We start from the raw sequence: 72,089 nt of genomic DNA, 5'->3' as shown, positions 1-72,089 counted from the left end.
AAAGGTGTCGCGATCACGATCTTTCCGATGAAATGTCCGGTAGAATCTCCGGCTCCGGCAATTGTCACTGCAAAAAGAGGTTAGTATTTTCCTTATATACACCCTGCGCATTTTAGCATCTGTGCATATCTAAAGAAAAATTCAGATCTGTCTTTGACCAAAAAATCAGTGGTGACGCTGACGTTTCGAAAGGTGTGCCTGGCACTAGCTTCCGTATTGTTGACGTAACTAGTTGAATATGTTAAACTAGCATTTATTAGTAGGACTCGCAATTTTTTTCATTAACTCATCAATTTTTTTTAATTATTATAAACAGGAAATATCGTGCAAAGAAAGTGATTAGAGTGCCGGCGGTCAGTTCAAAAATTGCCGATATTCCAGCAGACGAGTATTCCTGGAGAAAATACGGTCAAAAACCGATCAAGGGCTCGCCATACCCACGGTAATTACCATGCACCATCAATTATCACCGTCTGTTTTTAGAAATTTAATACTAGTTTGTTTTCAACATTTTAGGAATTTGATACTGAGATTAATTTTTTGGTTTTTGAACTTTCAGGGGATATTATAGATGTAGCAGCGTAAGAGGATGTCCGGCAAGAAAGCATGTGGAGAGGGCAACCGATGATCCAAAAATGGTTATTGTAACTTACGAAGGAGAGCATCGTCATGTAATTGAAGGGACGATCGCCGGCGCCGGAGCTGGAAGTTCCGGCGAGAGAATGATGGTGTTCGATTCAACGGAACAGAGAAAAGGATAAACAGCTTAGGGATTTAGGGGCTCTTTTGTAATTTCGAGGTAGTGGAAAGGGTGGAATTGACATTTGGAGAAGACTAAAGAGCAGAGAATAGAGATACGGTGGGTAGGGTTTTGTATGTAAATTTGGGGAAGATTGGGGCAGAAACGAAAAAAAAGTCTTTTGGGGTTGTTAAAATTTTGACTATTTTTTATTTTATTTAATACGACCATCGAGAAGGTTTACAATTTTTAAGTTTGACTATAATTGCATGATTATTTGACAAAAAGAAAAGGAGTATTATTTATCTGTATTGTAATTTAATTATTGAGATTCGCGATGACGTGTCTTCTACAGTAAAGAATCAGTTTATGTTAGAAATACTTTTCTATAAAATATTTTAAAAAACAGTCCTTTTGATGATAATCAGTTTGTGTTTGACTAATTAATTTAAAAAATATTTTTGAACAATAATTAGTGTTTGATCAAGTTTTTAAAAACTGCTTCTAAATATATTTTTATCTCAAAAGTGTTTTTCGGAAAATTGTTTTTGGGTGAGAATTTATTTTTTTCTATTCTTTTCAAAAGTAATTTTTTCCCTCTAAAAACTTAATCAAATAGCTCAATATTTGGAACAAGCTATTTTCACGAAAAAAGAACACTTTTGTCCCCCCAAAATAAAGAAAGACTTGGCCAAACAAGCTATAAGACTTACTCTTTTTTTATAGTGTTGAGAGCAAGTAGTACAGGGTAAAAACTTATCCGCACCGGGTGTTTACACAAAATCAATAGCTACAGGACATATGTCTTGTATATGGACTTCAATCATTTAACCATGGTAAACTATATGCATTCTCATCTAATTAAATTAATCATAGTGAATTAATATAGTTTGATGTAAATATCCGGTGTGTGTCACGTCTCTTTATAACAACATCATCCCAATATAACAATACTTCACTCTAAAAGTTAAGCTTTTTTGGAATTAAGTTTTATATTATGTTATAATATTCTATATAACAACACTATCCAAAATCATTCAAAATGTCGTAGAGAGATTTGACTCTATTATAAAATTGGAAAGTCAACAAGGTTCGGTAGTGAGTGGAGTTGGAATTCTGATACAACTTGCTTGTTGTTTGGTTCTTAAAAAGTTACTAGTATACATTATTGTAGTTGTTTAGTTCTTAATAAAAAATAAAATTCTTATATTTGTTAATATAAGTCCCTAAGGGTCGTTTGGTAGGGTGCATAAGAACAATACTGAATATGGTATATTAGTTATGCTTGCATTAGTTATGCTGGTATTAGTTATACTAACATATTTCTTATCAATTATTTGGTTTGATGTATTAAAGCATTGCACAATTTCTAAAAAATTGCTTGTTTACAAAAATACCCTCAAAACCAATCCATCACTCTAAAACTTTTTAAAAGAAACATATGTTGAGAAATATTTTTATATGAAAAAGTTTAAAAAATTATTTGATTTGTCTACCTATATTGTAATATAGAACTAAATATTTATTTATAAAAAAGAAAATATGCTAAGTATTTATTTATTTACTAGAGATATAATTTTATTTCTCACTATTTGAATTATTTTAAACTTGCATTAATATAATAACTAGCAAATTTTAATCAAGTATAAATTTTGAAGGACAATTTTGTCTTTAACTAAACTAATGCATGCATTAAAACTCATTGCATTGCTAATAACATGGTTTTCTATGCATTAGTTATGCATAGGATATAACCAAATAGGATGTATAATTAATGCTTACATAACTAATGCATAAGTTCAAAATATCTATCAAACAAGATATTATTAATACACAAAGTTAATACAAATATTATTTTATCTAATGCATTCTACCAAACGACTAATGTATAGGTTTAAATCTCACTTTATATAATTATGCTGCACCACTTGGGAACGGAAGCTTAAGAAGGTTTAAGTTAGGAAATGCCAAAACCATCTATGATCAATAATAATGCCATCCTTTATTTGTAAATTTGGGGAGATTGCAGGGACTAAAACGGAAAAAGGGATTTTGGGGTTGTTAAAATTTGACTACTTAATATTTTATTTAATACGACCATCGAGAAAGGTTACAATTTTCAAGTTTGACTATACTTTTATCGTTATTGACAAAAAGAAAAGTATTCTTTATCTTTACTGTAATTTAATGATTGAGATTCGCGATGACCTGTCTTCTACTAAGACTTGCTCTTTTTCAATATTGTTGAGAGCGAATAGTGTTATAAAATCGGAAAGTCAACAAGGTTCGGCAGTGAGTGGGGTTGGAATTCGGATCCAACTTGTTCTTTTTCGTTTGGTTCTAAAAAATTATTACTATAAATTGTTGCAGTTGTTTGGTTCTTAAAAAAAATATATAGATTATTGTATTTGTTTTAAAAGTAAATATAAGTTTCTTTTAGTGTACAACAATAAACTAGTGTAGTCTTACGAATAGGATTTCAGGAGAGTAGTGCGTACACATATCTTACCCTGTTTAACCCAAAATTAGTTTTGAAATAAAACAATTAAATTTATATTTACTGAGATCACTAGCAATTGGCTTGAATCAAAACTTAGTCGAATAAACAGCATAGTTAGATTATTCGAGCAATAAATACTTTTTTTTTACGAAAGCAGGGAAATATATTAATACTACGAAATTGAGTTTGTTACATCATCCTCGTAGGTGGACGACCTACTAACACAGATATTGCCTAAGTTGGCAAGATTAATACAACTACTAGTACTTAGAGACTTAGTAAGATAAACATGACCATCTTTATATGCATTAAGCTTATTTATGACAAAAGGAGGAGGCCTATCTAAGACAACATGAGACTTTGGATTCAAAAGATTATCCCTTGCTAGCTTGTGCGCCACTTGGTTTCCATCTCTAAAGTTATGCTGCATTGGTGGGTCCTTTAGCTGGTGCATTAACCATCTGCAAGAGGAAATAGTCATGTAGTGAGATTTATAATCCTCATTTAGAGCTTTTATAACCTCTGTTAAGTCTGTTTCTATCACTAGTTGAAAGAGTCTCTTGTTCAAAGCTAATGCGAGTCCCTCTTTGAATGCTTCCAATTCTGAGTGAAGGGCTGTTGATGCTTGTTTTTGGTGTTGGAACCCTAGGATCCAGTGGCCGCTACTATCTCGGATGGTACCCCCTAGACCTGCCAAGTGCTCCTTCTCACTAAAAACTCCATCAAAGTTTAGCTTGAGATAGCCATTGAGAGGTTTATGCCACCATATGTTGATTGCATGAGTTTGAGCACGTAACTTTTCATTGTGAGTTAGCAGATTGTATTCAGTGGCGTATTTGATAGCTCTTCCAATGGAGGCATAATGAGTGGTGTTATCCATATTGTTTTTATTCCTGTTAATCCATATGTGCCAAATAATAAAGGGGAACATGTCGCACCATTTGAGGAAGGGGGATAGTGATTAAGCTCCCGTATAGTAATGAGCCAGTTATCCTTATACCTAATGGGATCATTGTGGAGACCTGTTAAGGCCCAGATGTCGCATACCATTTTGCATCTGATGAAGATGTGATCATTGGTTTCATTTTCAAGTTTGCAGGTCGGGCAAAAGGGGTCTATATTAATGCCAATATGATTGAGATATGCACGAGTAGGCAACCTGTTATGGAGGCATTTCCACAGGAAATATTTTATTTTGTTGGGACAGTTGAGTTTTCATACCCAACTGAAGTCAAGGAGATTGTTGTTCTTATTAGAGATAGCTTTGTAATAGGATCTTGAGGTGAACTTGCCATTCCCAGATAGGGTCCAAGTGGGAATGTCATTAGGGCTCTTCGTAGGGGTGATAGAGAGAATGCTATTCATCAAGGGTTTAGGTAACTCAAAAGATAGATTTGTGAGGTTCCAATTATTATCCACCTAAATGTCCATTATGGAAAGGCTACTCTCATGGGGGGGGGGTGATGGGGCCTTGGATAGCTTGCCTAATATTTTTAAAATTTGGGATCCAATTCGAGTCCCAAATATTGATGGTGGAGTGATTACTGGGGATCCAGATTATGCCCTTATTACAAGTATCCCATCCAATCAATATACTTTTCCAAATGAAGGAGGAGTTTTTAGGGTTTCTATTGGAGCCATAAATGGAGGATAGGGTTTGCACCCAGGGGTTGTGAATATCATGAATTAATCTCCATGAGAGGCTTGCCAAGTTCACTAAATTTTTATCCTTAGCAGCATGAGTTCCTAGGCCTCCTCTATCTTTTTCCTTAGTGATAGTATTCCAGTTGACTAGGTGGAGCCTTTTTTTTTTTGTATTTGTAGTACCCCAGATGAAAATTCTTTGAATTTTGTCTATGTGCTTGAGGATTTTGGTGGGAAGGAAATTATATTGCATAATGTGATTGAGTATACTATTGAGGACAGAGTTTCCTAGGGTAACCCTACCTGCCATACTTAGGAAATTTGTTTTCCAAGAGGATAGTCTAGTAGACATATTGTCCAAGATGAATTAATAGTCCGAAGATTTAGGTTTTGTGTTGGTGATTGGAAAACCTAAGTATTTACCAAAAGTCCTACTGATTTTAATACCAAACAATTCTGCTAGGTATTTAGAGGTAGCAGGTGTACAATTCTTAGAAACTAAATTTTTTGATTTAGAAGTATTGATCTTTTGACCTGAAAGGGAGCAAAAGTAATTGAGGCACGAAAGAATAGTGTTAGGAGAGTTGTTATCTATGTTGCACATTAGGGTAAGATCATCTGCGTAGAATAGATGAGATAGGGGGTTGCTTACCTCCCCATTCTCACAGGAGACCATTGTTTAATGTCCACATTATAAGAAATGGGGGTAGAAAGCATATCTATACATAGGATGGATATATAAGGAGAGAGAGGGTCCCCTTGTCTGATTCCTCTACTGGGATTGAAAAAATTACTTCTGCTTCCGTTTACTAGAATAGATATTCTACTAGTGGTGATACAATGCATTATTAGTTTAGAGATTTTAGGAGGAAAATTAAAGTAACAGAGAGTTCTGTAAATAAAAGACCATTCGAGACGATTGAATGCCTTTTCCAGGTCTAACTTAAGGACCATATTACATTTTTTACCAATTTGTTTGTACATTTTTAGAATAAATTCCTGGATGATAATGATATTGTCCGAAGATCATCTTCCTTTCAAGAAACTGGCTTGCTGGTGTCACGACCCAAACCGAAGGGCCGCGACGGGCACCCGGTGCCTTACTCAACCGAGTACCAACGTAACATATCTTTCTTATCATGTTATCATGAGTAAATGAGCCAGAAAACCCATCATGAGATAACAAGAATAAAACATAAGGGAATACTCAACATATGAAGACCCAACATGATATACAAACTAATATATGTGACATACGGGCCTATAAGGCCGACATGACCATTAGTAAACTCGAAACATAGGCCGACAAGGCCATACAATTATCCATACACCTGACATATGTCTACAAGCCTCTAAGAGTACATAAAATCATAAAGGTCGGGACAGGGCCCCGCCATATCAATCAATACATATCCAAAGCATACTGACCAAATAGGCAACTCCGGAGCAAGTGGAGTGCACCAACACCTTCGCTGAGCTGATAGCCTACTAGGAGGACTGTCAACCTATCAATCGGGACCTGCGGGCATGAAATGCAGCGTCCCCAGGCAAAAGGGACGTCAGTACGAATAAAGTACCGAGTATGTTAGGCAGGAAAGCATAAACAAGAACAGTAATGTAAAGAGAGAGATAGAGGAGATACAACCTGTAACATCTGAGTGCCTCTGGGGGTTACTGATATGAAATGCATAATACATATATATACATAAACTTTTTAAAACATTCGCCTCTGTGGGCATTATCATCATCATATCATACCCGACCTCAAAGAGGACTCGGTAAAAGCGTACCCGACCATCATAATGTTAGGTAGAATCGTACCCGGCCACGTGGAGCTCGGTAAACCCAACTGATTAGTGGTTGCACAATAGGTGCCATACCCGGTCGACTATAGCGCGACTCGGTAGAGTAAAATAGATACATATACATAATGCATGCTCGACTCATGGAATCACATTCTAAACCTTTTGGAGTGACTTAAGAACATTATGGACATCCCTACCATCAATATGAACCTTAGTAGGATTTAAGGATCATACACACTTGTTTAGAATAATTTTATAAGGAAAGAACAACATGGACAACCTTAGTTGCTAGGAGTAGAGTCATTATGAAATAGCGTATCGTTTATGTTCATTTCATTTTAGACCATGCCAAAAGAAAGAAGAAAGTGCCTTAACATACCTTAAACCCGTTGAGTCCTTAATCCCTTCCAAGCAACTCTTCAAACAAGTCAACTCAATCTATCATAGTATAAGGAGATTCAAAATCAGTGCTGAGCAAAGGCTAAGTCTATAACTTAAGCTAGTAGCTCGTTTACGTAAATTTTGGCAGCATCTCCCTTGTAACAAGGGCCTCCTCCAATACCATATACAAACAACAATGACCAGAGCAATCCATCAATACATAATTATCAATATCAAGACACCATATAACAACAACAAGTCACAACTACATTACGACGAGCGGCAAGCTCCGATTGGAATCCGTATACCCCTTATCAATCCTTATAGACTTCTTACTTCAACATAAAAGTATCATTAACTTGATAATGAAGTCATTAATCAATGATTCCAGCCTTATACCATATATTTATAACAACGAAAATAATCCACAACTTCAACTATCCCCAACTAGCAACTTTATTCACTAGTTCATGTCTAGCCCATCCATTTAACTTAATCAATATCAAGATAACCTTAGGCACAAGCAAGAACACAATATACATACCTCCTACAGTAACTTCAAGTCAAAATCCAAGTTATATTCATTTTACAACAACCCTTAATAGCAATACAACACCATAGAAGTGACTTAAGCTAATCCAAGTATTATCTTGTAGTTTATCATCCTAACAACTTAACCAACATACAAGCAAGCTTAAGCACAATTAGTAGGCTGTTATACTCACCTTAGACAGCAGCAACAACTTGGAATTTCATCCAAATACAGCCCACAACAATCCTCAATGACAACACAACCTCAAAGAGGTGTTGTTCTTCACTAGAACTAAGTTTTGATGTTGAAATATGGTGTAATCACTTTGGAATCACTTCAAACCCTTGTGGTATATGTTTAGGAGGGTTAGGAGAAGTTTGGAGACGAATATTAGTTGAAAAATGAGCAAAAATAGGCGTCCAAATCGTTTATAAATTGAAGTAGGTCAACCACCGCCTAAGTGGGTCCCATTGGGAGCTGCTTGCGCGGCCTCGCGAAAACACGAATATCTCTCTACTCCGATGTCGTATTGACGAACGGTTTAATGTGTTAGAAACTAGACTCGTAGACCTTCAATTTGGTAGGTAGAACACCCCATGATTCCAAGTATATTTGGAGAAATTCTCAGATACATTTGACCTAAATTTCAGCAAATTTATGAATGTAACTTGTGATGACCTTTGCCAACTCTTGTTCCACAACTTGCTTGCCTTCAAAATGTAGAAAATGAATATCATACGACTAAAATAACTCATAGAATAACCTCCTTATCATGTTAAGAACCCTAGTCTCACCCCAAAGTACATGTTATAACATTCGAAACTTGTCGACTTTCGACGAAACTTATTTTCTTCAATTGGTTTAGCTTCTAAGATTTCCAACCCTCTTGGTACTCGTTATTCATGATCTTAAATATTTGTAACCTCCAAGGTAACATGATTAACTTACTTTATTTTCTTCCAACTATAATCTCATTTCCGAGCTTACATCAATGACTTACGACGTACTCTCACGTATGAAAACTTGGGGTGTAACAGCTGGGGACTGATAATATGGGGAAGGTGATGTTTAAGTCTATTTGCAATTAATTTAGTGGTCACCTTGTAAATGGTGTTGCAAAGTCCTATGGGTCGAATTTTTTTTAAATTATTAGCATTAGGGATTTTTGGGATGAGGCAAAGATAAGTATCATTAATATTATTAGGGAGGGTGCCTGTATCAAAAGCTTTAATGTAAAGGTTAATAACCGAATGTTTGACAATATCCCAGTAACATTGGAAGAAAAAGGGGTGTAAGCCATCAGGCCCCGGGGATTTAAAAGTCTTGAAAGAAAAGATAGCCTGTTTTATTTCTTGGGGGGGGGGGTTAAAGGACCTATCAATCATATGGAGATCAGTGCCTTTGTGGTTTGGGGGATCGGATTTAATGGAGATCCAATTAGACATAATGTGACTAGTTTCAAAGACTTGTTTGAAGTAGTTTAAGGTATGGTCCATAATTTTGGAGGGTTCATCTATCCAATTACCCTCATGGTCTTTAAAATAAGCTATATTATTGGTCCTTCTTGTATTAGTAGCCACTAGGTGGAAAAATTTAGTGTTACAATCCCCATCATTCAACCATTGGACTCTAGCCCTGAGTTTCCAAAAATCTTCTTCTAGCTTTAGACAATTATTATAATCGATTTTTAGGGAATCTTCTAGATTATGGAGAAAAGAACTATGGCCATAAGCAGTAGAACTTTGAATTCCAGTTAGCCTAGCAAGTATCTTTTTCTTCTTTTTGAAAATATCACCAAAGGTGACATTTTTTCAAGTAGTCACTGTATCTTTAAAATTGGTAGAGGCAGTCATGTAGTCACTATTGTTCCAACAAGAGTGAACTATGTTACTAAAACCGGGGTGGTTACACCAAAAAGATTCTAATCTAAAGGGCTTAGGGTTTTGATAATTAGTTTTAGGAAATAATTCTACTAGAATGAGGTTGTGGTCCGAATATGTTTTGGGGAGGTAAATGACAGATGCTCTAGGGAAAATGTTAATCTACAATCATTTAAGAATAATTTGTCAAGCCTCTCCATAAAGAGGTCAGATCTATATTTCCTATTATTAGACCAAGTGTAGTGACAACCTTTAAAGCCTAAATTGATTAAGTTACAATAGTTAATCTTAGACCAAAGTTTAAACACCGTCTTCTATTTATAGGATTACCCCCCATTTTATCACTACCAGACCAAATATCGTTAAAGTCACCCCCTAATAGCCATGCTCCTTTGTAACTATCAAAGATGTTAGTGATGTTATGCCACATTTGATTTCTAATAGCTATATTGGTGCTAGCATAAATAGAAGAATAAAGCCAACTGTGGTGAATATGAGATACCTCAATCATAGCGTGGATCTCATTGTTCCTCCTCACAAAGTTATTAACATGCACAAGGCTTGTATCCTAAAGGACAACCATGCCACCAGACTGCCCCTCCGCTGGAACCTCTATCATGTCAGTGAAACCAAATTCGTGCAAAAGGTAGCCATACCTAGACATTCTAGTCTCCAATAGAGTGACCATGCATGGGTGGTGGGTGATGATCATGTAATGGAAGTTCCTCCTAAAATCTTCGTTATTTCCTCCCCTTATATTCCAGATTATAAAGTTTTTAGCTTGATTCATTAAAGGATTCTGAGGTTTGTAGGAGGGGGCTGGAAAGACTAGGTTCATCCTTAGACTGGGAACCAGAATCATGGCCAGTTTCCCCACTGTTGGATCTTAGGGTGGACGAATATCCATGGTGCATTTGAAGAGTGAAAGGGGACAAGCTAGAATATGCCTCTTCTCCCGCATTTCCAGAAATAGAAAAATCTTGACTTTGTTTATGCTTGAGGATTCCACCATTGATTCCCCTATTAGGTCGATTGGCTCTGGCCCTTCTTCCTCCATAGGGTTTCCCATCTCTTGAGGGATTGGTGCTTGAGGCTCCTCTTGCCCCATGTTTCCTAGGTTTGCTGGTTCTTGAATCTGCATGGCATTCTGATCCCAGGGCATTAGGATGGGATTGAACGCAGTGAGCTCCTGAGGGGGAAAGAAGGGGAGATCCAGACCCATATTCTAGGGGAGGTATGAGTTCTGTTGGTATGGAGAAGGAAGGTTCCATTGAGCTCTCATAGCTTGTGCCAAGTTGTTGGTCATACCTGGGGCTAAGGGTTGTAGAATGTTGTTGACCCATATATGGTTCAAGTAGTTGTTCATGGCTAGGTGTAGACCCTCGGAGATTAACTGGGCTAGGAATTGAGGGTTTTGAACTAGTATTATTGTTTTCTGGCCATTGAGTGTTAGTTGGAGAGAAAAGACTCTCCCCATCAGACCCAGCTCGATCCAAGACGTTGGATGGTGATCTTGGGGTAATGGGGGTTGTGAATAGACTACTGGGATGTTTGTGAGTTGAGGAGGAAAGGGAGGTAGGTTGGTCATCGTTTGGGCTAGCTGGTTTCTTAGAATTTGGATCAGCCTGAATCGTCTCCGAGGAGTGAGAGGGATTCTTGGCATCTTGGAAGGGTTTGAGGTTTAGATTTAATGTAGATAGGGGTTGTGGAGAGGGAATGATGATGCCTATTTGCATGGGATATGTTAGCCACGTGGCAGCTCGTTGGGGGACATCTGTGTGGTGCTTGATTCATTTGGAGCCAAGTAAGTCTTGGCATGCAGTGTGGAGGTGTAAGCGGATTGGTTAGTATTTTTAATAGGGGTCTTAAGGTGATCATTATTAATTTGAGGGTGACTATTAATTTTATTAGAGGAGAAGTTTTTTTGGACGTTAGTGATTAAGCAATTGTCCTCTAGTGGGTCTAGGAGAGCATGAACCGGTTTAGCTTGTTGTAGGGGGTTCATGCATGCGTGGATAGTGGTATTATGGTTAGTATTGGGGGTTGTTTCATCTAAAACCATATGTTGGTTTTCAAGATGTAGTTGAGAGAAGCAGTTTTGAGTTTCTATGTGGATTCCAGCTTTGTTATTCCTAAGAATTTCAGTAGGGGTCGATGGGGAGGGGGTGATCCTGCCTTAATGCTGTATTCTGGCCCGGGCCTTAGTGGGCCTAACGGGCCGGGCCTCGCGGTCCCGGGCTTCGTGGTCCTGGGCTCTGACGGTCCCGGGCCTGGCGGTCCCGGTCTTCGTGGGCTCAATGGGTGGAACCGGCCCGTGACGGGCCTAAGCCCACATGGTCCTGTGCTTAACGGGCCGGGCTCGTGGGCTTCGCGGGCCTAGCGGGCTTTTTTTTTAAAGGCAATTTCTTGTAGTATCATGGCTATATTAAAAATATATATGTAGTATATATGTATATCTAATTATTAAAGTGCTTGACGAAAAAGAAAATAACAAAACAATAGTAAAACACTAAATTGTCATGCATAATATATTTTCTTGTAGTATATTATATTGTATCTTATGTATATATATTCTCTTATATATTTTCTTGTAGTATATATATTGTATCTTATGTATATATATTCGCATAATATATTGTATCTTATGTATATATATTGTATCTTATGTATATATGTTCGCATAATATATTTTCTTGTAGTATATATATTGTATATTATGTATATATTTTCGCATAATATATTTTCTTGTAGTATATTATATTGTATCTTATGTATATATATTCTCTTATATATTTTCTTGTAGTATATATATTGTATCTTATGTATATATATTCGCATAATATATTTTCTTGTAGTATATATATTGTATATTATGTATATATTGTAGCATAATATATTGTCTTGTAGTATATATATATTGTATCTTATGTATATATATTCTCTTATATATTTTCTTGTAGTATATATATTGTATATTATGTATATATTTTCGCATAATATATTTTCTTGTAGTATATTATATTGTATCTTATGTATATATATTCTCTTATATATTTTCTTGTAGTATATATATTGTATATTATGTATATATTGTAGCTTATAAATAATTCTAAGTATAGACAAAGAAATATTGCGAAAAGAAGCTCATGGGTAGAAGCAATAAATTTTATTACCAAAAATGGCATATCTTTCTTAGTCATCCTTCCCCCAATGGAATGAGCACAACAAGGTACTAATACCACCATTAGAAGGAAAAAAACTAAGGAAGATGTGCCAAAATACAAGTTACATATTATTCTATGTATTATCTCTAACAAATCTCATAAATCCTTCAAGGTTCGGAGGAGGTTGCGTTGGTGGTGGTGGAAAAGAAGCTTGTTCATCACCACTTCCGGGCGAAGCCGAATCCTCCGCAAGTTCCGCTATCATTTCTTCATAAGCTTCATCTATCGCCGGTTGTGCTTCTGCAATTCCAAAGTTTCTTCTTTCCGAGCGGATCCAATCTCTAAACAATACTGATTTTTCCAAGCTATCCCTCATAGACGCTCTATGATCACCTATTTGCAGTCTTGCTTGACTGAAAGCGCTCTCTGATGCAACAGTTGAAGCTTGAATTGATAAAATATCCCGAGCCATCCTTGCAAGAACAGGAAAATGTTTTTCCCTTGCCTTCCACCATTCCAAAAGATCAAAAGAGCCGTCTGGATTCTCCTTTTCAAGTCCCTGAGACAAATAAACTTGAAGCTCATTTAGATGTGAAGTTTCATCATAATTTTCACCTTGAGACCCCCTGAACTCCGTCCAAGATTTAAGAGCTTTTAAGCCCGCAACTCTTTTAGACGATTGTGAGCTAGACGAAGTAGGGGTTGGAATAGTTGGCCTAGCATGCTCTAAGGCAAGTTGATAAGCATTATAAACTGTTTGAGCATTAATCTTAATTGAAGCTTTTGCATCTGCAAGTGTCGCAATTTCCTCATTTGAAAGATCTAAAGCCTTATAAATATTTGAATACCAAAAATGAGGACCTCCCAATTTCATTGTAGGATTTAGCATTGCAGCAAGACCATAAATAGGAGGGATAGGAAAAAAATATTTTTTAAACTTTTGTTTCATTTCATTTATAGCAAGTTCATAAATATCCCCACCCTCACTAAATTCAACAAACAAATCAGATAGTGCTGCAATATAAACTAAACAGTTTGAAATAGTAGGATAATATTGCCCAGAAAATGCATTTGTAGCAATTTGAAAATGTTCTAAAAAATCTAAAAGAATTTTAACATTAGTCCAATCTTGAGTGGTAAGCATTTCATCATCATCCTCACCACCTACCCGAGAATTAAACGTTGCATTAATTGAGTTTCTATATTCATATGCTACTACTAAACTTTCGTACATACAATTCCATCTAGTCGGGCAAGGTTTAGGAACCTTTCTTTCTCTAAGGCCATATTCATCACATTTTTTAAAATACTCTCTAAGTCTACTTCTACGGTTTGAATAAAAAAGCCAATTAAGAGCCATTCTAACCTTTTCAATTTCTATGTTTAATATTCGCATACCATCACCGACAATTAAATGATAAATATGACAAATACATCTAACATGGAAAATATTAGTAAATGCAGGATTTAGTGTTGTTGTAAGCATGCCTATAGCACTGGTGTTACTAGAAGCATTATCCATTGAAATTGCCATTATTTTATCGCTAAAGCAAAAATATCTACAAATATCTGCAACAGTGTTAGCTATAAACTTACCTGTGTGACGCGAATTAATTATTCTATATGCAATTATGCGTTTTTGCATTATCCATTCCTCATCTATCCAATGACTTGTAACAGTTAGATAATCACAATCATTACCACTTCTACCAATATCAGTAGTAATAGAAATCCGATTAGGTATATGAGTAAATAAATACCGCAAATATTGTTCATATTCATGTTTGAATTTATAAATATCACTCTTAACTGTTGCGCGAGGCCAACCTTTATAAGTAGGATTAAAAACTCTTCTAATATAATGAACCCAATTAGGATTAGATGCAAAAGTATAAGGTAAGCACATAACAGTAATCATCTTTGCTAATTCTTCACGATCTCTATTTGGATCGTAATATAAAATACCTCCGGTGACAGTGTTAATTCCTGGTTGAACTAGATTTGAACCTGTACTAGGGTTAACCGCAGAATCTACACTTGTCCCCTCTAGTTGCGCTTTCATTTGAAAAAATCTAGCCTTATCTCTAGGGTGTGTTTTTATGTGCCTAGTCAAACTACCCGTGCCGCTACGGTCTCCAGTATATTTATGCACCATTAATTTCCCACAAGTTTTACACTTAGCCTTATTTTGTTCTCTTACTTGAGTAAAAAAATTCCAAACTAATGATGTTTCTAGGCGTTTAGCAGGTTCTCTATTAAAAGTAGGAGTTTCTACAGGTGGGTCGACCGGTGCATCAGTTGGGTTATTAAGAGGACTAGTAGGTGTATCATCTAAATCCGGTGCTTGGGTTTCATCATCATCCTCATTTTCCTCATTATTTTCTAAGATGGTTTCATTAGGATAAAGAGCATTCATAATTTCATCATCTAATCTTTCACCTGGTGCAACATTATGATAAAATTCACTATCGGTAAATTGAAAACAAGGGTGATCACTATCAAGAATTACGGAAGGAGGAGGACGTCTAGGTTGGCGACTACTTTCAACTTGCTTATCTTTTCTAGGTCGGGGAGCCGGGGGAAGGGTAGTTGGTTGGCCACTACTTTCACCGGTTTTATCTTTTCCTTTACCAAACATTTTTTTCAAAGTAAATGCCATATTAATTATAATTATGCAAACTAAACCACACAAAAATATATTCTAAAAACGTAAGAGTTGAAACGAGTTTACCGGATTGCCGAACAACTTCTTGAAAATTGAAAATCGTTGAACACTTGAAAACTTCAATTCAACAACTTCACAATTTTTCACGAAATTTCAACAATAAATTAAGTAATTGTAGTAGAGAGATTGAGAGAGATTGAGAGATATTGATGAATTGGTGAATAAAAATGAAAGAATGAGGGGGTATTTATAGTTGAGAAATGGGGAAAAGTGTAATTATATAAAGTTTGGGGGCCAAATGACCATTTTTTAAACTTAAAAACGGTCATATTTTCAGCCCAAACGGCTAGATTTTAAATATGGCCGTTGGAGAATTTTAAATTTTTTTTTTTTTAAAAAAAATAGCCGTTGGGCCCGTCAGGACCGGCCCAGGCCCGCCTGACGGTCCCGGGATAAACGGTCCCGGGCTCGTGGGCTCAAACATTAAGATTGTCCCGTGACGGGCTTAGGAGGACCACCAGGACCGGCCCACCCAGGATCGGCCCACCAAGCCCGTTAGGACCGCGGGCTCGGTCCGGTCCGGTTCAGGCCCGGCCCACCGAGCAGCCTTATCCTGCCTTTGCTAGAATTTTTTGAGATATATTTTAATTTTTGGGTATCGATGTACTTACCTGTAGCAGCATTAAACAATTTGACTTCCATACCTGTAATTGGTTACTTGCTACCTATTTGTTGTCCAGCTAGAGTTTGCCTCTTGGGTTGTTTTCTTTTTGTCGTGAAAGACATTGTGTGCCATTCCTCGTCTTGTGTTTGAGTGCTGCTGCTACTATTTCTAGCCAAGAGTGGCTCTAACTGAGTGAGGGTGTTCTGAGCAATATTGTCCAATTTGTGAGGACAGGCTATTGCTCCATGACCCAATATCCCGCAATTTTTACAAAGGTGTTGTTCTGCTTCATAATGGATATGCTGTTTATGTGAGCCTATGTAAATAAATTTGATAACTGGTTCTTCCATTGGGAGTTCAATTCATAACCTAGCATACCTACCTCTCATGGAGGATGAGGTGCAAGCATCTACCTTTAAAAGTCTTCCTATGGCTCCCCCAATTTTTTTGAAGGATTTGTCCATCGTAGAACTCAGTAGGAAGTTGTGGTAGCCGTATCCAGACAACAGTGAAGTTTTGCACTGCTTTCATGGAAACAAAATTTGGTTGCCATCTTTGGATGGAAAGAAAATGTCCAAAAATGAAATAAGGACCTTTTTCCAGTATTTGGTTCATGTTTTCTTCCTTTTGTAACTTAACTGTAAAGTAGTCATTACCAAGGTCTATTAGTGGAAAATTCTCGTTTATTTTCTATAATTCTTGGATTTTTCATTTTAGTAATTGGTGAAGAATCTTTTTCCCTTGGAGTTTTATGATTAAGGAGAATTTCCATGGAAGATAGATTCTTTATTTGTCTTCTAGGGATATTGGAATTGTAATTGGGAGTATGTTGTTGTCACTTTTGGATGAGGAAAGTATGAGACCATTCTCAATGTCCATATCGGTGCAGGTAACTGGAAGAGTGGAAGGGTCAGAAGTAATATTATTGGTGTTGTCTTGCATTAGGAGAGTGTCCTTGAAGGAAGGCACTACTGGGATTAGGGGGACCTTTGGGGTTTCCAATTCTTTTTCTTGCTTTTTGTTGTAATCGATGGCAATGTCAAGGGGTTTTGGGGGGATTTGGAAAGAGATTTGATCGGAATTTATAACTGCACCAGGTGAATTATGGAAGAGGAATTAATGTGAGTGTAGAACAGTGGTAAACGAACTTGCCAAACGAATGGATATATACGAGCAATAAACACTAAGATTGCTAAAGAACCTGATTGCCCTGCTTTGCTAGAATGAAATACAATAGCTTTCAATGAGTAAGTGTAGTAAAATCTGAACGAGTTACAAGTGATGGGAATAGGGGTATTTATAGCCTAAACCTAATGTTTAACATGACTAGTTCCACTTTCGCACGTCACTCTAGGTAAGTATACAGATAAAATCAAGCCCGTTGAACATCTCGATTTCTCAGTAAGACAAACGAAGCAGGAACATGATCATAAAGAATCAGAATCTGGGCGGGGAACCTCTCGTATTGGGGTTCGAGCAAGGCAACTACCCTTGGGGGCATTAGAACCACATTCTCTGGATCCGGTTCGAGCCTCGAGTCTTCAGAGAACATAATCAAATGGCTGCACACAACTAACAAAGGGCCGTAATATCCATGCCCAATCTGATATTACGGCATGAATTTCGGCTCGTATCGGCAGAAAATCAGTGATTAGCGAAAGGGGGATTTTTACCTTTCTTAAAATTGTACTTAGGGTAAAATTTCCCTACTATATAAAGGGGAAAACTTATTATTTATGGGGATATTGTAACACACATATCAAGGCAATATACTCTTATTTTATCTGTTATTCAAAGTCCTTACTTTTGTTCATCAGTTCTTCATTAGTGTGAGCCCGGATCAAAGGCAGGCACTTGATTAAACCATTATTGAGTCCGGGATGACTCTCATTATTGGTTTGGCAATTTATTAAGTCATTTATCTATTTAATCTAACGCCATTAATCATTTGTATTGAATTAATCCGCATATCCTTAAAACCACATATAAATTTAATTGTTATCCATTTTTTAGGGTAAAGAGTTTGGCGCCCACCGTGGGGCTAAGTATAATAGCGGCAATTTGAAATGAATTTCCATAATGCACTCTGCTTTACTCTTGTTCTTTGATATTTTAATTTCAGGCAAATTTAAGAATGTCGAACTCTCTATCTGCTCACTTGAACATTGATGCTGAGTCTGGTCACCATGGCGAGAACAAAAATATAGTGCCCAGCAACGAGGTTCCCCCTGTTGATCCCAATGGATTCCCGACCGCAGACCCAGTCTATGCCAACTCCCATGTGTCTATCAACGCTAACTTGCCCACCGACCCAGAAAAAAGCGTTCGTGGAGGAGCCAGGTCGGTAGCCAGGGGTACACGCGATGGTGAAGGTGATGTGATCAATTTGCGGGTGATCTTCGAAATGTTACAAGCTCAAGAGGTGGCGATAGCCAGTCATAGAACCAAAGCCATACTCCCATCAGAGATGAACCCGAACCACCCAGTAGAACACCCGAAGAACTGGACGAACCTCGGAAAGTCCAAGTGAAGCTGAAGTTGGGGCTAGTCCTGAAATAATAAAGATGCTTGATGAAGTGACAAAATGGGTGGAATCAGTGGGAAAAGAAGATCAAAGACAACTCTAAAAAAGTGTAGACCTATAACTCCAGGGTTGATTAAATCCCAGGAGCACCGCCGATACTAAAGGGCCTCGATTCCAAGAAATTTGTCCAAAAGCCTTTCCCTCCGAGCGCAACTCCGAAACTAATCCCAAAGAAGTTCCGTATGCCTGAAATTCCGAAGCACAATGGAATAACTGATCCAAATGAACATGTGACCTCTTACACGTGTGCCATCAAGGGGAGAGACTTAGAAGATGATGAAACCGAATCCGTCTTGCTGAAAAAGTTTGGAGAAACCTTGTCAAAAAGATCAATTATATGGTATCACAACTTACTCCCTAATTCTGTTGATTCGTTTGCTATGCTTGCAGATGCTTTTATAAAGGCGTACATCGGGGCCATCAAGGTCAAAACTAGGAAGTCAGATCTTTTCAAGGTAAATCAAAGAGACAACGAGAAACTCAGGGAATTCGTGTCGAGGTTTCAAATGGAACGGATGGATCTACCTCTAGTTGCGGCCGATTGGCCATTCAAGCATTCACCCAAGGACTTAACTCCCAAAGCTTATTTGTTTTACAACAGTTGAAACAAAATTTGATAGAATACCCGGCGGTAACTTGGGAAGACGTCCATAACAGGTACCAATCATAAATCAGGGTCAAAGATGATCAGCTCAGGGCTCCTTCCGGGTCCGTCTATCCCGTCAGAACTAGTGAAAGATCCAAAAGAGTCGTCGATCATGAAACAAGATTGAACAGAGATCGAGTATCAATCTTATAACGGAGATCGAAGGTATAATGGGTCCGGATGTAACCCTACGAGAAGTGAAAAAAGGCACGATCGAGGCCACAATAGTCAGGGACTTATGAGTCAGAACGGTTTCGATAGGCCACTCGAGACCAGAGAGGTACCGATATTATCAGAATACAACTTCAGTGTTGATATTGCCAGCATCATATCCGCCATCGGGTGCATCAAAGATACCAAATGGCCTCGACCATTGTAGTCCGATCCTACCCAAAGGGACCCCAATATAATGTTTATGTATCATGGCACTCACGGCCATAGAACCGAAGACTGCCGACAACTAAGAGAAGAGGTAGACTGGTTATTCAATAAAGGACACCTCTAAGAATTTTTGAGTAATCGAGCCAAAAATCACTTCAAGAATAGGGACTCCAACAAGCAGACCGAGCAAGAGGAACCACAGCATGTCATTAACATGATCATTGGTGGAGTTGACATCACTCAAAGGTTATTTCTGAAGCGCACTAAGGTGTCCATTACAAGAAAAAAATGGACCCGAGATTATATACCGGAGGGAACCATATCTTTCAACGATGATGATGCTGAAGGAATTATGCAACCATATAATAATGCACTGGTAATATCTGTACTCATAAATAAATCCAGATTTAAGCGTGTATTAATTAATCCAGGTAGCTTGGCCAATATCATCAGATCGAAAGTCGTGGAATAGCTGGGTCTACAAACCAAATAGTGCCTACAGTCCGAGTTTTAAACGAATTCAACATGGCGTGCGAAACTACTAAAGGGGAGATAACCCTGCCAGTAAACACCATCGTAACCATTCAGGAAACAAAGTTCTATGTGACTAAAGGAGATATGAGATATTATGCTTTATTCGGAAGGACATGGATTCACAACATGAGGGCAATACCCTCGACACTACACCAGGCATTAACAATTCCCATACCGGGAGAGACCAAGAAATTTTACGGAGAACAGCCAGCCGCAAAAGAAATGTTCGTGGTTGATGAGGTGACCCCGAGATCTGCGCTCTCAGTATAAAAAAATCTAGTTATTATTAGGAAGGAAGAAACAAAATAGCAATCATCGACACCGACCCTAATCGAATCGGAGAAGCAGGAGACAGGCGAGGATGATGATTACATAGTTCCTATGTCATTCATAGCCCCTGATGATTCTGATTCCACCAAGTCGACGATCGAGGAGCTGGAGCAAGTTGTGTTGATCGAACATTTGACGATCGAAAGGTATACATGGGCAGGGGGTTGACTCCCGAGCTCATGAAAAAACTCATTAAATTGCTTATAACTAACATGGATTGTTTTGCTTGGTCCTATTTAGATATGATAGAGATCCCGCCAAATGTAATCACTCATAAGCTAAGCTTGGACCCGATGTTCCACCTGGTTAAACAAAAAAAGTGGCCTCAATTCGAAGTCAAGCATGCGTTCATCAAAGACGGGGTATCCAAACTCCTTAAAACAGGTTCTATTCGGGAAGTTAAGTACCTGGATTAGTTGGCTAACATAGTGGTAGTGCCTAAAAAGGGAAACAAATTAAGAATATATGTAGATTAAAAAGATTTGAACAAGGCGTGCCCCAAGGATTCATTTCTTTTTCTCAATATTGATCGCATGATCGATGCGATGGCCGGGCATCAGATACTCAGTTTTCTCAATGCCTATTCCGCGTACAACCAAATCCGGATAAACCCGGACGATTAAGGAAAAACATCCTTTATCGCTAAACTTGGCACCTATTGTTATCACGTAATTCCGTTTGGACTGAAAAACACCGGTGCCACTTATCAATGCCTAATTAACCGGATATTCGAAGAACAAATAATAAAATCAATGGAGGTTTACATTGAAGACATGTTAGTAAAGCCCTTGCGGGCATATGACCATTTGAAACATTTTCAAGAAACCTTCAACATACTGAAAAAATACAATATGAAGCTGAACCCAGAGAAATGCGCATTTGGGGTCGGATCCGGAAAGTTCCTTAGATTCATGGTATCTAGCCGAGGGTTCGAGATCAATCCCGACAAAATCAAAGCTATAGAGAATATCACCATGGTGGATAATGCCAAGGTCGTTCAGAGGCTAATCGGGCGCATAACTGCCCTGTGCTGATTCATATCAAGATCCTCCGATAAGAGTCATCGGTTCTTCTCCTTATTGAAGAAAAAGAATTACTTTTCATGGACCTCGGAATGCCCGCAGGCTTTGGAAGGACTCAAACGATACCTTTCGAGTCCATCTTTGCTCCATACTCCAAAAATAGACGAGTAGTTGTACATGTACTTAGTAGTATCCGAGATAGCGATAAGTGGAGTCTTAGTCCGGGAAGAGGAAAATATGCAATTTCCCATTTATTACGTTAGTAGAACTCTAGGCGAGGCCAAAATGAGGTACCTTAGAACCTCCAGAAAGTTGAAGCCATACTTTCAATGCCACCCCATATGCGTTGTAATTTCTTACACATCAAAAAACATAATGCAAAAACCCGAGCTCTCGAGCCGATTGGCCAAATGGACCATAAAAATTAGAGGGTACAATATCAAATATCGCTCCCAGACCGCCATCAAATCTCAAATTTTGGCAGATTTCATAGGCGACTTTACGTGGGCCTTAATACCCAAAGTCGAAAAGGAATTTTTGATAAACTCAAGGACTTCCTCGGGAATTTGGACGCTCTTTACAGATGGTGCGCCGAACGCAAAAGGGCCTGGACTCGACATCGTACTAAAGCCGCCTACGGGTTATGTAGTTAGGCAGTTCATTAGAACTGTAAAATTGACTAACAATGAGGCCGAGTATGAGGCCATGATTACAGGTCTCGAACTAGCTAACAGCCTGAGGGCTGAAGTGTTCGAAGCTAAGTGTGACTCCCTCCTTATGGTAAATCGAGTCAAGGGGACATTCGAAGCAAAAGAAGAACGAACATAGAGATACTTGGACAAATTGTAGGTAATGCTACATCGATTCAAGGAATGGACCCTACAGCACATACCCATGGATCAAAATAGTGAAACCGATGCTCTGGCTAACTTGGGGTCATCGGTTGATGACGATGAATTCAGCTCAGGAACGGTTGTTCAACTCAAGAAATCGGTAGTGGAGGAAGGCCATGCTGAAATAAACTCAACAAGTTTGACTTGGGACTGAAGAAATAAGTATATAGATTACTTTAAGACCGGTAAGTTGCCATCGGATCCTAAAGAATCAAGGGCTTTGCGCACGAAGGCGCCCAGTTTTAGCATGTCAAAAGGCACTTTGTACAGGAGGACATTCGACGACCCACTCGCCGTGTGCTTGGGGCCAGGAGACACCGAATACATTTTGAGAGAAGTTCACGAAGGCACCTTCGGAAACCATTTAGGGGCAGAGTCTTTGATTCGGAAAATAATCAGGGATGACTATTACTGGATCGACATGGAGAAAGATGCAAGGAACTTTGTACGAAGATGTGATGGATGTTAGGGACATGAACCAATGATCCATTATCCCGTAGAGCTACTACACTCGGTCTTGTCGCCTTGGCCATTTATGAAATAGGGAATGGACATTGTCGGTCCCCTACCATGGACACCCGGTAAGGCTTAATTTATACTATTTATGACTGACTATTTTTTTAAATGGGTTGAAGCTCAGGCGTTCAAGAAAGTTCAGGAAAAAGAAGTTATCGATTTTATTTAGGACCACATAATATGTTGGTTCGGGATACCGGCCGAGATCACGTGTGATAACGGGAAGCAGTTCATCGGCAGCAAGGTAATAAAAAATTTTGAGGACCATAAGATCAAACGGATCTTGTCAACGCCCTATCATCCTAGTAGGAATGGACAGGTGGAGTCTACAAACATGACCATACTCCAAAACCTTAAGAAAATATTGATCGATGCCAAAGGGAAATGGAAAGAAATTTTGCCCGAAGTCTTGTGGATGTATTATACGACCTAAAAATCTAGTACCGGGGCCACTCCATTTTTGTTGGTCTATGGTTTCGAAGCACTAATACTGATCGATGTGGGAGAACTAAGACTAAAGTTCCGATATGTGACCTAATAATCAAACGGTGAGGCCATGATCACGAGCCTTGAATTATTGGATGGGAGGCACGAAGCCGCCCTAGTATGGTTGGCCGCCCAGAAATAGTAGATAGAAAGATATTACAACCAAAGAGCCGACCTTCAACACCTCAACATCGGGGACTTGGTGCTAATGAAAGTAATACTAAAATTCAAAACCCGAACGAATGGAAGCTGAGACCGAATTAAAAAGGTCCATATTGAGTCATCGGGATTATTGATAAAGGTTCGTACAAACTCGAAGCAGGGAAAGGTGCACAACTATTGAACAATTGGAACATGACCCACTTAAAAAGATACTACTGCTAAGGTACGCCTTCATTCATTTTATATATATATATTGCAAATTGGACTAATAGTTGCAGGCAACAACCAAAGGAGGATGTAGCTGTTAGGTCTGAAAGCACGTGTTGCACTCTTTTTTCCTTGAATCAGTTTTGTCCTAAATGGGTTTTCAAGCAAGGTTTTTAATGAGTCAGTATTGGATCGTGCTAACTTAGATTCGAAGAACGGTTTTAATCCGAGTCGATGGTCACATCAACAATAATCGATCCCTCTCGAAGATCAATCTCGAATACTGGGCCATCACCCTCAGGTTAAGATTTTTAGCAAGGGAGGAAACTCTGTGATTGAATAGCCTCGGCTAAGTGGTTAAGATTTATTGTAAGGTCCAAATGGTCAAATTAACCGTGCCCACATATACCACCTCAGCCATAATACGAGCTTATACATGCTTACAATCTTATATGTTATGCACAAAAATAAAAGAAAGTTTCTACCTTGCTGATACACATTTTTGCTCCTTAAAAGTATCGATACTAAGGTCTATTCCTACCCAGACACTATCGATCCCAAGGGCCGCCCCTATCCGAGCCCAAAGGGCTACTCCCACTCGGGGACTGTCGTCTGAGACAAACTAAAACATCTCGGGTTGTCAAAACCAAGTGACAAAAAGCCAATTAAGCAGTGCCTAAACTTAAAAGTCTACGGCCACCCTAAAAACAGCTCAGAGATGTCCGAAGCATGTTATCAAAACATAAGGCTTTCAAATAAAATTTGAAACCTGCTAAAAGGCATAGTCTAAGAATACTTAAGAATTTTTGCAAAATTCCCAGATATTCCAAGTCACTTCGAGTTTTCAAAACCTCGAAAAACAAATGACTTGTTGCTACATTATACCCTATGCTTGCACTAGAAACGTTTGCAAAGTTAGAAGTCATAAAAAATGCTAAAATAGTTAAACTTGCCGAAAAAGGAAAATTTTATATATTCTAGAATATATTTACAAAGGCCCAACAAAAATGGCCTCAACGAAATATATGTACAGGATAAAAAAAACAAAAACAAAATAAATCTAAGGCATCTACGCCTGATCTTCACTGGAACACAACCCATCACCAGCACCTTCGAGGCCTTCGGGTTCTTCAAAGCCCTCGGAGCCCTCTTCACCTTCGGGATCATCTAGCTTCTTGGCCATGACCTCAAGTCTTTTGCCTCCTCGATATCAGCAAATAGGTCGAATCCTCGGGCATGGATATCTTCGAGGGTCTCCCTTCGAGATAACCACCTCACATACTCGATAGTGGTTTTCACACGGGCCTCGACTACTTTGACATCGGCCCTATACCGGGCCACCATCTCTTCATCATCAATGGAGGTTTTTCTCATATGAGCCTTTATAGCTCCACGTTTACTACCGAGGGCATCCCACTCTACCAGAGTCGAGCTCAATTGCGCTTGGAGTTCATCGTTCAGCTGGGACCGCTTGTCGACTTTCTCGTTTGCCACCGAAAGTTGAACCTCTACCGATGCCAGTTGTGCCTGGTCAATTTCCTTATCTGAGTCCAACCGATCCATTTTTCTCTTCCAACGGTGGCCATGGCCTGGACCTCATTCATTTCAGCTCGGAGTTGGTCGATCCAGTCGATCTTCTATGGAGCCTGCGAGGTTTGGTAGTTAGTCCCCATGGATAATTCCTCATTACTAACTTCAAAAACCTTTTCCTTTTTGGCCAAATACGCATGTTCTCGCCTCAGGGTCGAAGCCTCTTTCTGAGCCCCGTCTAGGTCGGCTTGAAGATCCTTGATAGCCCCTTCGTGCTGCTCACTGAGAAGCTTGTACATATCTCTTTTCTGGTCAAGCTCCTTAACCTCGAGCTCGAGCTGGTTGAACTTGACCCAGTAGTGAAGGAACCTCTCATGATGAAGTACAGAGGCTTATAAAATATGCAAAAATATGAGAAGTATAAAAACCTTAGCAAACGTTTGAAGGGTCATAATGATGCCTTACCCGATTCAATGTCTACTGTGCCTCATTGAAATAGCACGACATGTCCACCTCATTCATCTTTGCCCGATCCTCCTTGGTCACCAAGAATCGGAGGTAGCTCGCCACTCTCACGGGAGCAGAAAGAACTCGGGCATCTTTTGGGATGGTGATGATTATTGACCTCTCGTGGCCAGGATCAATACTCGGGGCGAGGAACTGGTTGATTAACATTGGGCTCGAATTCAGACCGCTGAATTCTGAAGAAGGATCCTTTCTCGGCACCTCCAGGTCGCCCAACCCAGAAAAGTCTTCCAAAATAGCCGAATCCATACCGTCAAAAAAGGAATGAAGGGGATCGTCCGCACCGTGAGCCCCTTCGTTACATCTCTCGTTCATCGCTAGGGCCTCCTCGAGCATGGACTCAGTGTATGAGGGAGACCCTAAAATACTTATTATACCAGGCGGAGCGGAGCCGGCGTCCCGAGGGGTCTTAGCCCTCGTTTCCACATCGGTCCCCCGAACCTGAGGGAGATCAGGTTCCAGTGTCTCCCCCTCGGCTACTACCTACTCTCGGGGGAGGTTCGCTCATGGGCCACAAAATATCACCTTTTTTGGGCTCATCCCTGAGCCGAAGAAGTGAAACTGAGCCCGGTGCGTAGGAGACGAAGCATATCTTTGGCATGCGAGCCATTCTCTTTTTTGGCTTCATTGCAGAGCTCGGGGAGCCCGAAGCCTTCCTTTTCTTCTTATTCTTTTCCCCCTCTGCCCCAAAGCGGAGGGATCAATGGAAGGGGGCATGTCCTCGTTCCCTTCTAAAGGCCAAAGTTTAGTGGTCTTAGGCAAACCTACAAAAAGAAAAGAAGGGAAATAAGAATAGGATGCAAAAAAGGAGCCTAATGTTACTTATTCGGGAGGGAGATCTTACCATGAGAACGGGCTTCCCATCAGCCCTTCAAAAGTTTGCGCCATGTGCGCTTGGAATAAGGCATCTCCGAACAAATGTCCTCGATCCACTCCTTCGCGTTTGGGACTCGAGCAATGGCTGCACCACCACTAGTACTAGTGAGTAAAATGGAGATAAATATAAAATTAACGTTTAAAGGAAAGATGTACTTACAAGATGCATTCCACCTCTCAGGTAACGGCATGAACTCGCGCGGGGGGGGGGGATCAAGTCTTCGATCTTCACTCGAAAAAAGCCTCCTTGCCAGCCCCGGTCCTCATCGATACTCAAGAACGGGGATTTTCTAGCTCGGCGTGTAAGTTTTATCAGTCCCCCTCGAAAGATTCATGGATTGTATGGGCAGAGTAGGTGATCGATGGTGAACCGACGAGATTCGGTCTTGTTTATGAAATAATGAAGGAGGATCATGATCCTACAAAGCAACGTATGGATATGACCGAGGCATACTTTGTACGTCTTGCAGAAGTCCAGGATAACCGGGTCCACCTGGCCCAATGTGAAGGGATAAGTGTAAACACTTAGATACCCCTCCACATGGTTAGTGATGGCATCATCAGGCCCGGGGACTACTACGTCCTTACTGACCCAGTTGCAGTCCTCTCGGACCACGGAAAGAACGTCTTCGGTAATCGAGCATATATACCTTGATGCTCCTTCACCTCGGCCCTGCACCGACAAGGGCTTTTCGACCTTAAAGTCATTTGCAACCGAGCAAACCCCGGGGATGAACATTTTTAAGGGAGGCTCGGGAGACGGTTCATTGGTAGCCACGCTAGGAGCAGACGTCTCGAGGATGACTATATTGGGAGTGACCACCTCAATTTCAGCAGGCAGTTAGAAAGAAGAAGAAGCGATTTGCTGAGGAATAGATATGGATGTTTTAGCCATTGTAATCTGAAAAAACTTGAAAGGTCTAAGAAAAGGTTTTGAAAAACGAAGGGTCAAGTATGCTGATTTGGTAAAGACTAGGTAAAAACCTGAAAATTACTGAGGAATCTTGAAGAACAAAGGTACAAATATGAAAGTGTGAAGAAGGTTAGTAACAACTTTGAGAATTGAAGGTGGAAGCTTGGTCAAACAGTGAAAAATAAACAAAGAATGAGGGCTTTTATAGAGATTTCGCGACGCTTCGCGTTCAGAGATGACCTACCAATGGCTGACACGTGTTCGAAATCAGAACGACGCGACTGACGGGACATTTCGGCTTCTTTGTTATTTCTGTTACGGTGCATTAAAGAAGGAATTGAAAAGCATCTATCGTTTCTCATCGTTTCGGTAAACCTCCTCTCTAAGAAATGAGGGGGCTATCTGTATACAGATAACATCGAGCCCGTTGAACATCTCGGTTTCCCGGTAAGACAAACAGAGCAGGAACATGATCATAAGGAATCAGAATCTGGGCGGGGAGCTCTCGTATTGGGGTTCGAGCAAGGCACCTGCCCTCGGGGGCATCAGAATCACATCCTCTGGATCCGGTTCGAGCCTCGAGACTTCAGAGAACATTATCGAATGGCTGCACACGACTAACGGAGAGCCGTAATATTCGTGCCCAACCGAATATCACAACATGAATCTCGTCACGTATCGGCAGAAAATTAATGATTAATGAAACTGGGAATTTTTACCTTTCTTAGAATTGTACTTAGGGTAAAATTTCCCTAATATATAAAGGAAAAAACTTATTATTCATGGGGGCATTGTAACACGTATATCAAGGCAATATACCCTTATTTTCTCTGTTATTCAAAGTTCTTACTTTTGTTCATTAGTTCTTTATTAGTGTGAGCCCGGGATCGAAGACAGACACTTGGTTAAGCCATTACTGAGTTCGAGATCACTCTCATTATTGGTTTGGTAATTTATTAAGTTCTTTATCTGTTTAATCTAATGTCATTAATCATTTGTATTCAATTAATCCGCATATCCTTAAAATCACGTATAAATTTAATTGTTATCCATTTTTAGGGTAACCAAGGTAGCTAGTAAGATATTCGCTGGTTATGGAAGAAATATTAGGCATAGTGAGTATGAAGGAATCCCCAATACTTAAAAAATGGTTGAAAACCGAGTAAAAGCCCCGAGTTACTACTTGGCCAATGCTGAAATTTTGTAATTGCTGAGTTAATTGCATAACTGTTGGTCTGTTGTCCGGGGACTAAAGACTTTCCGGACACTCGATCACTTTCCCGGAGACTCATGATGGTTGCCTTTGGAATAATACCACCTGATTCCGATTCAAACAACTCGGGATATACTTTCTTAGTTGGCCTTCCAGTTTGACATGGAGCAAACTAGGTCATACTTTCCGCATGTTAACTATTAAGTAGGCCACGTATTAAGTCTATTCTTTTATCAATACAATCCTTACCTTATGAAAGTAGAAAGACTATTTCTGATAGTCCTTCGGTTCAAGAACAAAAGACGAAGAGGCAGCAACTTCCATTTAATGTACTGTAAGTTTTAACTTTCACTTTATATCATTATAGTGCTCCACTTGGGAACCGGCGCTTTAAGAAGGTTTAAGTTGGAAATGCTTAAAGTATGTATGATCTAACATGATTTTCCTATCTTTACTCTCAAGTTGCTTCCAGGCGGATTGAAAAGAGTAGCGTTTGATGTCAAAGATGAAACTATCAGAATTATCGCACTTCCTAATTTTTTACATCCAAGGGAATGTAACTATCATATGATAGAATTGAAGGGCAAATTAGCAGTCCTGAGCTGCTGCAAAAATTCCGGAGATGTTATCAATTTGTGGATTTTGGGAGACGTTATGAATTAATTTTATTTCCTTTATTTTGTTTGTTTAATTTTTTAGGAAAAAACAAACATAAATAGGCAGATTTACAACTGATAATTGAAAAATAGTCACAGTTTCAAAAGTAATCGAAATTTAGCTACTTTTTCATGTAAAGATAAAATCTGAACAAAAACACACTTAAAAAAGGGAAAAATTCCAGCATAATATTTTAGAGTTCGAATTTTTTACATATGAGATTCCAGCATAATGTGCTGGAATTTCATAATATGCCGGAGTTCCAACATAATATGCTAGAAGTTTATACGCATAAGCTCCATAATCCAGCATATTATGCTGGAAGTTTATACGCAGGAACTTCATAATCCAGCATATTATGCTGAAAATTTCCGTGTTTCAACAAAATAGTGACTATTTTTAATGACTTTGTAAATACTGGCTATTTTTTTAATTAAAAGTCTGAAAACTAGCTAGACCATACTATTTTTACAATTTTTTTGCTAGCTGATGTACTCTTTTAAAGTTTACTTTACCAGACAAAAGTTTCGGTTTGGGCCTCAATGGACTAAGCAAAATGGATCGAAAAGCAAACAGGATAAGAGCTGCAATGAGGTGGGCTTTTGGGCCTATATACAACTTAGCACCTCTTCTCCAAGTTGGAAGCGAAGGCGGAGCTACGCCTATGAATTTGAGATTCTAATTTATTTAAGTTACTGAGTTCTATGTTAGTGATTTTTACGTATTCAATGATTTTTTAAAACAAATACAGAGTTTGAACCGAAGTTATTGGGTTTTGGCCAAATTCGTACTGAAGGCTAGCTCGGCCAAACCCCTGGTTGGAAAGTAGTTGTCAACACCCAAGTTACCCAGATTGGAATGGTGAATAACTTTGGACCACATCATACAGTTATTACTTGTTAGTTTTTTGTTAACATTTTAGCTGTAATTTAGACAAGATCATTGTGTATCTCCAGTTTCATAGAATATTTTATTGGTGTAGCTAGCAAATTTCACAACTGATTTGTTGAAATTACACATTCAACATTAGTCTCCTACTTCTTTGAAATGTGATTATGTTCTTTGATTCATTTTCTTTTTTATCATCAACCATCTTCCCCAAGAAATATTTTTCAAACATATTTTGGTTAGTTGGAAGGTTACAAAGAAAAGGGGTTGAATTGTTTTGCACAACTTAGTAGGCGGTTGGACATAAAAATTATAATTTTTGAAAAAAGGTAGTATTTGGAGTTAAGTTAAAAAATGGTATTTGAATTTGAAATTATGTTTGAATATATATATATTTCACTTGAAAAAATGTTACAGTTTTATGACTGGGAAAAAGTTTTTCTGAAAATTAATTTTCGTCAAAATTTCTAAAAACTTGCAAAAATTTCATGGACAAACACATTTTAAAAAAAAAAGGAATTTTTTTTATGGACAAACAGGGGCTTAATAAATAGTCTTCCAAGTTAAGTATTTGCTATTTGCAATATGGCCCGACTAAATCTTATGGATTTAGACCTTCAAATGAGTTGTTTGAAATGGTCAATCAATAATTTTAGATAACTTATTGAGCTTTGTGTAAAGATTGCTCTTGGCAATTAATAAAAATTAGTTACCAAAAAATTAATTTCTTGGTAAATAGCTATCAAGTCCTATCCTCATTATTTTTGTTGTTCACCACTATCATAATATGGCTCACCATATTAAAACAAAGAACCGGGATTACAACATAAGAATTGTAATATTGAGATTAATTATCTCAGGATTCTTTAATAGTAATGTTTGTTTCGTTCGTTGGTAAAAATGAGATATACGATTAATCCAAATGTGTTTGGTTGGAAAGTGTATAAACTTGAATTAACTTGTTATTTTCAATTTTAACCTTTGTCCTTGGCCTTCTTAACTAGGGTGATTTGTCGGTGGTTAGATATTTCGGTTCAGAATGTTAAACTAATACCATAGCTAATTAAATTTGGTACAGTGCGGTCTTTTTCTTTTGGTTTTGATTTACTCGATCCAATAACTTTGGTTTATTCGGCTCAAAATATTAATTAGTACACAGAGCCATAGACTCTAATATTCTTGGCTAAAGTACTCGTAAATATAAAAATAAAAATGTTATAAGCTCAAGTGACTGCTAACAAAATCTTTATCCAAAACCAGCAAATAATAGAGAGAAACGAGGTATATAAAAGAATAACTTTGATCATTAAACATGTCTTGATAAATTTAAAGGATACAACAAGAACAAAACTAACGAGCAACAATGCACGAGTAAGAAAACACCTTGATATCGTAGAAGCATTACGTTAACCTGCTTGACAACCTGGAGAGTAAGACTCAGAATCTGCCTACCTTATTCCTCCATCCATGAATGCCAAAGAAAATAGTTGTCCAAAGACCAAGCTGCACTATATATATATTCTCTTGAGCATTTTCTCAAGCACTTCACAAACACAAATCTCATTTATGGTCTCATGTAACATCTTCTACATGTGCAATAAAGAGCATATATGATATACTATAAGTAAAACGTGCATTGTGTAACTTCGTATATTTTTCGTATGATATCGGTATTTCATTTTTTCTCAAATACCGAATACGAATATCAAATACCAAATTTTTTAAAAATTTATACTACTAAATACCAAAATATCAAATACGAATACTAAACTTTTCTGTTTCAAAATAGTAATTCAGTATTTATCAAATTATGAGCATCCCTATTCTTAACCCTTAATTTATCATGAACTAGCTAAAAAATTTGTCCTGGTGATTTTATTAAAAATTAAACATATATATATATATATATATATATATATATAATATTTACATTTTACACTATCAATGTAATTTAAATAATAATAACAAGTTATTAATCTATATTTTAGGTTACCATATTTGATAATATGAAGAGTTGTTTGTTGTCGTAAGTCAAATTAACTTGATGGTGTATAAAACATATATATTAGCGTACATAACTTAAACTCATTCTACACAACCAGGTCAATTATAAGTTAATTATAGATAAATTTTTATGATGAATGGTATTGATAATCAAGTAAAAATTATAACAACAACAGTGTAATCCCATAAATAGGGTCTGGGGAGGATAGTGTGTACGTAGACCGTACCCCCTACCTTATAGAGATAGAAATATTATTTTCAATAGAGCCTAGGCTCAAGAAACAATGGAGATAAAGCAACCAAGTAGCAAACAATAGTAACAACAATGTAATATGGTAACAGACGCAAATGACACAACATGTAATAATAAAGAACCATGAATAATAAAATACAAAAATAGTCCTAGTACTACAGTTACCCTAGGAGGAACACGCTAGTATCTGTTAACCTACAACCCTAATTCTTGACCTCCACATCTTCTTATCGTGGGCCATATCCTCGGTAAGCTGAAGCAATGATATCTCCTGTCTAATTACCTCTCCCCAATACTTCTTAGGCTTACCCCTTCCCTTCCGCAGACCTGCCATAGACAACCTCTCATAATTCCTGACCGGAGCATTTATGTCTCTCCTAGTAAAAATTATAACTTTTCTACTATCACAAGTTATATTATATCGAGCACATATAGCTTAAATCCTTAATTAATAGAAAGTTCATAACTTTCTTGCTTTTGTTCGTATTAATCTCTATGCAGAACTATTTCCCTTAAGCACCCTCGAGGTTAATAGAAAAAAGAGGCTCAAAAATAGCAACTCAATTAGCTATCACAGTTGTGTTTTTTAAAGCTAGCTCTTATATGAAATTGATTTGTTCTTTCCTTTTGATAGAAATTAAGGACAAACAGAAACAGTAAACACATTTATAGCCCGTTTAGCCAAGCTGCAACAATCAGCTTATTTTGAGAAGTGTTTTTTTTCAAAAGTACTTTTGGTGAGAAGCCGTTTGTATTTGGCTAATTAGTTTGAAAAGCACTTCTGAGCAGCAATTAATGTTTGGCCAAATTTTAAAAAAATGCTTCTAAGTGTATTTTTCTCAAAAGTGCTTCTCAAAAAAGTGCTTTTGGAGAGAAACTATTTTTTTCTACTTTTCCAAAACTGCTTCTGCTTTTTCTCAAAAGCACTTTTTTTCCTTCCAAAAACTTGGCCAAACACCTCAATATTTGGCCAAAAGTACTTTTGGCAAAAAAAAAAAAAAGAAGTACTTTCAGCCAAAAAGAAGCTTGGCCAAACAGGCTATTAATGGAACTATTCTACAAATTTAATAGCTTGGTACTTTGGCACTGCTAGATAGAAGCTTGGGCAAAGTAAAAGCAGGGAAAATACAAACCTCAACATAAAGGATGCTATATTTTTTTTGTTTTCCACCCACGTAGGATCCCGACTAACTCGATTCATGCTTCGCATCCCGAAAGACACATTAAAAGATTTTTTTTATTTTAAAGGCTCGAAATCGAAACTTCTGATTGAAAATAAAAGAATTCTATCAATGCCACCACAATTCGTGACGGTGATACTACATTATTAACTTTTGAAGTTGAGAGATGCTCCTCTTTTTATAAATTATTGGTTCATTAAATGCATATATAGCCTTCCTTTATCCTACCAAAATAATCATATAGTGGTTATCATTCACATCCACAACCACCGAAAAAGATTCTTAAAATAAGTTAAGGAATAGTTATTTGTTTAGAAATTAACCACCTGATAACTTCGACCACAAAAATGTGCACCTTCACAAGCTCCATCCTCGATGGGTGAACCAAATATGGTATTTAAGTAAAAAGAGGATAGACAGACTCATTATTTACCGCGTTTTGAAGTTAAAGAGAAGCAGCTTTCTCGGTTATCAAAAACATGTTGTAGAAAGTAAAGTGAGTACAAATCGACAAATAGGTGAAAAGGAAATTAATAATCACACTGCCTAGCTGGAGAATATCAAAATCAAATTAATGTGACATATGTCAAAGGGAGTCATCACTTGGTAGCTTGTCAAATCAGAAAAAAATCATTCCTAGTTGCAAAGACAAAATTTTAATGGCATGGACCATAAAAGGATGGTCAATGAAAGAAGAGACATGTCCCATTGTCCCAACAGAAAACAATACAACACAAAAACTCATGGTGTCTTTACTCAAAAAACACAATATCAGCAAATTGCCCAAAAAAAGATTTGTGGTCCCTTATGCAAACAATGCCATGTCAAGTATAAAGGGAATAAATACATGAAAATTTAAGTCCTTAGCTGACCCTAATTTCCACTCAACATTCTTGTGGTCTATCTCCTTTAGCATTGCCGACACTTCTTTTATACAAAATTGAACCTTACCAAACATAAAAGAGGCCCTCTTCAACTCACTCTCCTTTCCCCTCACCAGGAGAGGTGAAGCTCATTATTTGCAGTATCATTCTATGGTCTTAATAAAAGGGCCAAAAATTGGGCACCCTAGTGTGTACCAAGCGGCTATATTGCACGGACTCTTCAAAATGTTACCGGACTTGTGTCAGATCCTCCAAAAGTACACTGCATTTGTAGGATCCGACACGCATCCGACAACATTTTCGGAGAGTCTGAGCAACATAGCCGGGCGGTCAAAAGAATGAGTGAAGACTTCAAATTCCAGTAAGAGACAAGAAAAGCTAGGTGATTTATTCCCCTATCTCTAAACCTTAATGAATAGAGTTACCTGGCATCCGCTGATGGGAGGTAGCATGTATATGGTGAAAAACGCCATAAAGTGCTCGCTAATGTGACAAGTAGAAAAGGATATGGGGTTCCGACTTGATCGCATGGGGACACGATTATAACATTGTGTTCCGCCATAAATATTTATCATAAAGGCCTACAAGGAAAGGGAGCCTTGAAACAACGGTAAAGTTGTCTCCGTGACAAGTTTGAGCCATGGAATCAGTGGTAGCCACTGGTACTTGTATCAGGATAGGCTGCCTACATCACACCCTCTTAGGGTACGACTCTTCCTCGAACCCTGCGTAAACGTGAAATGTTTCGTGCACTGAGCTGCCCTTTTCAAAGGCATACAAGATTAGTTACTTTCTAAGTCATCTAAAGATAAGATGCAGGTAAAAATTTACACTAGACCAGGGTAACAAGGTAAAATAAAGAAATCAAATCAATCTATACTATAAAAGCCAATAAAAGTAAATGTTCATGGAAGGTAGGTTGTCTCATTCATTACAATAGAAAATTCCAAGAATTTGAAATGCAAGTATTGACTAGGCCTTATTTAGCCATTTAGATCCTTATATACACAATATGATGAATGTGCAATGCCATAAACAGCACACTTACTGGTTGAAAAATACCAATTCAGAAATAAATGGAGGTAAAAAAAATAAGATTGCTTCTACCTATAGTATTATTGACAAACAATTGACTTCTCTGTAAAAGACTGACAACAATTACTCTATCTAACAACATTAGGGAACTCACACAGGCAATGGCATAATCATCTCGCGTACAAAATCCTAATTGGCTTCACTTCATATAGCAGAAGTCAATAAGTGGAAATACCCGAGTTATTCCCTGGTCTCTGTTGTTCTGCTGGTACAAAGTTCAGACGAGACGAAGTGTATAAGTTCTTGAACACGATAAGTAGGTGGCTGTTTCTCCTCTGTTGAGCAATATTAGCTAATCTGTTCGCCAATAAGATCGAGACCAACAAGAAGGAACGTCACTCCTTGGAAAAGAAGGAAGTAAAAGTGGAGTCCGTGAGCCGATAAAAGGCTTCTAGCTGACGCCGTTAAGAGTAAGAAAGCAAGAGCTAGCTCTTTTCTGTATATTTTGTTGCTCTTCTTAACAGGTGTAGAAGTTTCATCTTTCTGTTTGTTCAATCGGTTTAGCACAGAGAGTTCACTTTCAGAAGCCCCTCTGCTAATCTGTGGTGCTCCCGACACTTTTAAATCCTTTTCAGCAGCGGCCAGTAGGTCGGATTCAGAAGACCTACCTGCTTTTTTGGTGACAACCCACTCATATGAGCTTCCTAATTGGAAAAGTCCGGATACCATAGCATTGAACTTTGTGACTGACATAGTGTTTTCGAAAAGGAGGTAAGGGGCGATGAAAGGAATGGCTTTTGGTGCCGGAAGAATGTTTAAAAGTGTCATAAGAATAGGTATGTAGCAAACAACCCAGAAAGGGAGTTCCGCTTCCGGGATAAACATGGTTAAAGGAAGAACTACACAAAACAATGTGAATGAATAGAAGGGAAGAATGAGTTTTCTCAACAAAAAGAAAAGAAGTATTAAGTTGGCTTTCTTCCATATTGATATCTGCACAAAAGTTACAAAATGAAGAGTTCGTCAAAGTTTTTCCAGCGACGAAAACTACCCCAAAATAAGCTAGTTAGGATCGGCTATATGAGTTCTTACAAACTTTGTTTCGTTTGAATCCTTTTCATTCCAATATTTAGTAATTTAGGTTCTCTAGCATCGGAAATTTTCTTCATTGGAATGTTTATATATCAGAAAGTTTGGCGAAGTTAAAGAGAGGAGTATACCTTGGAAGTAACAATAGCAGGAAGACACACTCGGAAGAGTTGCATAGGGCCAGAATGCCACCGATGTTGTTGCTTCCTATATGCTTCAAAAGATTCAGGAACTTCACAAAGTACCTATTTTTTCATATTGACATGAAGAACAATGTAATTACATTGATAAAACGACAAATAATAGTTTTAAGTTTAAGAAAAATCAAAATTTAATGGGAATAAGACCAGGCAAAAGTTTCATTAATCTGGATATCAATATGAGAACTGTTTGAAAAAGAAACGGTACCAAAAGAGAAAACCAATCTACCAGCCATAAATCGTTGTGTTATTTGACAATTGAATCTTAAGTCGATAATATCCAGCTTCTATTTGCAACACAATAAAAATTACAACTACTATTCCTTGACCGCAAACTGATTCTATTTGGAAAGAAAATCTCAAAATAAGACCCCCTTGCAACAAAATGCCAGTCGGAGTAAGCAATAGATGGGACCATAAGCACATTTAACAAAAATGTGAAAGCGGACAATACTTACCCTCACGTCATTAAGATATATGAATTTCCAGCCATTGAGATGTGCACGAACAGCAATATCCATATCCTCTACGGTTGTCCTCTCAAGCCAACCTCCTGACTCTTCTAAGGCTTTTATTCTCCAGATACCGGCAGTTCCGTTGAAACCAAAGAAGTTCAAGAATACGCCATTCACCTGCTGTTCCACCTCAAAATGAAAACACAGATTAATGTTTTGGAGACGAGTCAACAAGTTTTCGTCCTTGTTAACAAATGCCCATCTTGTTTGAACCAATCCTAGATCAGGGTTATCCTGTGACAAACATCAGAACATACGTGTTAATTGTCAACAGCAATATCAACGAACTCTCACAACAGAGAAAACAAAAAGAAACATGTTTTCACCTTGAAATGTGGGACTGTCTGCTTAAGAAAATCTGGAGTTGGTTGGAAATCCGCATCAAAGATTGCAACAAATTCATAATCCTTCACATAGTCACAACTCATCGCAGACTTCAGGTTCCCTGCTTTGTAACCAGTTCTAACCAAACGGTGCCTATAAATTATGTTGATACCCTTTTGGTTCCATTTAGCGACCTCTGACTTTATTAAATCTTGGATGCACTCATTGTCAGAGTCATCAAGAATTTGAATCAACAAACGGTCTTTTGGCCAATCAAGTTGACAGACTGCCGATATAGACAACTCATATACCTGCACAACACCAGTAATAGAGAAAAAGTTTTGAATGCATAATACATAAGGAAAAGAAAAGCAGAAACTAACAAGAAATTTTCTGTTTTGAATGCGACTAATGAAAGTCTTAAGTGCTACTTATATGCCAAGGACAGATTAAGATCCCAAAATGCTCAATTCCCTTATTTGATAATAAGATACTAAATGTATCAATAGTATTGCAAAACAACTTATGCCATATTAAGCAATCCCGACATAGAACATCCCTCACCTACAACACAAAAAGTAAGAAAGATACGACTACTATGGAAAAAACAAAGGTAGAAAGAAACCACCAATGAAGTGCTATTCAGAAAGCTAAAAAGGAAACCAACTAAAAAGGAAACCATATATAAAAAATGGATTAAAAACACCACAAAAGAGGGAGTCGAGTTAACCTTAATTTACTCATATATTACCTATTTCAACTAATTCAAAGTTTGGAAGTGACTCGTTCTCTCCTAACAAGAAGTTTAAGACTTAAATAGAAGTCACAGAGCCTAGTTATAGTAACAAAAACAAGAAGATAAAATATTCACAATTCCAAAGGGAAGCAGAAAAAGGAATTAGGTGCAGTACCTCTTTTTCATTACACATTGGAATCTGCACAAGAACCATAGGGTAGCTGTTGTATGATCCCTCAAGATCATCCGATTTAAACGGATCCCCTTCAATCCTTGGCTTAATCTTCATGCACTTTATGTATAAGCAACCCAAACAAAGTACCAAACGATCTAACGACTGAATTAGGAATAAAACAGTACAGAATGTGGAAAGATTTTGAACAAAAGGCGCGATATAATCAGCACGAAAATCCAACCAACCAACATAAGTTATATGGAACAACCCCAAAACATCAGAAGTATGTGGAATATACAAACTTGGATTCTGAAAATAATCCCAACCTTTGAAGTAAGCAACAATCTCAAAGGCCAACATAATCAAAGAAATCACCAAACAAACTTTGATTATTCTGAAAAGTAGGTTACTTTTGCCAAGTTTCTCACTTGCAAGAGAAACCCCTTCTCTAAAAATAAGCCTATTCTTGATAGTACCAAACAAAGTCCATAAAATTGTTGCAAACCAAGCAACAAAGCCAACAGCTTGATTAGCTTTAAGAAGCAAAACCCATGTCACTTGTTTAGCATTCTTGCCTCTACTCTTCTCTATTGGCTTAAATGCTGAATCAGGACCATCAATTTCAACAATGGAGAAATTGGGGTTCTCCATTTTCACTATCACTGGTGTTCCCCTATGTGTTTCTTTACCCCACCAGTCAAAAAAATTCAATCTTGGAGCCATTTAAGCCACTTAAAAACAGCAAGTTACAAGATCCTTAAAAATCAAGAAACTCACACTGTGCTCATTCAGTAGCAAGAATCAAGAATTCTATTGCATAGTTCAAGAATTCAAGAACTTATTTCAAAGCCCTTTATTTTTACAACCAATGCAACAGAATGTAAGAGCTAGAAAAGAAGTTATTCTTTGCATACTCTCAAAGGCTACTCAAGCTAAAAAAAAGCAAAGCACCATTATAGAGGAAAGTATATATCATTCAATACAATTACCAGCTGTGAAATATCCTCTCCTTTCTTCAAGATTTTACTTCCACTTTTTTGGATTGAAGCTAGCTGTTGAACCTGTGTAAAGTTGTGTAAAAGGAAATATATTAGTACCACCAGAAATGCATTAAAAGTAAGTAAAAATCACTAGCTGACAAGTTTATCCACGATAACTTATCGTGTAAAATGTAAATAGTGAAAGAATGTTTTCATGTGTTGACTGAATGTGGAAAAGAAGGAAGTTTAGGTGAAAGAATAAGGCTACAGTGTAATTGAGAATAAACTGAAAAATAATCCATTTAGTACCAAGTAAAAATATAAAATATTCCAAATTTCAGCTTTGAGATAAATTTTTTTATTAATTAACTTTTGCTCTTTTGAAAATTTAATTGGTTGGGTAAGGTTTGGGGGTAGGTGGGTGTTGCAGTACAGTGTTGGAAAAGGATATGCAGCCAACCACTAATAACTAACTTTAGCATAAAAGTGTTAATCTTGATTGTTCAAAGTTCAAACTCATAATTTGATACTCTAGACAAAACAATCGCTCTTAAATAAGTGACTTTTATAGTAATACTTTTTTAAGTGCTTTCTCATTTACTATTATTATTATTATTATTATTATTATTATTATTATTATTATTACTTTAAATATGAAAATGTTTTCTTGTATTAACAATGTAGAAACTAGGTTAAAGAATAAGACTAGTTTGATGGAGATTAAACAGAATAAAATATGTATACTTCATCCGTTTCAAATTATTTGTCGTAATTTCTAAAATAGCTTTCTCAAATTACTCTCTCCGTCTAGCTCAAATTATTTGTCGTGCTTTCTAAAAATAGTTGTCTCACATTATTTGTCATTTTAGAAGTTCAAGACAAATAAATTATATTTTCTCATCTTACATTTAATAATAATTGTTATTGAAGATGAAGATAATGCATAAATAGAATAAATATTCAACAAAGAGAGACTATATCATAAGACATAAATAAGGGTAAAATGGTCAAACCCTCCTACTAATTAACGTTTCTTAAGGTGCGTGTAAAAGAGAAACACCACAGATAATTTGAGATGGATGGAGTATTAGTTATTTTAGAAGTTCAAGACAAAATTAGTTATTTTTCCCATTTTATTCTTAGTAGTAATTGTTCTTGAAGATAAATATGATATATAAATAGAGTAAATATTCAATAAAGAGAAATTATATCTTAAGACATGAATAAGGGTAAAATATTCAAACTTCTCATAATTAATGTTGTCGTAAGGGAAGTGTAAAAGAGAAATACGACAAATAATTTGAGATGGAGGCAACAGTACCATTGGGGTTGGAGTTTGGGTTTGGGGATGAAGTTGCCTTACAGTGCTGGAAAAGGATATGCAGCCACCTATTAAAGCATTAGTATAAAATGCTAATCTTGAATGCTCAAATTCATAATTAGGCACTTTAGACTAAAGATGGTTGTTAAAGTAAGTATTGTTTATGAATATTCTTTTGTTTAAGTACTTTAGCATTATCAGTTTGTTATTGCTGATGTTGTTCTTAAGACTTGTTTTTAGCATTTATTAACTTAATTGTTTTACCTTGGGATTCACAAAATGACACATAAAATTCGCTTCTCTTTTAGTAAAATTTTTGTTATCCATAGACTATATGGATAAGTACATAAAAGACTGCAGTGGCAGAATGTTTTCTTGTCCTCTTTTGCCTGGTGATTTGAGCTGTTTTGGGATTAATAAATAATAGGGGCCATAACTGATTTAAAAAAAAATATTGGCTGTTACAGTATGGGCAATAAATTATTACTGAATAAAAAAATAAGTAAGTACTCCCCGGTCTTATAATAAGTTATTTTCTATCTTTAACATATTTTTTAAGAAAATATTAATTTCTAGAAAAATAATACTTTGATTAGATTACTATTAAGTAAAATTTACATATTGTAAACCTACACATCGAGATATGTAAATAAAGATAAATTTGAAAAATCAAAACTAAATTATTCTTGATTATGTAAAAATAATATTTATTTTGAACCAAAATAAAAAGATCTAAAAGTCACATGAAACGGTGGGAGTAAATGCATAGGAAATTAATTATTAGAAAAATAATTTTTTTTAAAACTTGTTTTTTTGTGTCTTTGTTGGGTTTGGGTTGTCCGGGGGGGGGGGGAGATGGTAGGGAGAGTTCAAAGTGTTTTTTTTTCTCACGTTGGAGAAATAGTGCTGTCGTTGTTTAATCAACAAATAGTTGAAAATGACAGTGCTAAAATTGGTAGCAATGATTTTGGTTTAGGAAATTATTATTTAGTCAATTAATTAAGATTCTAAAGTTAGTTATATCAGTTGTATTTTAGTCTCTTATAAGGAAAGCAAAATTTTTATTTTTTCAAACAAATGTGAAATCAACTTATTTGATAATAACAACAATACTATCGATGACAACAACAATTGACATCCGGACAGGTGGCATCTTAAATTACATATCGCATCAAGACTCAATTTATGTGGACGATGGTAAATGCTATAGACTTCTAAATTTTGCTTTTTTAAAAAAATATTTTTTTAAAACAATTATTTTTTTAAAAAAATATTTTTGATGAAAAGTCGTTTGTGTTTCAAAAAAGCTACTTTTTCCTGCACTAAAAAAATTATTTTTATTTTTATTCAAAATTACTTTTTCCTTTTAAAAGTTTAGCCAAACATTTCAACGTTAAGAAAAATATGATCCAAAAAAGGTGCTTTTAATCAAAAAGAAGCTTGACCAAAGAAGCTAAAAAAAGAAGAAGCAAAAGTGACCAATGTTTTCAACAAAAAATGCATTTTTGAAACCCTAGGTCGAACTTTGAGTAAATGTACTCTATCTTCAAAATTTCAACTTTTTTTTCCTTATTTGAATTATTAAAATCAATATTTTCTATTTTACTTTCTAAAATTATTTAAAAAGATTATTGTGAATAACTGGAATAAATCAAAAGCAAGAGAAGGTTAAAAGGTAAGAAGGAAATTGAAAATAAATTATGAAAATTGGAGAGGCTTCACCGACAGATCATAAGGAGAGGAGTATATCTTCCATTATAAACTTATGGCATAAAAATAAGGCATATGCTATGGTCTCCTGGGCCACAAAATTCCCCACCCTTTGTATTTCAAGTGCACATTTTTTTTATTTCTTCAGCTGTCGGTGCCAACTAAATTATTACAAGTTTCTTGCTTCTTTCACTTCTTCATTATTATTACTATTTCCTTTCTTTAGACACAAATGCCGAGTCGTCCGCTCTATCGAAAACAGAAAACAATACCTCTACTTTGAAAAAGGTAAGGACTAGGTTCACAAGTGGAGCCAGGATTTAAAGTTGATGAGTTCGAAATTCTATTTTTTTTAAGTTATTGGATTCTAAATTAATAATTCATGCATATTGAATGAATTTTTAAAGATAAATACAGAGTTTGGACCAAAGCTACTGGATTAGGCCGAACTCGCGTCCGAAGCTCTAGCTCTGCCCCTGACTAGGTTTATGTATAGACTATCTTCCTCATACTCTACTTATAATATTTCACTGGAGTTTATTGTTGTTGTTCTCGCCTTCTTGGACACAAAGTATTTTCCTTCTTATTACTCCTTTCTTTCTAAGATGACAATCAAACAATAAAGGAGAAGAAAAATGGGTAATATTATAAATATATCTAAATACGTATGCCATACAAATGATAAAATCTTATACGATATATATGTTTTTTATTTTATTAAAATTTAATTTTACGATATAGACGCTCATGATCTCTCACTCTATGCCTTGCGGTAATGAATTTTCTTGCGTCAAGAGTTTTACTATAACAATATGTCCATTGGTAAAATTATTTCGTAAATATCATTATTAGAGTATTGTGATTTTATTTCAAAAATATTTTAAAGAATCTCTAATCACTGCAAAAATAAGATGCATCGATCATCCTGTTCCAAACTCATGGGCCTGGCTGATCTTAAATTAGCCCATTGAGAATCACACTTGGATTTTTGGTATTGCGAATTCAGTAAAAAGAATTAACTCATATAGCCGCCCACTCAACTATTTAAATTAAATATAGCCGATGGACATATAGCATATGTATAATTTATGTACAATATATTTATAACCATGTATAATCACTGCATAATCTGTATATATCGGCTAAGAAAAGTAAACACTAAATTCGATCGACTATTTGTGTAAAGATCCTCTATTTACATTCTCTTTTAATAAAAGACAGTTTGGTGAAATTAGCTCTCGTTATATGCAGGGTCTAGGAAATGTGGCAAAACAAATCGAGGTGAGATGAAATAGGTGAAGCCTTCTCCCACCACAGTTCCATCACGCCTTGTCCCAGCCGGCCAATAGCTACCTTGAAATGGGTTTAATTAAATCTCCTTCGCTAAGTAGCAACAATTGGCTTTGGCTCAATAGCAACAACTAGCCCACCATAAGGTGGTCCTTTTTTTTTTAAGAAAGAATGTTATCATAGGCCACTGTCCCAAAAATATAACACATTTTTATATTTAGAAACAGCTTAATCTTAACATTCTTATTTTACGCTTGATAAGATAATCTATAGTTATTTCTTGGCATATTTAGAAAAATATAACACACAAATATCTGGCTTGTTTTAAATCATAAATGAATTTGAAAATATTTATTTCTTGCTTCGCTATGTTTCCAATCAAATATGATCACATAAAATGAGACTAACGGAGGGAATATTACGTTTCCTCACATATAATTAACTAAAGGAATAAAGAAGAGAGCAAGATGAAAAGACTATTGTTGTTCAGCATAACAGCCTCTACCTTCCTAGGATATAAGGTCTACGAACTCACTATTCTTCCCAGATTTTATTTGTGAGATTTCGCTGTATTTATTATTGTTGTTGTTATTACAACGTAAAGAGAGATCATCTATGGATAAAGGTATACACTTCTTATATATTTCGAAAATCATATTGTTTTAACATCTAAAAGTCTTGTACATAAGATGTACTCCATCATTTATTTTTTCCTCTCTACAATCCAAGAATCTTGGACATCCTCACAAAACTCCCTTTTTAAAAAGCTGCAACCATTGATGCCAAAACAACAAACGAACCAAAGGAAACCTTCAATTTCCCAGCAGATGATCCTGCCGGTGGTGGCGCCTGAGCGTCAGCCGGTGGCGAATCAGCCGAGGGCGAACTAGCCGAAGTATCGGCATCCTTAGAAGGAGCAAGGGCCTCTGTTTCTTCAGAAACAGGGGACTCTGCTTCTTCAGCAGGGGACTCTGCTTCATCATCAGAAGCAGGTGGTGAACTCTTAGGTGAAGATGTTGCATTATTAGCCTTAGGTGGTGGTGTTGAAACTGGTGCAAGTGTTCCATCAAGTCCAGGTGTAACAAATGGCTGAGAAATTCCAAGAACTGAGATGTTATAAGGCTGATTCATAACAGATTTTTCGAGCCTTGAATCGCGTTGAGCGTCTTTGACAGCTGATCCAAATACAAAACTACCATCTTTAGCTGTCATATTCAAGAAACCTTGGTCAAATCTTGCTTTACCAGATTGTTGGTACATTGTTGTCATTTTTGCAGTTTTGTCCTTTAAGCTTTTGAGTTTCGGGATGTCGTAGTAATCTAATACAACATAGGTTGATAAAACACTATTGAGAACATCATCTGATTTTGAGGTAAGATCACCAATTGCACCATTTGGAACGGCCAAAATTGTAATTGTGGTCCTTTTGTTAATTTCAGTGGCTAAGCCAGATTTAGAAAGAAGGTCATTAAAAGTGCTATAATCAGAAAATTGGCTTAGAATTTTTGTGATATTAAAAGCTGAGGCTGAGGAGGCTAGTAGAAGGAAGTAACAGAGAAGGGTAACAATGGAACGATTCATTTTTGCCGGCAATGATCAAAGCCAAAGAAAGAAAGAAATAAGGAAAAAAGATACAAAATATATTTATTTATTTTTGGTTTTTTTATACCAGCAAAAATGAGATTTTTTTTTTGTTATGTTTCTTCCTAGATAAAAACAACCACCTCGAACTTATGAAAAAGGAAAAAAATGGAGGGTTATATATAGTGAAGTTGATGGAGGTGAAGTGTTCTGAAGCTTGTGAATTGGAGTGAATGTCTCTAACCCTTACATTTGCATGCATGCATAAATCACTCATTTACAAAGTCTTTCATAATTTGAGTTGACGGAATGAATTCACTTTTGTATTAATTAATTAACTAACCTCTATTTGTATATATGGCATGAATGATGTATATACATTATCTAATTGGACTGTATAAAAAAATTTATTTTTACGGTAAAAAATAATATGAATTGCTTAACGTACTCTTAACCATACCTAGAAGGTATTTTTGCAACTGTCCGTCTCACCATTTTATTGTGGTATATTTAACGTACTCTTGACCATACCAGCTTCATTATAATACCTTTCATATTACTCACGATATCTATTCAACTTGATTAATTTTAATATTCTTTCAATCTCATTTGGAAACACTTCTAGAACCTCTTCTACTGATTTTCTTTCATGCAATAAATAAACATATTCATAACGTGAAAAATCATCAAAGAGAGCATACATTATCAAAAGGTACACATCATCAAAGAGAGTATATATATATAACCAAGAAATTTTTGTACTTTTTCTGGTTTCTTTCCTTTGTGTCTAATTTGTTTTCTTTTACTACAGTCGACACAAATATTAAAGTCAGTAAAATGTAATTCCGAAATCATTTCAGTATTTCCTTTACATCGTTTTCAATCTACCTATGCATATATCACTCAATAGCTAATTCCACTAATAAGTTCGTAGTTTCACTGACAAAAGTACACAATGCATAGGCTAAAATATGCTATGCCAGGTAGCCGCTTAAAAGAATAATACGTGAAACCGAGGACAATTATCCCTTCTGATATCCGAAGAAATGATATTCATAAAGAAGCAATAAGTACCCTCCGCCCCATGACATTAATGAAGAATAGTTTGCAGCATTAAGTACGCTGTCCGTTACAAAAAATTTGTCATTTATACTCACCATTATATCTATATCAATGACCCTCATAATTGAAATTAAAGAAGAGCACAATCCCAGGACCTTGTCCCTAGGTATAGCTACAAATAGTGAGCTCAACTATCATTGTAAGAGACGGATTTTCTGGCAAACTAGTGCTACAATCTACTCAAAGCTACATATAATTTTATCTTCATATTTTCTGCTCTTATCATTGTTGCACCCGAAATCACCACTTTCGGTGCTCGGTTTTCATATCAAGACTAAGTGTTATGCATTTCTTCAATTGTCTTATTGTTTCAGGATCGAATTAATTTACTTGTCTAAAAATCACATATAAATTTAACTGTACCATTTTACGGGTAAAGCGCGGTACCATTGTACCCTAAAAATCACATATAAATTCAACTGTATTATTTTACGGGTAAACGCGCAGTACCATTGTACTAATATCATGATGTACAAACATGAGCAATCGCAACAAAATTTAACCACTAAGGTAAATCATGAGGAAATTACTTAAATTTGATTATAACGCATTTTTCACTTCGAAATCGATTCGATCAATTCATTCATAGAACTATTTACTCGATCGCAAATATTTTTAGAATGCCCTCTAAATTAATAGTGAGGTAAATAGTCAAGTTAGAAAGAACTTCTCCTTTGTGACCCATAAAACTAATTGAATGCACCCATTGCTTCTTTAGTCTCAGGTCCATCGGATCCACTTTTAAAACCCCTCGCATTTGAGCACGTCAGCAACGCAGACATAGACCGAATTAGAGAGGTTTACTTTCAGTGGTATACTACCATCACTAGACGACCACCAATAACCTTCATTGCACAATTATCTTTGTCAACTATCGTCGCTAGGGTGACAAAATGATTAAAAGAAAACAATTAATCACTTATATTATCCACTAAAAAATAAGTTGTATAATGAACTTTTTAAAAATGAGTCAAATATGGATAAGAACCATATTATCCATTTAGAAAATAGATAACCAATGAGTAACCAATGAGTCTAACTTTTATATTTCTAAAGCCTCAAATTGGAGGTTCCTCAAGTTAATCCATTTTTTATCCGTATTAAATATGGGTCGGGTCGGATAGTTGATCCATTTTTTCATTACCCATTTTCGATTCGAACCATATCCGACCCGCCCGTTTGCCACTCTTAATCATCACCAATAATCATTATCGCACAATCACCATTGTGAAGCACATCCAGCGCTAGCCATATGCCACCTCTAGTCTCTGTTAGAGTGACTTATATAAATTGATTGACTTTCCTTTCGTAGAGTAGATCTTGAAAAAATTTAATAGGTGTCATCTTAATTGTAAATCAATTAGCACATTCTCTAGTATTGCACAAACATATTTGATAATTGGCTTAATATATGCATATTTTGATATATATAGCCTCGAATTTTGCTTATGTCTAAAAAATTTGAGATGTATAATATGATGATTTGTGCTCATTTGTAGTATTTCTATGTGTAGGAATTATTCAGATGCAATTTGGGACGAAATGACACGAATTGGAGCGAAATTAGAAAGAAAAAGCAAAAAGTGAAATTTGAGGGCCACAGCCAGTGTGCTGGCTGTGGCGTAATTTACAGAATGCTAAATATTTTAGGCGTCAGGGCCAGCGCCTCACGTTGCCCTGGACGCACGGAATGCAAAGATGTCCTGTTTCGACTAGGACTCGGTTATTTTAACCCCAAGATGCCCCCAACTGATATAAAAGCCAACCTAAACTTATTTTGAAGGGGGGAACGTGACTTTGAGAAGAGGAAAAAAGAGCCAAACACTCGGGAGCACGAATTTGATCAATTCTTCCATCCCGTCTCTAGTACTCATTGATTTTATGTTTGAAAACCTTATATTTGATGATTGTATGAACATGAGTGGCTAAGAACCCTATTGTTCTAGGGTCATAGGTGAAACATGAATATTGATGTTTGAAGTTTAATTTGACAAAGTTAATTTTATCATATTGGGTTGTTTATTTAATTCGGTTTTTAATTATTTTGACGAGTAGCTAACAGTGAAATACTATCTACGAATCTAGCGTTGAACTCAAAAGTGGAAACTCTAGATTGCATATAGAATTAAAAAAATCAAGTTCTTGAACCTAAGCATCGGGGAACAGATTCGCAATTCGGATAGACATATACCTAATTGCCTTGCTTGATTGAAATACAGGAATTATAAATGCATTCTTGTTAATCTTAATTCCATAGACATATATGCATTAAGTTAACTTGAATAGGCGAGTAAGGACTCGACAGATTCTTATGAGTAATATCAACCCTGTCAATCAACAATCCAGATAAATCAATTAGTCATTTTAAGCCAAGAACGCAACATGATTGTTAGCTAACCCGTGACCCTAGAATATCATCTCCTACTGATTGTTATTTGAAATTGCTATTTGTTTCGGTTGATTTCTAGTTAATTCGTTGCTTGATAATTTTAGGTAGTAAATTAGTCACTTCTATATTTTGTGAGAAATCTCTTGAATCGATAAGTTAATTGAGTTTGAATCAGTCAATAGTTAATCACAAGTCTTCGTGGGAACGATACTCTACTCAATACTCTATTACTTGATGACCACGTATACTTGCTTGAGTGTGTTTGGTCGCAACAAGTTTTTGGCATCGTTGCCTATGTGAAGAGACGAACCTGGTACTAAACTGGAAAAAGTGTTATTTCATGGTACTTGAAGGTATAGTCCTGGGGCACAAGGTGTCCAAAAGCGGTTTGTAGGTGGACAAAGCGAAGGTGGAGGCGATTGAAAAATTGCCCCCACCGACATCCGTCAAAGGCATTCGCAGTTTTTTGGGCTATGCGGGTTTTTATCGTCGTTTCATTAAAAAAATCAAAAATTTCTTCTCCTTTGTGCAGGCTTCTTGAGAAAAATGTCCCCTTCAAGTTTGATGATGCCTGTCTGAAAACATTTGAGGAGATGAAGGGAAGGCTGATGACTGCACCAATTATCATTGCTCTGGATTGAGAGCAGCCATTTGAGTTGATGTGCGATGCGAGTGACAAAGCAATCAGAGCTATTTTGGGGGAAATAAGAAATAAAATCTTTTGCTCTATTTACTATGTGAGCAAAACTCTGAATCCAACCCAGATAAACTACACAGTTACTGAAAAAGAGTTGCTTGTGGTGGTGTGGGCGTTTGACAAGTTCAGATCCTATCTAGTGTGAACCAAAGTCATCGTTTACACAGATCATTCAGCTATCAGATACTTGTTTGAAAATAAAGACGCCAAGCCGAGGCTGATTCGTTGGATCCTCCTCTTGCAAGAGTTTGACATAGATATCTAAGATCGAAAATGGACAAAGAATCAAGTGGCTGATCACTTGTCCAGATTAGAAAATCAGAGCCATATAGCTGAAGGAGGGTCAATCAAAGAAACATTTCCTGATGAGCAGTTATTAGCCATTACCTCAAGTGAAGCCCCGTGGTATGCAGACTATGTGAATTTTATTGCAAGTGGGGTGACACTACCAGAATCGACACCCGATAATAGAAGAAGATTCCTATATGATGTGAGACTCTACATGTGGGATGAGCCATTCTTATATAGGTAGTGCATAGATCAGTTGGTGCGAAGATGTGTCCCTGAGGAGGAGATGAATGCAATACTACATAACTACCATGCTTCTCCATGCGGAGGTCATCACGGTGGGGATAGAACCACCCAAAAGTGCTACAATCAGGTTTTTATTGGCCAAAATTGTGTAAGGATGCACATGCCTTTGGTAAGAAGTGTGACAGATGCCAAAGAACCAGAACAATCACGAAGAAGCACGAGATGCCTCTGCAAAATATTCTAGCAGTGGAACTTTTTGATGTTTGAGGGATTGATTTTATGGGACCGTTCCCATACTCTAATGGTCACAAGTACATCTTAGTGGCAGTCGACTATGTTTCTAAGTTAGTGAAGGCTATTGCTCGTCCTACTAATGATGCAAAGGTTGTGGAAAGATTTGTAAAGAAGCACATCTTCATACACTTTGGGACTCCATGAGTGTTGATAAGCGACAGAGGAACTCACTTTTGCAACAAATTACTGAATAATGTTCTTGAAAAGTATGGAATTAAGCACAAGGTTTCCACTACCTATCACCCCCAAACGAGTGGTCAAGTGAAAGTTTCAAATAGAGAGGTAAAGCAGATTCTTGAGAAAATAGTAAGTGTAAATAGAAAGGACTGGGCCGAGAAGCTAGACGACGCATTATGGGCATATCGAACTGCATACAAGACTCACATAGGTACTTTTACGCATAAATTAGTTTATGGGAAGGCGTGCCACTTGCCTGTCGAGAATGAACATAAGACTATTGGGCAATTAAAAAGCTGAATATGGATATGGACTTAGCTGGTAAGAAGAGGTTACTGCAACTCAACGAGCTTGATGAGTTTCGATTGCACGCATATGAAAATGCCAAATTATATAAAGAAAAGACTAAGAGGTGGCATGACAAGCACATCCAAAATTGAGAGTTTGAGCCAGGTAAAGAAGTTCTCCTGTTCAATTTGAGGTTGAAGCTTTTCCCCAGAAAGCTTAAGTCTCGTTGGGCAGGTCCTTTTGTTGTGGTAAGTGTGAGGCCTCATAGAGTTGTGGAACTGCGTGATATGAGCTCAAGTGGTACCTTATTGGTAAATGGGCAGATAATAAAATATTATTGGGGTGGTGACATTGCACGTCACAAGACCTCGGTGGACTTGGCTGATGCTTAAAATGTGTTGAATCGTGCCGCGATGTTAAATTAGGCGCTCGTTGGGAGGCACCCCGGTTTTTGCTGCTTTCTTAGCTTAATTTTTTGTTTTCTTTTAGTTAGAGTAGACTAAATTTTTTGTTTTGTTTGTAGTTGTATAAAATCTTAGGTGGGGATGATGTGAGGTTTATATAAATTATGTATTGAGTGCTCGGGTGGTCGGAATTTTATTAAAAAACAAAAAATTTCGGATTGAGCGCCCAGCCCAGCGCCCCACGCTGGCTGGGGCGCAATTTCTAGAATACTCCACAAAGACAACACTAGCCCCAACATGGGGCACTGGGCTGGCGGCTCAGGTATGTTGTTTTAAATTTTTTTTCTTCGTTTTCTTTGTTTAATTAAAATACCCAAACCCAAATAACCCAACCCACATACCCATATACACACACAACCTAACACATATCCAACTACCCAAACCCATTACCACTTAAATTAAAATAGCTTAAATCCAAATCCCCTCTCTCCAACAAAATACGTTCTCTGTCGCTTCTCTCTTGCTTCTTCTTCAATTTTTTTGTTTTGTTTTCTCTCAAGTTATTAAATTCTTCAATCTTCTTTGCTCAATTCCATCTCAAGATTCAATGATATGTTCTTCTTGTTCTCTCTTTTCTTGTATATTAAATTTTCTTAGTGTAATTCTAGTCCTCTTCTCAAATAACCCTAAAATCCCATAGGTTTCTTTGATATATCTTGTTGATTATGGTGGCCTTAATATGCACGAAAATTGGGTGCCAAAATTGATTGTGACTTTGCGTTTGAAGTAGTAAACTAAAATTTCCTCTACTTCATGTAAATTCGGGAGGGCCACCTTGTTCGACATTGTTAAAATAAAAGAGCAAAATTGATGCCCACAAGGTGTTTGCTAAAATGCATAAGAGAGTAAATTTTAACACCGGTGAAGTCTAAGTAGCCGAGTGTAGTTGTATATGATTTTGGGTGAAGTGTGGGGTGTTTTGAGGGCATTGTGTCTTGTTGTAAACTCTTGTAAGTCATAGTTAATATACTAAATTAGTGTAGTAATGTAGACTTTAGCTTTGTTATGCTTGCACCATAGTTCAGTTACGGCCATGTTAGACTAATTGAATTTTATGGCATAGGGAAGTCTTGAGTACCTATAGCCTTGTGATGACACATTGATGCATATTAAGCCAATATTGTGATTCGGTTATGCTTAGCTTTCGGTTTTAAGTGTGTTGTCCTCAATATCCCTCACAATGACCTTAGACGAAATTTCTTGATTCACTCTCATCTTTGTGTTTGTCATGTGTAGGTTGCTATGTGGTGTGACAGTGCCGCTAAAGGAAAAGGGGTGGTGAAATCCTCCACTACTGCTCCCCCTCCAAATAAACGCAAGCAAGGCGAGAGCTCTTTCCGACAAGCCAAGGGAAAGCAAGTGGCTAGCGGATCTACAAAGCAATCGCGACCTCGGGTGGAATTTGTAGGAGATGACGCCAAGAAATGGCATGATACTTTTGTTCCATATGGGAGATACGTGTCTGAGATTGGGATAAATATGAAGTCCAACGAAGCTTCCTCGATGTACTTCCGACAATGATCGACAAGAAGATGGATAAGTTCTTCGAATGTCCGGGCCCTGCAAATCTAAGCATGGTCAGAGAGTTATATGCAAACTAGATATGAAAGAGGATGAGTCATGCGTCAGAGGAAAGAACATTCCAATGGATAGGCAGGCCTTGTGTCATTTTTTGGGAGTTGATAGGCTGAACCCACGAAGGCTTCGAAAGTCTGTCAAAAGCCCACGCTACCAAGCAATACGTCACACACTTTGTGGCGTTGATTAAAATGCAAAGTGAACACGGACTAAGGGGATATTCACATTGAAATGCTTCGGTTTGACTTCAACAAGATGGCTAAAGTTTGGCAGAACTTTGTGCAGGCTAGATTAATTCCTATGGAGCATAATAGTGAGTGCACTCGAGCTTGAGTGTGCATGATCTACTTTTTGATGGCCAGGTGCCCCATAAATATGGGTGAGCTCATGCTTAGGGAGATGGCCCGCACCCATTTTGGATGGAGGATCAAAAGGTTTTTTTATGGAAACATCCTGACACAGTATATGCTATCTATTGGAGTACTGGAGTACCCTGGCTATGATGAAGTAGTAGAGGCACCCAAGGCATTTCTAGACATCGCATCCTTGCTAGAGTCCACATCAAAGCTCACTCAAGCTGCTAGGAATGAGAGGGACAAAAATTTTAACAGGTATCTTTACAAAACCCTCAATGTTATTATGAGCAGGCTAGGGTGTCAGAAGAGGAGCGCACACAATTGCAAAGTGATCTCTCCAGTTTTTCCAAGGAGATGTTGGGCATAGCACCAGGTAGTCCTATTCATCCGTCTGAGAATGAAAACACTGACAATGAATATAATGATGAGTATGCAGATGATGATGAAGTTACGGGGCCGATGGCTTTGGTACCCTTAGGAGATGATGATAAGCCCATTACCGCAGCCTGAAGAGGCAGCCTCCGATTAGCAGGGAGTTCTTTCTTTCCACCTTACTATATTTTTGAATTTTTTATGCATCGGGGACTATGCATTGTTTAAGTGTGGGGTGGGGGAATACTCCTTGAACTATAATTGTATAACAAAAACTCTTTTTTAGTCTTGTTGTTTAATTTATTTATCACCTTTTAGCTTATTTTAAGATTAACATAGTTTAATTTAGCTAGATTATAAAATAAAAAATAAAAAAAGATTGAACTTTTCCCGACGCTTGATCTGTTGGACAATTTTCTTGAGGGATTAAAGTCCGATTAAAAATATCAAAAAGATTTTTTTTGGTAGTTAGGTAGTATTCCTTGATTTTTCTTTCGACACTGATTCTTTTCCAAGGGTGTAGCTCAAACAGGGTATTCTAATTTAGTTTTTTTCTTCGGAGTAGGATAAAGGAGAAAACTGAGATTGCTCTGAGGGACATATTGACATGTTTGGTGTTGGAAAGTTAAGTTATGGCATGCGCTCTGTCTTCCTGCATATATGATTTAAATTGTAATGCCCAAATAAAGTAAGTAGCCTACTCAGTGATGCCTTTTTCTCAGTTGATTGACTTGTATGCCACCTAGTGCATTGTTGCTTAAAAATTCTCAACTTGCTATGCTTGCTTGACCTGAGAGTCGCACAGAACCGTCTTGAGTGAGTCAAGTGCCATGTGTGTGTAAGGATTGTTGATATTCTGTGCTATCATGTGTAGTCTAGAACTTGCCCCGTATGTTAATCAACGCAAAATCATTAAGTTGTGCTAGTCTAGGAGATGACGTAGGCGTTTCTTTTTTGACCATGAAGGTGCTTGTCACTGACAAATAAAATTTTCCCATTGCTAGCCCCTTTGAGCCTATAGACCGTTTCCTTGGCACCCACATTACAAGTTGTACTCCTACTTTGTTCTTGATTCGAGATATTTGAACCTTTACCTCCTAAGACACTTAGTCGCTAAAATAAGTAAGGGGATAAATTGGGGAGTTGCTTTTGAGTGGAACCATGGAAGGGCCCTTAAGATGCACTAAAATTGTGAATAAAAGTCACTAGCTTATGAACTTCAGTGCATGGAGTGTGTGAAAAATAAAGTGTTACAAGAAAAAGAAAATAATAGTTTAAATAATGTAAAAAGATACACACCTCCTAATCTTTCTCACTCGCACTAGTGAATCCATAGAGGTGCTTAATTGAAAAGAGGGCTATGTTATATATGGTGTATGACAAGTGAATGGGTTGAAAAGAAAAGGTGTTTGATTTGTGAGTGTAGTGTATTAAAGTGCTTAGGAAGGTTAGTCACTATTCCTAAATATATCCTACATGTATCTTAGCCTACATTACAACCTTGAAGTCCAAATTGATCCTAGATTTGGCTAGCTTAGATTAGTAGAGATATACACTACGTGCAAGCTTATACTACGACCACGGAATGCACATAAACTCTTTGTGAGAGTGAGTGAATTTTATTCAATTTTGTGATGTCCTTAAATTATGTTCAATGACATATTTGAATCTGTGGACTACTTTGATATTCAATTTTTTGTGTGTGGCGAGGGCACTTGGTCTCATGACAGATTGGTGATGTCGTACACTTTCTTTTGTTGGGTGAGTGCGTGAGTTGAGAATGCTTAGTGTAAAGAGTAATCTCTTGAGGTAAGGTGGTTGTGGATATGTTGCTTGAGTTGGTTGAATAGCATTGTATATACCTGAGCTAGTTTAAAAATGGGAAGAATGTGAAATTCGTGTGTTCATGCTTAATTGTCGATATCGATCATAGTCCAAAGGTAGGGTGTTTGATTGAATAAATTGTGAAGTGCTCTTTCATATTGATAAGTATGTTTTGGGGGATTAATATAGTTCCATTTTTTAGGACAAGAAAGAGTCTAAGTGTGGGGTATTGATAATCGGCTTAATGTATGCATATTTTGATATATATCGCCTCGCATTTTGCTCATGTCTCGAAGATTTGAGATGTATAATATGATGATTTGCGCTCATTTGTGGTATTTCTATGTGTAGGAATTATTTGGATGCAATTTGGTACGAAATGGCGCGAAATTGGAGTGAAATTGGGAAGAAAAAGCAAAAAGTAAAATTTGAGGACCACAACCAGCGTGGGGCGCTGACAGTGGCACAATTTATAGAATGTTAAATATTTTTGGCGCCAGGGTCAGTGCCCCATGCTGCCCTGGATGCTCAGAACGCAAAGTTGTCCTATTTCGACTAGGACTCGGTTATTTTAACCCCAAGACGCCCCAACTGATATAAAATCCAACCTAAACCTATTTTGAAGGGGGGACGTGACTTTGAGAGGAGGAAAAAAGAGCCAAACACTCGGGAGCACGGATTTGATCAATTCTTTCATTCCGTTTCTAGTACTTATTGATTTTATGTTTGAAAACCTTATTTTTTATGATTGTATGAACATAAGTGGCTAAGAACCCTATTGTTCTAGGGTCATGGGTGAAACATGAATATTGATGTTTGAAGTTTAATTTGACGAAGTTGAATTTATCATATTGGGTTGTTTATTTAACTCATTTTTAATTATTTTGCTGAGTAGCTAACAGTGAAATACTATCTACGAATCTAGAGTTGAAACTCGAAAATGGGAACTCTAGATTGCATATAGAATTAAATAGAGCAAGTTCTTGAACCTAAGCATCGAGGAACGGATTCGCAATTAGGATAGACATATACCTAATTTCCTTGCTTGGTTGAAGTACAGAAATTGTAAATGCATTCTTGTTAATCTTAATTCCGTAGATATATAGGCATTAAGTTAACTTGAATAGGCGAGTAAGGACTCAACAGATTCTTATGAGTAATATCAACCCTGTCAATCAACAATCCAGGTAAATCAATTAGTCATTTTAAGCCAAGAATGCAACATGATTGTTAGCTAACCCGTAACCCTAGAATATCTTCTCCTACTGATTGTTATTTGAAATTGCTATTTGTTTCGGTTGATTTCTAGTTAATTCATTGCTTGATAATTTTAGGTAGTAAATTAGTCACTTCTATATTTTGTGAGAAATCTCTTGAATTGATAAGTTAATTAAGTTTGAATCGGTCAATAGTTAATCACAAGTCTTCGTGGGAACGATACTCTACTCAATACTCTATTACTTGACGATTACGTATACTTGCGTGAGTGTGTTTGGTCGCAACAATATTCTTCGGATTATAAATATCTTCCCATATATGTGTAACTCTATATATTGTATAGCTGATTAATAATGAAAGATACCACAATTTCACCTATTTTTGATTTGGTATCAGAGCAATGGTTCTTTCTTTGATTATCATCATTTTTTTATCCTTATTTTACCATGGGTGATTCATCTAAGAACACCAATCTTGTACCAGAATTTATTTCCATTCCTTTTGGTGTGAAACTCAATGGCAAGAATTATTTTCTTTTGTATCAAGTTGTTGAGACCTTTATTGCAAGTCGTGGAAAACTGGGATATTTGTGGGGAACGATTAAGGAACCCTCCACTAGTGATTCCACGTATAAAAAATGGAGTATATATAATGTTATTGTTAAGAGTTGGCTTGTCGGTGCCATGGAACCTGAAATTATGAGTTTATTTGTTCGTCTTCTGACGATCAAGAGTATCTGGGACACCGTGTCTCAAACCTACTATGAAGGGGCTGATAGATCAGTCCTTTATGATCTCTCTTGTCAAGATATGTGTATTAAACAAAACTGAAAATTAATTTCCACATATTTTACGGATTTTCACAACATATGGCAGAAACTTGATCATCGGAAGCCAATCTCTTCCACGCAACCTGATGTTATTTATGCTCGACTGAAAGAGATTGAGGAAGAACACGTTTATATTTTCTCGGTTAGTTTGGATGATATTTATGATCGTGTCTGAAGTGATATTCTTTGCACAAGTCCTTTTCCTAATCCAGAATTTGATTTTGCTATGGTTCGAAGTGAAGAACAATGGAGGAATACAATGCTAAGCAATACTACAAATCACGGTATTGATATGTAGCAAAAACTTCCTTGATCCAGAATCAAAACTACCATTTAAGAACTCACAGCAATGGTGAAAAGGGTTGTACTCATTGTGGAAATCCTAAATATGGTGTAGAAAATTATTTTAAATTGCATGGCTATCCATATTGATGGAATGGTTTGAATGAAAAGAAGTTTTGGGAGCGACGCAATCGAAAGGAGGGTGGAAAGAATGAGGGAAAATCTATTGCAATGGTGTCATCAGGCACTTCACTACCAACTGGTGGAACTGCATCATTAGTTTCAACTGAAATTGTCGATTCTGATATACCTAGCCATTCATCAAGTAATATTGGATCAGCTCTCAGTAATATGGATTCAGGAAAAAATACGGGATGGATTATTGACTCCAGAGACACTGATCACATGACCTTTGATCAGTCTCTTTTACATGCTCCTAAAAACCACATCGTTCACATGTGTCAACGCAAATAGTGTATCATCTCCAGTTACTAGTGCTGGAACTGTTGTTTGACGCCCTCCTTATCTCTAGAGCATACATTATTTCCTTCACTATCAAATAATCTCTTAGTTGTGTCTCAAGTAACTCAACAATTAAATTGTCTAGTATTAATGTATCCCAATTTCTACATTTTTCAGAACCTCAACAGCAAGGAGATTATTGGGCGTGGTACTAAAAGAGGGGGACTTTATTATGTAGACAGTGTATGTTGTGGTATTGATCTAACCAGTCAGGATTCCTCTTCTGCAAAACGACACCAAATATGGATGTGTCATCAAAGATTTGGCCACGTTTCTTTTGGCTACATTAAACATTTATTTCCAACATTGTTTTTGGATCACAATCTCTCTAATTTTCATTGTGATATTTGTGTATTAGCTAAAAGTCATCGCACCACTTATCCTTTGAGTACTAGCAAAGTGACTGAACCTTTTGCATTGATTCACTCTGATGTGTGAGGTCCTTCTCCAGTTTCTAGTTCCTTTGGATATCGTTGATGTGACGACCCGGTCAGTCGTCTTATGAGTTACCGCTCCGTTTTCTCCCATTTCTGCTTTTTAATGCTTGTTTATCCATGTTATATGGTATCGGGTTGGTCGGATCCGGAATGATTTTGGTAAGGTTGAGACACTTAGTCTCTTTTGAGGAAGCTTAAGTTGGAAAAGTCAACCAGATGTTGACTTATATGTCAAAGGGCTCAGATGTGAGTTTCAATGGTTTGGATAGCTTCGGGAGGTGAATTGTGACTTAGGAGCGTGATCGGAATGAGTTTTGGAGGTTCGGAGTAGGTTTAGGCTTGAATTGGTGAAGTTGATATTTGGCAATTTCTGATAGGTAGGCGAGATTTTGATATAGGGGTCAGAATGGAATTCCGAGAGTAGTATTAGTTCCATTGGGTCATTTGGGATGTGTGTGCAAAATTTCAGGTCATTCGGACGTGGTTCAGTTGGGTTTTTTATCAAAAGTGGAATTTGGAAGATTTTAGAAAGTTTGGCTTGAATTCGATGTGTTTTGGTTGATTTGATGTTATTTGAGGTGTTTTGAAGATTGGTACAAGTTTGGATAAGGTATTGGGATATGTTTGTGCTTTTGGTTGAGGTCCCGGGGGCCTCGAGGTGATTTCGGATGGTTGACGGGAAGTTTGAGACTTTGTTACAGCTATTAAATTTGCTGCTTCTGGTATTTCCACACCTGCAGATTAGGGACCGCAGGTGCGACACCGCATGTGCAGGCGTTTAGTCAAAGAAGCGAAAAAGGGCTTGATGGGCAGCGACCATAGAAGCGGTTAGGATGACCGCATCTGCGATGTCGTAGATGCGGGTATGTGACCGCAGATGCAAACTAAGAGGAGGTAAGTGATTTGCGCAGAAATGGATAAATGACCGCAAATGCGGTACCGCAGAAGCGGTTAAAGGGGATGCAAATGCGAAAATGTCTAGGCAGAAAGTATAAATTGTGGCCTTTGCGAATTTTGAGATATTTCACCATTTTTGACTTCGGCTTTAGAGCTTTTTTGGATGATTTGAAAGAGGGATTTCAAGGGAACTTCATTGAGGTAAGGAATTGGGACCTAAAAATCGTTCCTATGCTATTATTTCACGGATTAGAGCTAGAAATTTGGACTTTAAGGGCAAACACTGGGGAAACTAGGGCTTGGAAACTTATACCCTTGCTTGAGGATTTGAAGGACCATTTAAGGTCGGATTTCAGAACTTTTGATATGTATGGACTCGTGGGAAGATAAGGAAACTATTGATGTAAAAATTATCGAATTCCGAGATGTGGGACTGGGGGTCGGGTTTTGGTAATTTCGGGATTTGTGTAATTTATTGATTGTTTTCGCTTGAGCTTCGTTTCCTTAGCATATTTTGATGTCCTCGTTCTGATTTTTGGATATATTCGATGCGGGTGGAGGCCGATTCGATGGTTAAAGGCATCGCGAGCTAGAGATTTGACCGGTTCGAGGTGAGTAATGATTGTAAATAATGTTCTAAGGGTTTGAAACTCTGGATTGCACATCGTTGTGCTATATTGAATTGACGCACACGCTAGATGACGAGCGTGGGGTCGTTCACTGTTGGGGATTGTGTCTTGGTCTGTCTCGAATGACTATTTTACTGCGTATTTAACTAAAATCTATTTGCTATCATCATTATTTGGGATGAATGCCATATTTGGGCTGAATGCCAAATATTTGAACCCTTCGGGGATTTTTACTAGTATTTCCTCACTGTTTTGACTCTTTACTGAACTCAGACATGTTATATTTCACTGTTTTTCGTACTCAACCAGGTTTATTCTGTTTTAAAACTTACATAATCTTTTAAATGATATTTTGGGTTGAGAATCATGTTTTACTATTGTCCGAATGGCTTGTGAGGATTTTGACTGAGTAAGGCCGAGGGCCTATGTTGTGGGGAAACATTTGATACTGATTATGAGGCTGAGGGCCTAAGATATATACGCCATGAGGTGGCTTGATTGATGTTAATAATGCTTAATTGTTTCATAAATGCTTAATTGTTAATAATCGGATAATGGGAAGTGTCGGTTGGCCTTGTCTTCACGAGAGGCGCCATCACGAGTGGGTCCGGGTTTGGGGTCGTGACAAGTTGGTATCAGAGCCTAGGTTACATAGGTCTCATGAGTCATGAGCAGGTTTAGTAGAGTCTCACGGATTGATACGGAGACGTCTGTATTTATCCTCGAGAGGCTGTAGAACCTTTAGGAAAAACTTCATTTTCTTTAAATTCTCGTCGTGCGGATTTGTTGATCCGAGTACTAAACTTCTATTCTCACAGATGGTGAGGACATGCGTTATCGGTCAGGATGGACGACCACCAGTACCACAAGCTGTGGCCACCAGAGCCCGAGGATGCGGTCATGGTCGTGGTAGGGGCAGAGCAGCTAGGGCAGCACCTGCAGATCCACCAGCTGCCCCAGTTCAGGATCAGGTCCTAGTTATGGATCCTCTAGCAGCACCAGCTCAGGCACCAGCTGTGCCCATTGTGATTCTGTGTCTTCAGGAGGCCTTGGCTCAAATCTTATCAGTTTTCACTGGCCTAGCTCCGGTGATTTTAGCAACTACAACCGCAACTACTTCTCAAGCAGGGGGAGGCAATCAGACTCCTGCCGCTCGCACACCTGATCAGGTCATGTAGGGACTTCAGACGTCGGGGGCACATCTAGCCCAGCCAGTTGCAGCTGCTCAGGACTATGTAGTTCCTGCCATACTGGAGGATGAGCAGCGTAGGTTGGAGAGGTTTGGTAGACTACAGCCTCCTACCTTTAGTAGTGCAGAGGGCGAGGGTGCCCAGGGTTTCTTGGATAAGTGTTAGAGGATGCTTCGTACAACGGGTATTCTGGAGACCAACGGGGTCGTTTTCACTACTTATCAGTTTTCTGGAGCTACCTTCACTTGGTGGAAGGTTTTTGAGAGGCGTAGGCCTTTTGGTGCAACACCCCTTTACCTGGAAGCAGTTCTCCGTTCTCTTTCTGGAGAAGTATGTGCCGCAGTCCTGCAGGGAGGAACTGCATAGGGAGTTTGAGTGGTTGCGTCAGGGAGAGATGACTGTGACACAGTACGAGATGAGGTTCTCTGAGTTAGCTCATCATGCTATTTGGATGGTTCCGACAGATAGAGAGAGGATTATAAGGTTTGTTGATGGCCTCACTTATCAGCTTTGTATTCTCATGACCAGGGAGAGGGTGATTGGTGCTACCTTTGAGGAAGTTGTTGACATTGCTCGGGAGATTGAGTCTGTTCGTCGCCAGGAGCGTGAGGAGAAGAGAGGCTAAGAGGCCTCGAGGATTTGGTAGTTACAGTGGTACTCCTTCGAGAGGTCAGTTTCAACATGGAAAAGGCCGTCCATTCACGCATGCTCAACCAGCTCGCCCAGGTTATCGTGGGTCATCGTATGGGTCATGCTTCTCACAATTCTCATCAGGGACAGTCATCACTTCAGTGCAGGACTCTTCAGTCTCGTGCCCCATCAGTCCATGGCTCTTCTATGCCGGGTTCATTTGCTAGTCACTCCGGTGCGAGAGGTTCCCTTAAGTCTCCTTCTCCAGCACCTGGGAGTTGTTATGAGTGTGGTGAGATAGGTCACATGTGGAGGCAGTGCCTTTGTCGTCTTGCGAGCTCATCTCAGTAGAGGGGACAATCATCGGCTTCAGCGCCAATTACTTCACCACCACTCGCTCAGCCAGCTAGGGGTGGAGGTCAGTCAGCTAGGGGTCGCCCCAAAGGGGGAGGTCGATCAGGTAGAGGTTAGGCCCATTTCTATGCACTTCCAGGCAGACCCGATGCTATTACTTCAGATGCTGTTATTACATGTATTGTTTCAGTCTACCACAAAGATGCCTCTGTATTATTTGATCCCGATTCCACCTTTTCATATGCATCATCATACTTTTCTCGTTATTTGGGTATGCACCGTGAGTTTATTGCTTCACCTGTTCATGTATCTACCCCGGTGGGCGATGCTGTTGTTGTAGACCATATGTACTGGTCGTGTGTGGTGACTATTGGGGGTCTGAAGACCTGTGTGGATCTTTTATTATTATGTATGGTGGATTTTGATGTCATTTTGGTCATGGATTGGCTATCTCCGTGTCGTGCTATTTTGGATTGTCATGCTAAGACAATCACATTGGCTATACCGGGTATGCCACGAATCAAGTGGCGAGGTCTGACTGATTATATTCCCAGTAGAGTGATCTCATTCTTGAAAGCCCAGCGTATGGTTGGGAAAGGTTGTCTTTCGTATCTAGCCTTTGTGAGGGATGTCGGTGCTGAGACTCCCAGTATTGATTCTGTTCCAGTCGTGAGGGATTTTCCCGATGTGTTTCCTGCAGACCTACCGGGCATGCCACTGAACAAGGATATTGATTTTGGTATTAACCTGGTGCCGGACACTTAGCCTATTTCTATTCCGCCGTATTGTATGGCACCAGTGGAGTTGAAAGAGTTAAAAAATAGCTTCAAGAGCTCCTTGATAAGGGGTTCATTCGGTCTAGTGTGTCACCTTGGGGTGCACCAGTTCTATTTATGAAGAATAAGGATGGCACTATAAGGATGTGTATTGATTATAGGCAATTGAACAAAATAACAATTAAGAACAAGCATCCCTTGCCTCGCATTGATGATTTATTCGACCAATTGCAGGGAGCGAGAGTGTTCTCTAAGATTGATCTCCGTTCAGGTTATCACTAGTTGAAGATTAGGGACTAAGATATTCTTAAGACAGCTTTCAGGACCCGATATAGTCATTATGAGTTCATGGTGATGTCTTTTGGGCTGACCAATGCCCCAACAGCGTTCATGCATTTGATGAACAGTGTGTTCCGGCCTTATCTTGATTCGTTTGTCATAGTCTTCATTAATAATATTCTGGTGTATTCGCGTAGTCAGGAGGAGCGCGCAGAGCATTTGAGAGTTGTGTTGCAGAGATTGAGAGAGGAGAAGCTTTATGCAAAATTCTCCAAGTGTGAGTTTTGGCTTAGTTCAGTGGCTTTCTTGGGGCACGTGGTGTCCAGCGAGGGAATTCAGGTTGATTCAAAGAAGATAGAGGTGGTTCAGAGTTGGCCCAGACCATCCTCTGCCACGGAGATTCGCAGCTTTCTTGGGTTGGCAAGCTATTATTGCCGGTTTGTTCAGGGAGTCTCATCTATCGCATCGCCCTTGACCACGTTGACTCAGAAGGATGCTTCATTTTTATGGTCAGACGAGTGTGAGGAGAGCTTTCAGAAGCTCAAGACAGCTTTGACCACAACTCCAATGTTAGTTTTGCCATCAGCTTCAGGTTCATGTACCGTGTATTGTGATGCTTCGAGAGTTGGTATTGGTTATGTTTTGATGCAGGAGGGCAGAGTTATTGCTTATGCTTCTCGTCAGTTGAACCCCATGAAAAGAACTACCCCATTCATGATTTGGAGTTGGCTGCCATAGTTCACGTGTTGAAGATTTGTAGGCATTACTTGTATGGTGTGTCTTGTAAGGTGTTTACTGATCATCGTAGCCTCCAGCACTTGTCCAAACAGAAGGATCTTAATATGAGGCAGCAGAGGTGGTTAGAGTTGCTTAAGGATTATGATATCACTATATTGTACCATCTAGGGAAGGCCAATTTGATGGCCGATGCCTTGAGCCGAAAGGCGGTGAGTATGGGAAGTTTGGCATATATTCCAGTTGGGGAGAGACCTCTTACAGTTGATGTCCAGGCCTTGGCCAATCAGTTCGTGAGGTTAGATATTTCGGAGCCTAGTCAGGTATTGGCTTGTGTGGTTTCTCGGTCTTCCTTATATGATCGCATCAGAAAGCGCCAATATGATAATCCACATTTGTTTGTCCTTAAGGACAGAGTTCAGTATGATGATGCCAGAGATGTGACCATTGGTGTGTTGAGGATGCAGGGCCGAATTTGTGTGCCCAATGTGGATGGGCTTCGAGAGTTAATTCTGGAGGAGGCCCATAGCTCGCGGTATTCCATTCATCCGGGTGCCGCGAATATGTATCAGGATTTGAGGCAGCACTATTGATGGAGAAGAATGAGAGAAAGACATTGTAGGATTTGTAGCTCAGTGTCTCAATTGTCAGCAGGTGAAATATGAGCATCAGAGACCGGGTGGCTTGCTTCAGCAGATGGATATTCCAGAGTGGAAGTGGGAGAGGATCATTTTGGACTTTGTAGTTGGACTTCCACGGACTTTAAGGAAGTTCGATGCTATTTGAGTGATTGTGGATCGGCTGACCAAGTCCGTGCACTTCATTCATGTGTGTACTACCTATTCTTCAAAGCGGTTGACAGAGATCTATATCCAAGAGATTGTTCGTTTGTATGGTGTCCCAGTTTCCATCATTTCAGATAGGGGCACTCAGTTTACGTTGCAGTTTTGGAGGTCTATGCAGCGAGAGTTGGGCACTCAGGTTAAGTTAAGCACAACTTTTCACCCTCAGACGGACGGGCAGTCCAAGCGCACTATTCAGATATTGGAAGACATGTTGCGTGCTTGAGTCATTGATTTCGGAGGGTCATGGGATCAGTTTCTACCACTTGTAGAGTTTGCTTATAACAACAACTACCAGTCGAGTATTCAGATGGCTCCATATGAGGCTTTGTATGGGAGGCGGTGTAGATCTCCAGTTGGTTGGTTCGAGCCCAGTGAGGCTAGGCTATTGGTGATAGACTTGGTGCAGGATGCTTTAGAAAAGGTGAAGGTAATTCAGGAGAGGCTTTGTACAGTGCAGTCGAGACAAAAGAGTTATGCTGACAGGAAGGTTCGAGATGTGTCCTACATGGTTAGCGAGAAGGTTCTATTAAAGGTTTCACCCATGAAGGGTGTTATGAGATTTGGAAAGAAAGGGAAATTGAGTCCTCGGTACATTGGGCCTTTTGAGGTACTTCGGAGGATTGGGGAGGTGGCTTATGAGCTTGCCTTGCCACCCAGCTTATCGAGTGTGCATCCGATATTTCATGTTTCTATGCTCTGAAAATATATTGGGGATCCGTCTCATGTTTTGGATTTCAGCACGATTTAGTTGGATGATGATTTGACTTATGATGTGGAGCCAGTAGCTATTTTGGGTCGTTAGGTTCGAAAGTAGAGGTCAAAAGATATAGCTTCAGTGAAAGTGCAGTGGAGAGGTCGACCCGTGGAGGAAGCTACCTGGGAGATTGAGCAGGAGGTGCAGAGCAGATATCCTCACCTGTTTGAGGCTTCAGGTATGTTTCTTGACTCGTTCGAGGACGAACGTTTGTTTAAGTTGGGGAGGATGTGACAACCCGGCCAGTCATCTCATGAGTTACCACTTCGTTTTCCCCCATTTCTGCTTTTTTATGCTTTATTTATCCGTGTTTTGTGGTATCGGGTTGGTCAGATCGGATCCGGAATGATTTTGGTAAGGTTTGAGATACTTAGTCTTTTTTGAGGAAGCTTAAGTTGGAAAAGTCAACCTGATGTTGACTTATGTGTTAGAGGGCCCAGATATGAGTTACGATGGTTCGGATAGCTTCGGGAGGTGAATTGGGACTTAGGAGCGTGATCGAATTGAGTTTTGGAGGTTCGGAGTAGATTTAGGCTTGAATTGGCGAAGTTATATTTTGGTAATTTTCGGTTGGTAGGCAAGATTTTGATATAGGGGTCGGAATGGAATTCCGAGAGTTGCAGTAGTTCCGTTGGGTCATTTGGGATGTGTGTGCAAAATTTCAGGTCATGTGAACGTGGTTTGGTTGGGTTTTTGATCAAAAGCGGAATTTGGAAGCTCTTAGAAAGTTTGGCTTGAATCCAATGTGTTTTGGTAGATTTGATGTTGTTTTAGGTGTTTTGAAGATTGGTACAAGTTTGGATAAGGTATTGGGATATGTTTGTGCTTTTGGTTGAGGTCTCAAGGGCCTCGGGGTGATTTTGGATGGTTGACGAGAAGTTTGAGACTTTGTTGCAGCTGCTGAATTTGCTGCTTCTGGTATTTCCGCACATGCGAATTGGGGACCGCAGGTGCGATGCCGCATGTGCGGGCGTTTAGTTGCAGAAACGAAAAGGGGCTTGATGAGCAGCGACTGCAGAAGCGGTTAGAGTGACTGTATCTGCGATGTCGCAGATGCGGACTAAGGGGAGGTAAGTGATTTTTGCAGAAGCGGATAAATGATCGCAAATGCGGTACCGCAGAAGCGGCTAAAGGGTCAGCATATGCGAAAATGTCTGGGCAGAAAGTATAAATTGTGGCCTTCGCGAATTTTGAGCTATTTTACCATTTTTGACTTCAGCTTTGGAGCTTTTTTGGACGATTTGAAAGAGGGATTTCAAGGGAACTTCATTGAGGTAAGGGATTTAGACCTAAAACTCGTTCCTATGCTATTATTTTACAGATTAAAGCTAGAAATTTTGGACTTTAAGGGCAAAAATTGGGGAAACTAGGGCTTGGAAACGTAGACCCTTGCTTGAGGATTTGAAGGACCATTTGAAGTCGGATTTCAGAACTTTTGATATGTATGGACTCGCGGGGAGATAAGGAAACTATTGATGTAAAAATTATCGAATTCTGAGACATGGGCTCAGGGGTCGAGTTTTAGTAATTTCGGGATTTGTGTCATTTATTAATTGTTTTCGCTTGGGCTTCGTTCCCTTAGCATTTTTGACGTGCTAGTTCTAATTTTTGGATAGATTCGATGTGAGTGGAGGCTGATTCGAGGGGCAAAGGCGTCGCGAGCTAGAGATTTGACCGGTTAGAGGTGAGTAATGATTGTAAATGATGTTTTGAGGGTTTGAAACCCCAGATTGCACATCGTTGTGCTATATTGAAGTGACGCACACGCCAGATGACGAGCGTGGGGTCGTGCACTGTTGGGGATTGTGACTTGGTCCGTCCCGAATTACTATTTTACCGCGTATTTGATTAAAATTTATTTGCTATCATCATTATTTGGGTTGAATGCCATATTTAGGCTTCGTGCCAACTATTTGAACCCTTCAAGGATTTTTACTGGTATTTCCTCACTATTTTGACTTTTACTGATCTCAGTCATGTTATATTTCATTGTTTTTCGTACTCAGCCAGGTTTACTCTGTTTTAAAACTTACATGATCTTTTAAATGACATTTTGGGCTGAGAATCATGTTTTACTATTACCCGAATGGCTTGTGAGGATTTTGACTGAGTAAGGCCGATGGCCTATGTTGTGACGAAATATTTCATACTGATTATGAGGCCGAGGGCCTGAGAAATGTACGCAACGAGGTTGCTTGATTGATATGAGGTCGAGGGCCTAGTGATGATGCTACGAGACGGCTTGATATTGCGCTTGGGCCGTAAGGGGCCCCTGCAGGAGTTTGTACACCCCCAGTGAGCGTGGGTACCCATTGTGATGTGAGATTGAGCCCGAGGGGCTGGTGCTGTTCTATGTGATTTCCCGAGGGGTTGGTATTGTTCTGAGATGTTGGCCGAGGGGTGGAGTTGTTGATATTGTGCCCGAGCGGCGAATCTTTATGTGTTTATTTCATAATTTACTGTCAATTGCCATGCTTAATTGTTGAAAAAAGGCTTTTCATAAAGTTAAATTTGAGTTAAAGGATTTTTACCTATATTTCACCGGTTTACTGTTTAAAATGGTTTTACTGCTTCATTATAACATGCTTTTGTGCCTTACGTAATTTCCTGCTTTCAGTCTTTATTTATGATTATTACTCACTGAGTTGGAGTACTCACTTTACTCCCTGCACCCTGTATGCAGATTCAGGCGTATCCGGTCCCGCTCCCGAGTGCTGATCATTCCGGCACAGGTGGATCCGAGGAGTTTCTAGGTAGCTGTTGGCGTTCGCAGCCCGAAGCTCTTCCCTATCTTATTCATGTTCTTAGTTTCTATTTTAAACTCTGTGGTTATATATATTTGGAGTATTCCGTTTTGTTAGATGCTCATGATTACTGATACCCCGGTTTCGGGTTGTGTTTGGGCTGTATTTCGCATATTATACGATCATTTGCTTAAACTTTTGTTTATTTATTCATGTTTAGATTGTTTCTTAAATGCTTAATTGTTAATAATCGGATAATGGGAAGTGTCGGCTGACATTGTCTTCACGAGAGGCGCCATCACGACCGTGTCCGGGTTTGGGGTCGTGACAGTTGGTTTGTAATCATTGTTGACGATTGTAGCTGTATGACATGGATTTATCTAATGAAGAAAAAGTGATGTTTCTGAATGCTTTTGCTCATTCCATAAGATGATACAAATCCAATTTTCAGCTAAATTAAGAGTTCTTAGGTCAGACAATGGTGGAGAATTTGTTAATTAGGTTTTGCAGTCTTATCTCCAAAATTATGGCATCATTCATGAAACAACATGCTCGTTTACACCTCAACAAAATGGCGTGGTGGAGAGGAAAAATCAACATATTTGAAGTCACGCGTGCATGTTTGCTTAGTGCTTATATGAAATTTACATCTTGGGGGATGTTATTTTGTATGTTGTTTATTTAATAAATTGCGTGCCTAGTAGCGTTCTCTATTTTAAGACTCCCCTAAGTTATCTCTCCAGTTTGGTTAACATCACATCTAATTTAAACTTGGAATTATGTATTTTTGGGTGTGTTATTTTTGTTCATCTCCCTAAAAATCAACGTACCAAGCTTGATCCGTGTGCATTATGATGTGTCTTTCTTGGGTATTTGCCTCATAAGAAAGGCTACAAATGTTATCATCCTCCCACCAGAAGATTATACATGACTACGGATGTTACTTTTTCTGAAACTGAGATGTATTTCTCTCAGGAGATATCTAATTCTTTTCTTCAGGGGGAGAATATTATTGAAGAACAGAATTGCATGGTGTTACTGCCTGACAATAATCGTACAATTTCAGCTGATACAGAGATTATCTCAACAACTCCAAATCATGGTACTCTTGATCAAGTTGTACAACAAGAAAGTGAAGAGCCCCTCTCTCCAGTACCTATAGTACCCACCAATGACCCTCATGCTGATGATGTTCCTGAGGTATGTATTAATTTTGAGAAAACTACTAGTAATTTTATTGATGATACTACACCAGTGGTTTCCAGTGATTATAACAGATATCAGTTACCTCTTCGGACCAGTCGAGGTAAAGCACCAGAGAGATACTCCCCTGATAATTCAAAGAAAGTCAAATATCCTATTGCTCATAATGTTTCTAGTAGACACTTACCAAGTGCTATTCAAGGCTTTGTGAATCAAATGTCATCTATTAAAAATCCCAACAAGGTTTGAAGAAGCATTGAGTGATCCTAAATGGGCAGAATCCATGACTGAGGAGATGCGAGCAGTAGAGAAAAATCAGACATAGGATATCGTGTCTTTACCAGAAGGGAAAAAACCCATCAGATGCAAATGGATTTTTTCAGTGAAGCACAAGCCGGATGGTTCAATAGATCGGCTCAAAGCAAGGCTAGTGGAGCGTGGCTATACACAAACTTATGGTGTTGATTATTAGGAGACTTTGCCGCCTGTGGCAAAGTTAAATATTGTTCGTCTTCAATTATTTATAGCGACTAATCTTGATTGGCATTTGCAACAATATGATGTGAAGAACGCCTTTTTACATGGAGATCTGTCTGAAGAAATTTATATGAGCATACCTCCTGTTATGACACTTCTGGCCATACAAATTTGATATGCAAGTTAAAGAAGGCATTGTATGATTTGAAACAATCGCCAAGAGCATGGTTTGGAAGATTCCGGCTAGCAATGAAGAAATATGGCTACTCTCAGAGCAATGCAGATCACACCTTATTTTTGAAGAAACAAAATGGTAAGATAATTGTTCTTATCATCTATGTTCATGGCATGATTGTCACTAGTGATGATGTTGATAAGATGGCTAAATTGAAGAATTTCTTATCTACGGACTTTGATATGAAAGATTTGGGCTGATTAAAGTATTTCTTGGGTATTGAAATTATAAGATCCAAACACGAAATTTTCTTATCTCAACGCAAATATGTTCTTGATTTGTTAAAAGAAGCTGATATGCTAGGTTGTTAACCTATCGATACACAGATTGAACAAAGTCATGGCTTAGATGAATTTCCTGATCAAGTTCCTACCAACAAAGGGAGATATCAAAGACTAGTGGGATGCTTGATATACTTGTCACACACACGACCAGATATTTCTTATGTCGTCAGTGTGGTAAGTCATTATATGCATAATCTGAGGAGTGCGGAACCAAAATGTGGTTTATTTTTACTTAAAATACTCAAATAAGTGTAAAAAAAAGTTATCAAACTATATATAACGCCACTAATAATGGCGCTATACAATAACGTTAACTGTACCGTTACTGTATAGCGCCACTATTAGTGGCGTTATACTGACAAACCTCCATAGCGCCACTATTAATGGCGCTATACAGTAATTACCTGACCCCACCAATAATGTCTGGGTTCAATAATTTAAATGCGTATAAAGCCACTCTTTGTGGCGCTATATACAAAAAAAAAAAATCCGGCTAGCCATTTTCTATATAAACATCGTAGAATCGCCACAACTTCATTCAAAAATTTTTTTTAACTCTTGTTGGTTTCTATTGTTGTTAAATTCTCCAGCATTTTTTCATTATGCCTGAAGAACGTAGAATAAGAGTATCATTATATTGGGGGGTGAGGTTGTGATGGAGAATAACTCTGTGGGCTACAGTTTACCTGCTAAGTATAATGTTAAATTGCCACTTTCAATGGAGTACATAACATTGATATCGTTGTTATGCAAAAAAATGAGTGTGAGAAAACGTTCAGTGATACTCAAAGTAACCGAAAGATATTCGTATTCCGTTACGCCGCAAGGGGTTGCTTTTTACTCAGAGTTTAACATCGACGATGATGACACTTTGAGTGATTTCTTGAGGACTCCGGACGAATGCCGGGAATTTCTTGTAATCACAATGTTGGAGATGTACGTGAAGGTCGAAGACGTTCCAAAAAATGAGGTTGTGCGTAGTAGAGATAACCCCCAGTCATCGGGTGGTTATTCTGGATCAGTTTTTGCCGGACATGTTCCAGATGAAAGAATTTTTCT

General features: G+C 38.1%; 3 protein-coding genes across 3 annotated transcripts in view; 1 reads left to right on the top strand and 2 right to left on the bottom strand.

Annotated features, from left to right (window-relative positions):
- Window positions 1–992, top strand: part of LOC104230757 (probable WRKY transcription factor 11) — a 1,578-nt gene extending 586 nt beyond the window's left edge. Inside the window, exons 1-3 of the mRNA XM_009783632.2 lie at window positions 1–79; window positions 317–442; window positions 560–992. The exon at window positions 1–79 is cut by the window's left edge and continues 586 nt beyond it. Coding sequence (XP_009781934.1) covers window positions 1–79; window positions 317–442; window positions 560–761 — 407 coding nt within the window. The 3' untranslated portion in view covers window positions 762–992. The remainder of the gene's footprint in view (window positions 80–316; window positions 443–559) is intronic.
- Window positions 993–35,563: 34,571 nt separating this feature from the next.
- On the bottom strand, window positions 35,564–39,968 carry LOC104230758 (probable xyloglucan glycosyltransferase 5). Its single transcript, XM_009783633.2, has 5 exons — window positions 38,734–39,968; window positions 37,825–38,133; window positions 37,442–37,732; window positions 36,915–37,028; window positions 35,564–36,687 (listed from the first exon to the last, which is right to left on the bottom strand). The coding sequence occupies exons 1-5, from the start codon at window positions 39,454–39,456 to the stop codon at window positions 36,043–36,045; spliced, it is 2,082 nt and encodes a 693-aa protein (XP_009781935.1). The 5' UTR covers window positions 39,457–39,968; the 3' UTR covers window positions 35,564–36,042.
- A 4,825-nt stretch (window positions 39,969–44,793) lies between these two features.
- Window positions 44,794–45,615, bottom strand: LOC104230759 (fasciclin-like arabinogalactan protein 3). Its single transcript, XM_009783634.2, has one exon. It carries the CDS (start codon window positions 45,613–45,615, stop codon window positions 44,794–44,796), a length of 822 nt encoding a protein of 273 aa, XP_009781936.1.
- Between the last annotated feature and the right edge of the window lie 26,474 nt (window positions 45,616–72,089).

Source organism: Nicotiana sylvestris, chromosome 12 (genome assembly GCF_000393655.2).
Source record: "Nicotiana sylvestris chromosome 12, ASM39365v2, whole genome shotgun sequence".
Taxonomy (NCBI): Eukaryota; Viridiplantae; Streptophyta; class Magnoliopsida; order Solanales; family Solanaceae; genus Nicotiana; species Nicotiana sylvestris.
Note: the sequence above shows the minus strand (reverse complement) of the source record. Positions and strands in the feature narration are given on the sequence as shown.

Excerpts from the sequence above, each read along its gene's own strand:
- LOC104230759 (XM_009783634.2), bottom strand. The coding sequence starts at position 45,615 with ATGAATCGTTCCATTGTTACCCTTCTCTGTTACTTCCTTCTACTAGCC.
- LOC104230758 (XM_009783633.2), bottom strand. The coding sequence starts at position 39,456 with ATGGCTCCAAGATTGAATTTTTTTGACTGGTGGGGTAAAGAAACACAT. Across the intron at positions 37,733-37,824 it reads AGACAGTCCCACATTTCAAG|GATAACCCTGATCTAGGATT; the intron begins GTGAAAACATGT and ends TGTTTGTCACAG. Across the intron at positions 37,029-37,441 it reads TATATCTTAATGACGTGAGG|GTACTTTGTGAAGTTCCTGA; the intron begins GTAAGTATTGTC and ends ATGAAAAAATAG.